Here is a 71,488-nt window from a genome sequence, read left to right as displayed (position 1 = left end):
CCTGCTTATCTGCAGCTATGGTGGAGAAGAAATTTGGAAACCTTGCTGCCAGCAAGCTCAACATCACACCCCTCTCCTCAGGGTTTGGGCTTTTTTCTGCCCCGGTGAGAAGTGGGGTCTTTAGGCTTTCACTAATTTTTTTTTTTTTGCTTTTAAGCTACTTTGTAGAAAAACTTGTTTTCTCCTGTCCAGAGGGTTAGGGAGGGAGGATTATGGTTTTTAGCTTTGAATCTGTTCAGAAGTGGGACAGGGACGTTTTTTTCCAGTGCAGCCCAGCAGCATGTGGTTACCTGCCAGCTTCACGCCCCGAGCGGCTGCCAGGAAAGTCGGGCTCTCACGCCTGGCTTTTATTTGCTGCGAAATATCGCCTGAATGTTTCTTCTGAAAAATGACAGGGAGAACAGCCAAATAACGAAGCTTTTGAGGACACGTTTTCAGCCTAGCCGTCAACCCCACGGAGCTGGAAGGTGGGAAGAGGGATTTTGGATGAGCAAAAGGCTCTGCTGTGTCTCTCCATATGGTAAAGTCCCCAGGAAAACAGAGAGGGGAAAGTAAAAGTAAAGCTCAAAGTATTTGCATATTAAGGTATTACTAGAAAGTGCTGAGTTTCTTTAAGCCCAGCTTGGGCAGTTGTTTGCTGTTGCAAGAAGGTGTTTGGCTGTCCCTGTAAGACATGACAAACCGCATGCTACGGTAAAGCTTTCTGCAGAAAATAGTGTAAATGAAGTAAAGGAAAAAGATACTAATTGGAGGAAATTACTAGAAATTATGCCTCAGATCAGCCAGTAGCAACCCCTGAGTTTCTGGAAAATGGCACAGCCAAGGGCTCAGGGTGCTGGATGGGTTATTGGCTTATTTTTACTGTTTCCTGAGGATTAGCCATGTTGGTAGGGCTGTAGGGCTGCAGCGGGCATCCGGTGTGTGACTGTATCAAAGCTTGTTTAGCAGCTTGGTTAATGACTGGAGTGGTATAAGTGCACTGTGAGTTAAAAAAAAAAAAAAAAAAAAAAAAAGACGGTCTATAATTTTTTGCAAATAGCTTCCTAGAAGCAGTTTGTGGCCAGGAAAACAAGACTACTGGGTAAAATAAGTGGTAGCCATCTGAATCACGCAGAGTCCAACCTAGTATATTTTTCCCTTTTCAGAGAGAAGCAACTTGGGGCTGCCCTGGAAAAGGTGCATCTCCTGGGCGTCCTTGGGGTGCTGGACAGGGAGGGTCTTGCTGCTCATGATTTAAGGGGGTCCAAATCCATCTGGAGCTGCATCAACCACAGCTGGGCTGCGAGGAGGTTTCCTCCCTCCTGAGAACTCATCCCTTTCCCAACATTTAGACACCTGAAAGCTTCCCCGGCTGCCCAGAGCCCTGCAAGGACCAGACTGTGATTGGGGTTGAATCGGGCTGGGGCTTTGCTGCTGCTTTTTCCCTCCGAAAAGTCAATCTGTAAAAGCTGTAAGGTGGCAGTAAGGGTTTGCACAGCGAACCTCCAGGAGAAACTGTCCTTACAAGAAGGGGTAATAAAATATTTTCTGTTTTAAACGGAGAGTTTCTCCTCTTGCTCCCACCCCGCCAAGGCCGCGCTCTCCCCGCTCTGTGAGGAGGTGCTGATGGGGTTTCAGCGCTGCCTTGTGAGACCTCGAGCCCCTCCGGAGAGTAACTAACACAGCCTCTCTGTATCAAAGAAATATAAAGCCACCAGCTACAAATAAAAGGCCCTGAAAATGCTCTACCACCAACTGATTGTATTAGCAAGAGGTGCTTGGGGCATTGGCAGTTCCCCTCCTACAATCCACCCCATTTTACAGCTCTTCCTCCCCTTGCCTTGCAGATAGGTCCAAAATCAGAGCAGCCAATGTTGTCCTCCCCTGCAGGGAGGGTGAAGATCACCATCACGGTCACCAGCAGTGTTTCCCTAAGGCAAGTGCTGGCTGGACACGATGGATGGCTCTGCCTTGGACACATGTGAGGTGACCTCAGCAGAGGAGGGATTAATGTATAGACGATGCTATATAATCTCCAGTGTCAGCAGGTGGCACTCCTACTACTTGATCTCTGCACATATAGGGCTGTGTGGGAGCCGAAACCTGCAGGATTTCTGGCCCCAGAGCAGGGCAGGTGTCTGGACATGGGAAGATCTCAGTCCCTCAAGCTGCTGCGCTCACTGGAACTTGAACTGTTGAACTGTTTCTGCTTTCCGATTCCTAGCAAGGTTGTTAAAATTAGAAAAAAAAAAAAAAAGATATAATTTACCCTGAGTAGGATTGTGTCAGTAAGAGTTGGATGAGTCTTACTCTCCAACTTTTCAACATCAATTTATAATCCTAAACAGTAAAATAATTATTTTTCAAAGCTCCACAACCCCAGGACATCTGAGCACAAAAAAAAACTGGCAGCACAGGGGAGCTGAGAAAGGGCAGTCGGCCCCATTGGTGAAGTGGTACAGCTTGCACGGTGTCTCGCAGTCCAAACATCCTGCCACTGGCCCATAGCCTCCTAATTATGGCTAATTGCTTTGCACAATGACTGGTTTGTCAGGGAAAGGGCTCTTCATCAAGGACAGGGTGTTCCCGGTCTGCCACAGCCCCGTGGGCCGTGTGAGAGGTTGCTCTTCTCCCACTGCTCGCTGTCAAATAGAGAAACAAATTATTTTAGGCTCACAGGCTGGTTTCATTCTGGTGGACCTTAAAGCTTGATGCGAAAACCTACGATATGCTCACGCGCCCTTCACTGCAGCAGGAGCCTGAAGGATCTGCCTGCCCTCAGACTTCATCCAACTCTGGGCTACGAAAGGTTTAGGAGATGCTAGTGCAGCCCTCGGCATCTCCTGAATGTGTGGTTTGGCTCGCTCCTTATTTCCAGCAGGCTGGTAAAAGGCCTGGTCCCAATCTATGGAGGCAGCTCAGGAGACAGACAAGTCCTCAGTTTCTCTTACTTATATATACGTGCCACACGTGGTCCCAAGGAGGGAAGGGCTGCGTCTGTGGAGCCCGATGGTGTAATGTGGGATCGTGTGCACCGCAGCAAAACTGCTGCCTAAAACTCCCCTGCTGCAATTTAATTGCAGTCTAATTAATCTCCAGTCCTATACAGAGAGAATTTAAAGGTTTTACACGCGGACTGGGAATGCAAAGGAGGAAAGGCATTTCCCTGCTCTTCGCTGGGGTTTGGCTTGATTTGAAGGCAGGGGAAGTGTTTTTTAAACTTCCGCAAGCATGGGGTGAGTGCAGGAGTGAATGTGATGATTCCCTCAGTTGCAGTACCTGGTACTCATCATTAGGAGGGTTAGGTTCACATTTTTAATAGGAGATGTGTGCTGATGCCGTAAAACCTAGGGCTGGAAGAGATGTGTGAGGTCATCACATCTTTTTTCTGCGTCAGTGTAAGACTTTTCCTGCAGCCTTTTTCCGGCAAATTTCCAACTTGCTGTGCATGTCCCCGGCAGCCGGGCTGCTACCACCTCTGGGCTCGTTGCACTCGGTCACACATCTCCCTTCCTCGGTAGCTGACCAATGCTCTCCCATCATGATTCCCATTCCTCCTTTTTGCTCTTTCAAAACATCTCCGCTCCACTCCCTTCTCTGTGTCCCCACCCTCCCATCGCTTCTCATGGGTGTCCTGCCCTGACCCTTGGCCCCACACAGGGTTTGGCTCTTTCTGGCCCCGGCACTGGCACATCAGAGGGGTTTCAGGCAGTGGTGTGGCGGTGATGAGCTGCCTGTGAATCTGATATTTCACCTCTGGCCCTCAGTGACAAGCTGCAAGGTCGGGGTGTCTGTGCTGGACCCCCAGGTGTGGGGAAGAAACTGCAATGAGACGGGTCGCTACTGCAGAAGGATGCAAAGCCCCATCCTGGTGGGGCTGAATGCACTGCTGACCCCGTTTTGGGGCAAGGTAGCATGCCCTTGGGTGATGCAGAGAGAAGCAGCGCCCCTGCTCCACCCCAAGCTCCCCGCGGCGTGCCTCTGGTTCCCACGCTAATGAGAAACAGCTTAAAATATACTTAAACCTCTCTTGCTTTTTGCACGGGGTGGGATTCACTGTTGGGAGGAAAGGCTCCTTCTCTGCCTTGCCTTGCTAATAAAATCACTTCCAGAAAATTGCAGCCCAGGTGGGACAGCCGTAGCTACACAAGAACTGGATTTTCTTACTCACCCTGTGTTGGCATTGTCGATTTTGTTTGCACAGTTTGCTGGGTCTCAGCATACGACCCACATCTGCCACCATGCTCTGCCCGGACACTCTGAGCTGGCTCCCATGTGGACAGTACGAGTAAAATCTTACCTTATAGATGCTTTTATGATTCCCAGAGTATGGTTAAGACGCTTTGTTAGTGGTTTATCTCACAATGAGGAGTACTGGAGGTACAGGGTACAGATGGGCTACATACCAAAATAAGTGATGCTTCTTCCATCAGGCCATGTCGTAGCTGCCCTGGAGAAGCAGGTCATGAACAGGGGCACAAAACATGGCTATCGTACAAGACAATGAGAGGAATAGCTGTTGTGCACAAACAGAGCAATGAGGAGTACGTGAGGTTTTGGTAATGGAGTGCATTTGTGGCTGAAACACATTTCTGCAGAATTGGTGCGGTTTTTCTGGAAAAATGTCATGGTATTTTTCAGTGGATGGACCAGCGGTGATGTGGAGTGGTAGGGGACAAGTCGCCCTGTAGGCTTTCTGCAGGGACCCTGTCTCCACGTGGTGGTCATGGTCGTGCAGGAGCCAGAGGAGCTTATAGCAATCGCACAAATATTAAAGCTGTTGCTGTTGTTGACCAAATTCTCCCTTTTTTTTTTTCCACCCGCCTGGCCCTTAGAGCAAGAGACAGTGGCCATAACGTCAACAAGGGACTGCATCCAAATCTCATGCAGGGATTTGTGGCCGCAAATCATCTTCCTGTCTTAACCAGCTCAAAGAGGAGACAGGCCAAGCAGGGTCTTTAAAAACATTTGCTTCTCCAAAAAGAGAGTTATTTACTTGCATCCCTCGTTGTCTGAGTGCATGCTGCCATCGTCCTCCTGCCACGGGCCTCACAGTCAGCCCCTTTGCCCCTCTCCTGGGCGGAGAGGCAGAGTTATCTGCTTGTGCAGGTATTAAATACACACAGGGCTCAAAGCACTTCATATGGGCTCAAAAGGCTTTGAAGCTAATATTAATTTTCCCTCGTTTCTAGGTTTGACTGTTTTCAGGCTGTTTTCAGCAGACAAGAGGCTCCTTTGGCTCAGTGGCCTGCCCTGGTCCCCATCCCACCCCTTGTCCCCTCTGTGAGTTGCTGTAGACCCATGTGGCCTTGGCCTCAAGGTTTTTCTTTTTTCTTTTTTTTTCCTTCATTTTCCTTTTTTCTTTTTTCTTTTATTTATTTTTTATATACTTACATATTTTCCTTTTTCCATTTTCCTTTTTCCTTTGCTCTTTTTGTTTTTCCTTCCATCTTTCTTCTTAGTCCTCTTTTTTCTCATGCTACCTTTTCTCTCTTTCCCTTCCCTCGTCGGTCAGGCTGGCAGCACCCCAGCAATGAGCTAATGCAGCTCTCTGCTGGGTCCCGGATCTGCGTGGGAGGCAGTGAGACGATGCTCAGCTGCGGCTCAGCCCGGTGCCGGCCACGGTCGGGGTCCGGCCCCAGCCCGGCGAGCACGGGGCTACCGTGTGCTGTCAGAGCCGGGACAGGCGAGGAGCATATCCAGACAGCCAAGTGCTCATTTTGCTGGTGGGGCTGGGAAGGGATTGCAAAAATCAGACAGGGTCTAAGCTCGGGTTCGGTCCGGGCTGCTGGATGCAGGAATGGAGGGGAAAAGCATCGCGGCACCCCACAGAGGGGAGTGGGGCTGGCTGCCCCAAGGGCGGGGTGGTGGTCACTGGGGTCTGGCTCAAGCCCATACCATAGCAAGGAGGTAAAGGCTGCGGGAGGGTGTTGAGCGACATGTAAACCTCCCCCAATAATTGCCAGGCTGATGGCAACAGGATGGCATGAGATCGCCAGCACAGGGAAGTGATGGTAGCTGCGGGAGAGAGGGAAGGGTGGGCTGACAGCAGGGTGAGCTGGGGGGCGGACACGGGACCCCAGGGAAGCGAACAGCTCTGATGTGCCGGCATTGCCCTGGGTGTTTGCAAATGTGCTCTCTCCTCTATAAGCTGCCTTTCAACTTTGCAAAGAAGCATCCCTTCTCAAAGACTCTCTCCTCACCAAAAATTCTAAAAAAAAAAAAAAAAAGAAAAAAAGAAAAAAGTCAAACCAGAGAAGAGTTGGGCAGCTTCTTACATTTAAGGAGGACCGCCTTCCCACCAAGGTCTGAGGTGGCCAAGCCACCATGACTCCCAGGGACAGCAGTGGCTCGTAGGAGGTGCAGAGCATCTCACAAGAGTAAGGGGAATAGGCAGCAGCATAATGGCTTGTGGGGGGATGTGATGTACACCATAAAAGTTGGCCACTCTTTGAGGCCAACTAAGCTTGGGCTTACTGCTTTCTTGGCTGACTGTGTTCTCCTTCATTTACATTCTATCACTTATACCCATGGTGTATCTGTCATCCTCCAGCTGCTCAGAAGGCAGGACAAACCTCTAGTATATTTTAATGTTAAATTTCTTTTTTCCTGTTGCCAACCCTTAAAATTAGACAATTGGGTGTTATTGTTATTATAGGGTTAGGGTTAGGGTTAGGGGTTAGGGTTAGGGTTAGGGTTAGGGTTAGGGGTTAGGGTTAGGGTTAGGGGTTAGGGGTTAGGGTTAGGGTTAGGGTTAGGGTTAGGGTTAGGGGTTAGGGTTAGGGTTAGGGTTAGGGGTTAGGGTTAGGGTTAGGGTTAGGGTTAGGGTTAGGGTTAGGGTTAGGGGTTAGGGTTAGGGTTAGGGTTAGGGTTAGGGTTAGGCTTGTACTGTCTCCCTTGGGATAACGACCTCAATCAATTTCCAAGCTACTTTCAGACATATCCATAAACTTTCAGCAACACTTCTTGGAATAAGTGTGTGCTTGTTTTAAAAAAATTCAAATTGCACTTCTTTGAGCAAGAGGGACATTGCCTCAAGCACAGATGTAGTGATGCACAGAAACACATACATAAAAAAAGGCAAAGAAAACACCTTCTCAGCTCCCTTTCCACTTGACCATCTCTCCTGCATCTCTTCCTTCGAATCTGCATGACCTGCAGGCTACCCTCATCTCTGTGCAATACAAACCTGCTCTGGTTTTATTTCAAAATACTCTAAGAAATGTAATCCCCTGTTGTCCCCAAGCACTGGGGGCTCTTTGAAGCAAAGAAATGACCAGAAGGAATCCTGGAAGATGTCCTCTCCTTCTCTGTCCAACCCTGCACATGTTCAACTTCCAGGTGCTGGACCTTCAGAGCAAATTAATGACTGATGGAGAATTATTTGTGTTTTGTGATCTCCAGTACTGTGCTGCCAGAGTCTTGTGATGGTGTTCAATGGGAAGCTCACTGCAAGACACTCCCTGGGCACCACGGCATCATCTTTCCAGCTCTTCCACAGTCCACCATGGGCCGCTAGTGACATTCCCAGGGCTTTACAGCTGGGAAATAGCAGCAACCTCCTGAGAGAGCCTGATGTCACAAGATTTTTCAGCTTGATTTCCAGAGCAGTGGTCTGGATGTGCTTCAAACTTCTGACTGCTTTTTCCGAGCAGAGCCGTTGCTTGGGATTTTTGTCTTTTTTTCTTTTTCTGGACTCTCCCTTCCCCAGCGCTCAGACCGTCTTGTGCAATCGGTGTCCCTCCGTAGACACGTCTGTGAAAAATGCAGAGATTTCCTGAGAGCAGTACAGTGGAAATTCCTGAGATTTCTGGTGCAGACAGACACGTATTGAGCTGGGGCTGGGGACGAGGAGGCAGAAGTTTAGGAGATGGCTTTTCTGCAGAAACAAGTGAATGATTTCTATTCATCCTCTCTCCTCTGCACCTGCAAAAGGCTCAATCAACCCATGTTAAAACAGAACTGTGGGTAGACTCAAAAGAATTTTTCTGACTACTTTTATGCCTCTGGCACACTGGGAGGTTGGAAACGGGGCTTGGACCTCCCCTTGCTGTGCACGGTGTGGTCGGCTTCAACCAGCCCTGGCCGTGCACGCTGGTCCCTGCCATGCAGGAGATGCTGTCCCCAGCTTCCAAACATTCAGGTGATTTCCATGCATGCCTGAGAAATGCCAAAGGAGCAGAGGCGTGATGAAAGCTCATTGGAGGTAGTGGTTTTTGGCGGTGCATGGTTGCCACCCCTTGTGCCAGCTCCTCCCATGCTGCTGCGGAAGCTGGGAAACTCGTCACACGCAGCCTCTTGCATGCCTGGAGGAGCCTGGTGGGATGCACAGCTACGGGGCTTGCAGGACCCCAGAGCAGCAAAGGAGGCTTTGCAAACGGAGTCAGGATGAGGTGCTGACTCAGGAGCTGCACCTGCATAGGGAAACACTTCTTGGAAAAGGTTTGAGCCCACACCTAGGAGGAGGGGAGCCGGGGACATGGGGATCAGCACGGCACTGGTTCAGTAAATCCTTGAGCCCCCTTGCAAGAGGGCTGAGCTTACCACTTACAGACACAGGCTGTCAAAGAAAATTTGCAAGGGGGATGTTCTCCTCCCCATCTTTACGTGACCACCAGCATTAGACAGCCCCACGATGGAACACAGCTGTAGGGACGATGCACAGAGCTGACCAGAGTACAGTCTGCTCTTTTGCAATGAGCTTGGCTCCGGGCTACAAACAAAAATGCCTTTTTATTCCCAAAAATAAAATTAAAAAAAGAAAAAAGGAGGCAGCATTCCAGCATCTGCCTGTTGCAGCAGCAGCAGAAGAGCGGTGGAAACAAGGTGCCATTTACAGTGCTCCACTTCCTAATCAGGTGATGCTCAAGTGTCTGCGGCTAAAACTGAGGTTTTAAACTGGAGGCTTCGGATGGAGCATGTCAAATGGACCATGGATGCCTCAGAGGAATTAAAAAACCTATTGAATGGCACCTAACTGGGGAAAAAACACCCTGTGGGGTGTTAAATGGAAATGTGCCAGTGATGGTCACTGGTTCCCGAAGCTGCGGGGTGCTGCAAGCCCAGTGTGGAAAGGGTCCCCACCTGTTTCCCTATCCTCACACCCCTTTCCAAGGCAGCTGGGGCTGGCCAGTGTTGGAGGCAGAAAAATGGGGCAGATACAGCTTTGGTCACATTCCGGAAAAAGTACTAAAAAATGGGAGGTAACCCTCAAATCAGGCTCTTTAATCTGGGGTTGACCCCATCCCTGAGTCCGTGCAGGCACGACTCCTGGCTTCCTTGCTCGCCTCCCACTTACAGGATTAAGCTGGCTTCAATACCAAGCACTTCAGAGCTCATTAAGCTCTTCCAAACAGCAGATATTTTTCTAGGACTACAACAAGGCTTTTGCACTTGGCTGCTAACCCCGACTAATCCACCCTGTCCTGCTGGGAAGTGGGCAAAAAGGGGCTCTTCAGGCTGCGTTGTAAGGATGCTCTGACTTGGCCCGTTTCAAGAAATAGCCTCCCTTGGGAGGAAAATTATAATTCTCCTTGCTAGGTGAATTAGCGTATGTTTCCTAAGATTATGGGCAATATGCAGATATCACCTAATGCAGCTACCACTAGCTCTGAGGTTCCCAAGCTGCACTTAGTCTGTGTTATACCACTGTGTAACAAGTTGTTACTGTTCTCTGAGACCTTGTGGGCTTGTCCGCTGAAGTTTTTCAAGGCAACATTTGCATTTTTAGGTTCCCCTTTGGACAATTTGCTGCTTTTAGTACCAGATCGACACCTACAACCTGCTCTGCCTCAGCAGCCTTTTAGATGTGAAGGAGTGCATCTTCCAGGCTGCTCCTGGAGGTGCCCCTCTGCCCTTCTCCCATGGCTCCTTCTATCCTGGGGGAGAAATAGCATTAAATAAAATAGCTAAGCACAGTCAGGAGCCAGTCTGGAACCACCTGCGTCCATTGCTGGGGTGGCATCAAGAGCGATGCAGAGTTTTTGCCCGTGGTCTGCATTCCAAGGAAAAGGGATGGGGGACACAGAGCAAGAAAGTGCAGAGAAAGCGAAGGACTCTTAAAACGCAACTGGGCTTGGTGGGGATTTTGAGTCATTATTTTGGAAATGGCTTCAGAATCTGGCAACTTTTTGCAGTGTGTCAAACTGTCAGCCAGTCCGTCCAAAATCCACCCCTGCATAACTCTGAGTGCTGCCAGCCCAGGGGTCCAGGGAGCTGGACATTTCACCCAGCGAGCCGCACGGGGACCCCGGCACCCAGGTCAAGCTCGCTGGCTTCTCCAAAATCATTTTTCATTTCTAGCAGCCTTATAAAAATGAACTGGGGCAAAATGCAACGCGATGAGAGCAGCAGAGCTGTGGGTTAATGGGAAATGTCAGGCTCGAAGTATTTGATCCTCCTGCTGCAAAGCGCCTCTTTTAAACCATTGATCATTTTTTACTTAGAAAACCGTTCTTGCCACAAAAATTGCCAGATTTCCGGGGGAAAAAGTGTGAGCAGTGAGTGAGCATATTTAACTTTCCTTTCCAAATGGCACTTGCTTAAACTTTTAGTTGCTAGACAGTAAGTGGTAATGCTGTCATCCGAGATTTACATGTGCTGCAGTTTAACCATCGGTGATTACAAGGATGCTCTAAGGGCTGGAGTAGGGAAGCAGCAGCGAGCCAGGCAGGGGAGCCTGAAACACGTACGCTGTAGAAGAGCAGCCACAGAGGTCCTGTTATTTCCAAAGCAAGCTGTGTCATGTCTTCTGCAATATTCCAGTCAATCTAATGCAATGCTCATTTTTTTTGTTAACCTCCAACGCAACTTCCCCATCTGCAGAATTATTCACTGCTGGAAAACTAGACAAGTATTTTAGAACTAACAAACTACTGCTTTTGTCCCTGGCAACCTTTTTTCAGGCCTTTTGGTTCCACTTCAGTTCATTGACCGTGATCACAATTTTGCAGATCCCATTTATAAGCTCTATAATATGTATTAATTACCTACAGGCTAAAATATTTTCTACCTGTTTTTAAGAATGACAATTTATTTGGCCTTTGCTCTCTAGGATATCGTAAAATTGAGACACTTGCATCTCAGATGTGATTCCCAGTAGCACACTGGGATGCTTTCACCCCAGGTTTGGAAGCTGCTTTTAGTGGTTAGAGAGCTGGGTGTTGTTCCCACGGTATTTCCCTGCCTGTCTAGGCACTGAGCTAGGAGAGTGCACGCTTCAGGCTCTCAGTTTGGAGATCCCCTTTGCTTGCACTGGGCTGTGAAACCACACTGTGTGGTCCCCCCTCCGCACAGGCTTCCCCGAAGCTTTTCATCACAGGTAGCCAAAAGTCACCCCTTCCCTGGGAACACAACACAGAGCCCATCTCTCTCCCACTTGTCTCACTTGCTCCCTGGGTGGGAAGAATCCCAAAAGATGGGTACCTCAACCTCATTCCCCCTGTACTTGCCCTTCCCCAGTCCCCGTTTCCTGGAGACCACAGCCTTGCCTATGTGCAAATCTTCAATCGTCTGCCCGGGTTATATCTTTATAATATCAGATTTTAATAGAGTAATACGGTGAGGTCATCACAGCCGGCTGCACTTTTATTTCAGCACGGTCGCTATAGCAGCGAAGGTCAAAACAAAACATATAGTTCACCAAAGCAAAGTTTCCTGGCTAACGGTGCTCATTTTTCTTTATGAGCTGACTTTGGAAGACAGCGGAGCGGCAGCTAATGGAAACTCGAACGTCTTTCTCTCTCCCCTGTCTGCTCCTCTGTCTCCGCAGCAATCGAGATAAAGGTTAGACATCTGTTTTGGATCTGCTGTTTAACCAAAGAAAAGACCCGCTCCTGCCATCTCGTAAATCATCCCGCAGCTGGAGTGCAGTCCCAGCTCTTTGCTGGGGCTGTTTACCCCACCACATCCAATTTAGCCATGGGGTTTGCTTTTGGAAAGGCTGCGCTTCCAGCGAGCTGCCTGCTGCCATTTTGTGAGCGGTCCCTGGCTGCTGGGCTGGGGCTCTGGGTGGGTGGCAAGGGCTGAGAAATTATCGTGGGTTTAAAATTATCTCTGGATTTAAAGCCATCTGGAATGCCAGTCTTGGTGTCAGGCACCCCAGCAGCAGAGCAGATCAGCTCACGGGAAAGGTGCTTGCTTGCAGTGAGCTCCCTGCAAGATGCTCCTCACCAGGAGCAACACCCTGCCCCAAAAAGCTTATGGGTGCACAGAGGCTGAAACACGTAGGCAGAAAGCAAATGAGCACCTACAAAATCTAGCATCTTCCAAATCCCCTTATCTCAGCTTATCATCTCCTTGTTACTCAGAGGTGTAATGATTTTAGGGTTAGGAGATGTATTATTTCCATCTCGCAAGCAGGAGGCTGAAGCAAGAAGGGACAAAGGGTGGGGTGATAGTCACGCAGAAGACCCATGGCTGAGGAAATGCCCACACTTACGTCTCAATTATCTGAAGATCTTTTTCTCCAGGCTTAGCTGCGTCAAGTTTATCTACGTCTATGCTGAAGCACTTGGATTCAGTCCTAATTTCCAGGAACACCCAGTGTGGAAGACATCCTTTTCCTTAAACTCTTGACCTTGCAATGTCAACACTCGTAGTGTAGGGCATTGCTTTGGCGTTGTGTCACTGGAAAACCTACTTTAACTGAGAGAAGCTAGGCAGGTACATGGGTACATCTATATACTTTTAGACTGGCTTCTTTTACTGATGTAATAAATTTAATACTGTCTAATAAAATGTGTCAGAGCCGCTTTGCCTCTCCTTGTAGAGGTTTCCCAAGAAGGCAATGATTAAATGCAAAGCTACACAGCATTTTAGAGAACCTAACCAAGCATTAAATGCCAGTTCTATCTTAACTTTAAGGGTCTGGCTGCAATGCTTAACTCTGCTACATGTCTTACTCTTCATTTTTATGATACCACTGGTATCATAAAAGGTTATGCCTCTGCTCTGGTGTTGAACCCTGTGGTTTTCATCAGTGGACTCGTAGCTCACTTGCATCCAAGGGCAGCGTGCATATCCAAAACCCTCCGGATTTCAATTAGAGCAAGTGAGATTTGAGAATGGCTATCACAAAAGCCATGTAATAATTTGTCCCAGGGACAGCCCACTATCACCCTTTAGGGCAATTATAGAGTTGCCCTAAATCTCTGAAGTTTTCTGGGAACAGGTTAGACAAACCTTTGCAGGGCTGACGTAGGTCAGGTTGACCCTGCCTTGGAGACCTGCTTGAAGTCCAAGTGAGTCTTGGATTTAATGCTTTGTCTTCAAGTCCTAATTCTAATTCTATCCCAGTCAGCAGAGCCACCAGCCCTTGTTTCACCTGTGACCCTCCTTATGGAGTATTTCACAGTAAGGTTGCCCAGAGGAAACCACAAAGTCCTACATCCCCTCCTGCAGCCACACCTCCATTTAGGAGTGGGTCCTGGTTGCCTAAATGCAAGCCCCTACTGCAAGTGAAGGTGCTCAGTGGTGGTCGACAATATCTGCATGGGGTTGGAAGACATGGTGAAGGAGGTTAAGGAAATCCCACACGGACCGCGTAACTGGTGCCCAGGAGTTTCTGAAATGACGCACCACGCCTAGATGCAGGCAAACATATCCCACCCGTACAGTCTATATCGATGGTCAGACCTTCCAAGTGTCGCTTTGGGGTGCCTCAAGGCATAAGTCCCCCAGGTGAGTTATGCTAAAACATGTGGCCAAGCCTATCCAAAGGAAGATGCGAGCAGGCCAGAGTAGGAAGAGGATGCCAGGTTACCCTCTCCACTGACAATGTACTTTTTTACAAGACGTCTTGGCCATTAGTAGAAGTGAGGTAGCTGTTGTGGTCTGGCAATGAAAGATGTAGTTTATAGGGAGTGATAGTATCATTTATTAGGCTGATGTGCCTCAAGAAAACAGGCTTTCAGGCACGTAAGTCCTTTTTGGGCCACAACCTGAGGGTTTGAGAGCATCAGCCCAATGATGGGACATGTCCTCCAGCAGCTCGCTTAGGGTGCATGCCAAAAGATGGAGAGACTTCCTAAACAGCATTAGACCACAGAACAGGCCCTTCACCAGGATACTTTGCTTCCAGTGAAGCTCTTTTATTTCACAATGTGCCCCCAGCTTGTGGGGAAATGCTAGACTTGAGTCCAGCTTTTACGTCTTTGATGTCTCATTCTCAGGCAGGGGTGGAAGACTGAGTCGTGGGCATTTTTGATGCAGGAGATGGTGTCCTCTGGATCTTGATCCAGAGACTGTGTCCTCTGGGTTACAAGACATACATCCATCAGGTCTGTCTTGAGTTCGTTAACGCAGTGTCTGTATTTTTTTAAGGATGCTGCTATGAAATGGTTTTACAAGGGGATGAGAACTATTTATCCGGATCTAATTTGTCTGCAAAGTACACATTGGGGGAGCAGCCCCCTCCCCTAACATGGGGGGGCTTGGCAACTGGGACGATGCTAGCCGAATCCACAGCATGGGAGGTGCTAATAAATGGTGGTGGGAGATGGCGAAGGCCACCCCAAGAGCAGCAGGGTGCGTATGTCAGGGCTAACCATCGGCAGCCAGGAGCAGAGCACGCTGCTTGGGGCTTTGCCGGGCTGGGCTGAGCTATTTTTACTCCTGGTCTGGTCCCGCAGCCACGCTGGCAGATGCGCTCCCAGCTGCAGATGACTTCCATGTGTAACCCCGTGCGGCCGCTGGCAGGGAGCCCGGGGCGTAACGTGCTTCCTTAAAAGGCTCGGGAGAGGCGACTGCAATGCCCCAAGGCCCCGGGGAAGGAGGAGATGGGGGGAGGCCCCTTCCCAAGCTGCCTGCTCCCCCCGGCAAGCTATGAAAGCTCAGTCTGCGCTTTTACATCCCAGAGCACTGCATGGTCTGTTGAAAGCAGCTTTCCTGGGAAACGGAGGCGGCACTGACGTTGGGAGAACCTCTCCTGGGCTGGAAAAGGAGTGGGAGGCTGGAGGGAAGGATGTTTAGCACGTCATTTTGACCTAGCTGCAACTTTTATACCCTGTGAGAGCAAAAAAAGGGTCTTCAGCATGTCTCTCTGCACGGTGAAATGCAGGGCAGGCTGCTCTGTCCCCCGGAGCAGCCACAGCTGAGTGCAGCCGTTGCAAGAGCCAATTATAATAATAAATAATAAAAAGTTACCCGTTCCCCTCTTTTTTACTGAAGCCCTTTTGATGTTCTCGGAGAGGGTGCCAAATAAACGGCGCAGGTTCCCAAGTGTGGCTGCCAGGGCTCGGCTCATCCCCAGTCGAGCGGTGTCTCTGCCGTCACTGAGCCCTGCACAAGTGGCTTGCTACTGACGGGTAATTTTGGGAGGTAGGCTGCTCCGCATGCTGGGAATGGCATAAAAGCTGGGACACCTAAAATGTAAATCCCCATGGAGACGAAGCCCAGAGCAGCCCTACTCGCTCCCCTTGCCACGAGGAATCTGCACATGGACAAGTCAAGGTGAGCCCCTTGGACCCCTGTAGATCACATGCAGCAATGAATGGGGAACCTGAGGTATCTTGCCAGCTTTGTTTAGTCTTGTAAATGGTGTTATGGAAGGCAAATCCTGTTGGGAAAGCTGCTTTCAAAGGTATCACGTACAACACATGTGGGATGTCTCATGTCATGGTCCTCAAAGACCCACCTGAAGTGCTTCAGAAAGTAGCACCACAAAGTGTGGGGCAGGTGAGCACCAGGTGACCTTTGCCTTGTGACAGTCCCGCCCCGACCCATGGAGGAAGACACTGGATAATCCTTAAATTGTAACCTTGGTCTCCTTTCCAAGATTTAACCAATGCAACCCTGGTCTCCAGAAGTGAGGAAATGCCCTCCCCTGTGGACCTGCTCTGGTTTTGGCATTCAGCTGCCCCATCCATGGTATGTGCCTGCACCTGTTCTTCCTCCTGAGCACCACCACTGGGCCATGCTAAGGGTTATCAACCGCTACCTGCAGACCACAACTGAGGCTTGGGGAAATTTAGGACCTCAGCCCCACGGCCCAGAGCTGCTCCATGCCCTGGGAAGAGCAGATAGTGTTCATTCATGCTTTTAGGTGGACTTTTTGGAGAGGCGGGGAAAAGTGCATTGTTTCTGTGAATTTTAGCTTCCTGGTGTGAGCTCAGATAAAGACAGGAATACCTTGGGGTAAAAATCATCGTGGCTATGGGCAGCAAAGGAGACACCTGAAAATGCCTATGGGGTCATTAAGTCATGCAGGTTGGCAGGGACCTCTAGATGCCTCTGGTCCAACACCCTGCTCAAAGCAGGACCAGCTGAGGCTGGGTTGCTCAGGGCCACATCCTGCTGATGGAGATTTCACCATCTCCTGAGGCATCCCCATTTCCACCTTTTTCTAAGCTGGAAAGCTCCAGGTTACCAGCAGCATCTCAGCGATGTCACCCCGAACATCCATAGTACATCCATCCTCCCTTTAAGGGCCACTGGGATTTCCCTCCAAATAAATGGTTTCCAGACCCTGGAAAATCACTCCACTGATGTCCACCGTAGCTTTTACAAAGACAAAACCACGAGCTTCTCAAAATCTCCATTAGACTTTATTTAAAAGTTCTTTGTATAGACTTCCTGACACAGAATCCACAATAAAAATAAAATCCCCCTTCCCCCCGCAACCCCCTCCCCCCAAATTGCTTTGCTTTGTATTTTATAAAACATACAACATCAGAAGAATGCCAGAGGCATCCTACACCACAATTTAAAAATTTGTTAACTGAGGCCTTGGTCCCAGCAGTGCATTTGCATTTGGAAACCTTGCTTCCTTTTCCTTGCTAGTTCGGTTGGCCACATATGTTACAAATGCATACAAGAGATCTAGTTTGAAATCTAATACAGCAAAAGGAGAAAAAATAAAAACAACAACAAAAAAAAGGAAGAATGAAAAATTGAACCACTTGTTTATCAGCATTAGCTACTCTCTTAGACGAAGGCTTCCCCTGTAAAGTTATGCTCAGTTATGAAAATGATAAAAGCAAGCACGTAACAGTTGCAGTGAAATTATTGTGATTTTTTTTTTTTTTTGTCTCATTTTTACAGTGCCTTAGACAGGCAGACTGCCGGAATTGGAAAGAAAGGGTAATTTAGAGACGTGTTGAGAGACAATAACAATCTGCAATTAGGTAAATATTTGGTAATGTTGAAGCTATACAATATAACCCGGACACGTAGCACTCAGTCCACAAACAATTTAGCACCATATTGATAGGTCATGCAGCAAAACACTTTCTTCAAGGTTTGCTTGGAAGTTAAAAGCATGAAATAGTGCAGTGCAAGGTAGTCTATACCCTTAGCTTCTATAGGGGTAAGGTGGCAATGGCTGATGCTCCTGGCTGTCTCAGAGGTATGTGTTGACAGGTCGCTGGCTCTATGTTCCTATCGTCGTCACCACGCCGGGACTGATGTTACCTGAAAAAAGTTTGATGGAGAAAAAGAAAATAAATGAGGTTATTCCATGCATGAGAAGCTGTGCAGAATATTGAGGGAGGATAAATGGAGTTCATTGACAGGACTTGCTGTGGACACCAGAGCACCGCAAGCAAGCTCACTACAGCCATGCACCAGACTGGAAACGTCAGGGACCTGGCTGGCCCTGTCTCCAGCCACGCATATGCTGCTTACCAGGGGTGCAAACTTTTTCACATTCTTTCTGCGTGTTAAATCTGTTCTCGTTGCCTCCGCAGCCGCCGTACCAGAACCGGGCACAGCTCTTGGTCTCGGGGTCGTAGTACCATTTCAGCACAAAGTTCCTGCAGGTGCCCTCGTCTTTTTGCAGCCGGCAGATATCCATGACTGTGGATAAAAGCAGGAGCAAGAAGAGTCAGCAATAGCATTCCTGGGTGAAACACAGCCTCTCTGAATATGTTTGCAGGGCAGAGAAATGCCTGCGAGCAGGGCTGGCATGCAAGCTCAGAAAGGGCAACCAGAGCATAGACTTTGCACGGCTCCTGTGACTAAATCCCATCTCTTAGTTTGCGAAGAAGTCTTTGGAGGTCACCTGCCCTGATCCACAAGCCCTTGGCCAGGTTGCTGTCATGCATCCACGGAGCAATGCTGAGATGAAGGAAGAGTGCTGCACAGCAGCAGTTGTCTGCAAATCCCCTGGATTTTCAGGAAATGAGTTGGCAGGCCTCAGAACTGGGAGAGGACTGGCTGGACCGCAGGTGAAAAAGTATTTGCACCATCATTTTCCCATTAAAAATACTGTCTTCACTCAAAAAGAGAAATCTTCTATGTGAAGATGCTCCTGGACCTACCATACACTGCCCCATGGCATTCTACATCCCTTTCTGGGAAAGCAGGGAAGAAAATCAAGTATTTGGGTGTGTTAAAATGAAATTGCCAAATACATTTTAAAAAAGAAAGTAAAAAAATCTGATGTTAGCCACTAATTTAACATCAAGTCACGAACAAGAGATCCCCTGCACACGGGGAATGTGTGTTCAGCATGGGATAATCATCAGCCATCATGGCTTTTCCTGGAAAAGCTTTGTCACCGTATCCCTGATTCAGGCAGATCCCCAAAATTTCCGATATCACAGTCATTGCTTCCACTTACCAGCAGTACAGCTTCAAAGTGCTGGTGTCCAGCCTTGGGCATGCATAAAAATCATAAGTCATCAGTCAAACAAATATAATTAAAACAGCCAGCACTGAAAAATGAATGGGGGTGGGGGGAAGTCAGGTGGGCGAAGAGAGGGCTTCCTCTTAATAGAGGGGTATTTGCAACCAGGACCTTTTTTTCAACTAAAAGAGTTGGGTTTATGCCAAATGCAAAGATAAATCAATATATAGAGTACACCAGCAGTGACTGCTGGGCAAGTGCAGGTCTGGAAGTTACCTTCTGATAATCTCGTATTTGGATGGTGCCTTTTGTAAACCAGGTGCTAGAAATCAAGCTACTTACAGGACTTGTCTGAGGTTGTGGTTAACAGCCTCAAGCCTTCTGTACCCCCCTTCCAAATCACACAGGGCCCCCAGAAACAGCTCTTTGCTAACAGAGAAGGCGCCTGAAATAGCTGTAAACCTCGGATTGCTCACACGAAGGCAGGATTTTGTGAGATCGAGAGCTCAATGCTGCTAAAAAGTAATTTTATATTCACTTTTCTATGATTCTGCCTATCCCAAGCAATAAGAAAAAGCAATCATCCACTAATTGCAAAGGGCTGAGAGATCTTCCTAGGTCTCTGTCCTCCCAGAAACAGAGCCCCAATATACCCACGAATGAATATAGGAATGAGTATATACATATAGGGTAAATATATAAAAAGGTGCATTTGCCAGCAAGCTTCTCTGGGGTCTGGTGAGAGCAAAGGCATACTAAACCCCTCCAAAGTTTTCAGGGGAAGAAGGGCACGGAAGATTATCCCAGAAATCCTGACTAGAAAGTAGGTCTGGCAACTGACCCTAGGCAATAAGAAAGCCCTGGCGGCGGGTTTACTTTAAAGGAAATTGCGGCTGGGCTGGCGGCTGCCCAGAGCCCAGGAATGCTCCAGCACGGCCGGGATGCTCCTGGGGGAAAATGGAAATGCCCAGACCAATGTCAGGCATGCTTCTGGGCAGACCCTGCCAAACATCTAAATCCTTTCTGCCAGCTCACTTTAATTGCATTTTTCCCTCCGTGCCGTGAGCAATTGAACAGATCGCTGCCAGAACAATGCTGTGGTCAAAGGGGTCAAACTCAAGTGGTCGGTGCTGCGGTCATGACGGAGATTGGGTGGTTTGTTTGAGAAGTGGGTTTTTTGTTTAGATAGGAGGAGCTGGGAATATGTCCCTGCGGAGAGAGGAGACATGTCTGAAGGGATGCTCCTGCCCATTGTCCTGTTCTAGATGCAACTTTTTGAAGCAGGATTTCTTTTGTAATCTCCATTTTTCCTTGGAATTTGAAATCAATATTGACCTTCCAATTCAGCTTTGCTCTTGGGCTCCTACAGCCAAAAGCTTCCCCATGTCTTTGGCAGGCTCTTCGCCTTTTGTTATTGGGATATATTTTTTTTTTAAGTCCATCTCCCTTCTTTCCTGCTTTCCAAAACACTGAAAGCCAGCAGATACGAACACAAGAATGACTACCCCAATCTCTGCACACCCTTTTGGGAATCCAACCCATAATCAAAACATGGGAGGTATAATCCAATTTTCCACTGCAGCTCGGGGTGCGGGCAGCCCAACTTTCAGCCCCCTTCATCCCCTTTGAGAGTGGAAGCAGCCTTCAGGATCAGTGGATGCACAGGGAAATTCAACTGACACTTTAGAGGCAGATGTGGCTTCAGGAAAGCTGCTGAAACTTCACTTGAATCGTGATCTTCAGTTTGCCTGCCCTAATATTCACACCATGGGGGCTTGTGCCACTGTCCAGTTTTAAAGCACCATCAAACACCATCTAGTAACACCTCTGGCTGAACCACGGGATAGCATTTTAACAAAAACCTCGTACCCTACCAAAACCCAAAAGCCCAAAACACAATAAATGAAACAAAAGCTTATCCAAAAATTTCAAAGAATTGATGGATAGCAAGAACTAGGGAGCTAAAATGTGTTTTAATCTGCAGCTAGCTCTGGCAGGTTCAAAAGATGGGGACAGCTACTTTAAGACAGTTTTAAATCATCCTGTGGAGAAAATGTACCTGGGCTCTTCAGTTGCACTTACAGTTAATTTTGTCACCGTAAATAAATAAACAAATATTTAAAAATTCAGTAATTAAAGGTTATCACAGCATTTAAAAGGCCTCAAATGGGAGGTGGGTCTGGAGCACATTTTTGCACCCGAAAAGCCCTGAGGTTTGGGAGACCAGTTCATTTCTCAGTGTTGCACCTTGCTCCAGTGCCTGGTATGGGCTGGACTTGAGAACCCAACCCAACACTCAGCATTTTAAAAGCTGAGCTGTGTGTGAACTCCTGTGTCTCTTTTTCCATGGTGGATTCAAGCTCCGGTTTTGCAGAAAACAAAAAGAGAATAAAGTGGTGAATAGAGCAGGAGACCCTGGCAGGGCAGGCACAGGCGCGAGCGTCCCTCCAGGGCCCCTCAGTTGCTTTTCTTGATGATCTGCCCAGGGCAGAATGGCGCCAAGTTCATGAAATATCACTTTAGCCTGAACAACAGTTGCTGGAAACATCATCAAGGCATGTGACGATGATCAGAAGGGGCTGGTCTATGGGATGAGGCTAGCAGAAGCACGTGCCCTCTGGAAAAAAACCACATCAGGAAGGCTTCCCTGCTCTGTAAGGATAAAATCCTGGTCTAGATTGAAGCCACAGGTTTCTGCACAAGCCGTACGCCTCTTCCTCTGCCTGAAAAGTCCTCAGCCTGCAACCAATGGGTCTTTGTCCATGATGCTCGTTTACAGCCCAGAAGCGCCTTGTAATCTCCTTTTGCAAGCAGCTGCCACCCCAGGCATCTCCATGGCTGGTGGTGGCCTCCTCTCTGCTTGCCTATGTGTTTCTGCAGGGGCACCCACAGCTGGGCTCAGGCTGCACCTCTGCCACTGACAAAAATTCTTGAGTCTGATTTAAGGAGCCTAAAATACCCTAAGAAAATCAAATGGGTGGGAGGGGCCTTTTCAAACCCTGTCATGTCCCTGCGCGGATTCAACCCCTTCCATTAGATGCCAGAGCTAGCTTCACTCCTAGGTTTCCCTCCCATCTCTGCAAAGGCCCCTGAAACACCACTAGAAGGGGGAGGCTGCTATGATGGCAAGGCTTTGCAGGGGTCAGGTTCCCATCCCAACCCCTTGCTGAACCGACACAGGTGATGGCAAGTCTCTACTTCTTTCCCAGGTTTTGAAGAGGTTTTCAAACACAACCCTTTAATCTCAGAAGCTCCTTGAAGAGAGAAGGTCATTGCTGTTTTCCTGTGGGCTCCTCCCTCACCTTTGATTTTTATCTTTTGGTACAAAAGGAAAACATCTGCACACAAGCCCCAAGCCCCATGGAGTAATTTTCCATCAAGTGTTTTGGTTACAGGCAGTAAAATGTTTGCAATTCTTTGCAGCTCAGCAAAGGCACACTGCTGAGTGGTGGCATTGGTTAGTCATGCAGTGATAATAGAAACTGCTTTGGGACCGTGCCATGCTTCAGTCCAGCAACTCCACTCTTCTCACAAAATCCAACGCAGGATTTTGCCATATAGCTGTGGTTTGCACTCAGCTCGTGCAAACACATGTCCTGGTGTGACAGCTTGCATGCAAGGTGACTTGCTCATGCAAAGCAGATGGTAGGGCGTGGTCATGGTCATGTCAAAGAGCAAATGAAAACCAAGTCTATACTACTGATGATCTTGTGTTGGACAAGCTTGGATGCATGCTATGAAATGGTCAAGGTGAAATAATGGATTTGCTTTGGTTTGTGATTATTTTTTTTTGAGTGTTACCTGACAATAATCTTTTCTCAAGGGGTGGCTGCTGCATGGCTTTCTCAGCTGCTGCTGGAGGAAAAAGTGCGTGGGTTTGGATTTTAAACACTGTTTTCTCTCCGATCCAAACGTTATTTTTACAATATGATAAAATACGAAACGATTACTCCCCACGTGGTACTTACATGGTTTTAAGCATTTGCTAATGCACTCAGCTTCGGCCTCAAATCTATTGTCATTACCACCACAGCCACCATACCAACCCTGGCTGCAGATCTTGTTTTTGTAGTCAAAGAACCACACAATCTGATAGTCCTTGCACTGCATGCCCATGTCAAAGTCCAGCAAGCAAGGGTCTGGCCAATCTGCATGTCAAAAGGTGCAAAGGTTAAGTGACTCTGAAAGGGTTAAAAGCTGAAAAAGCAAAGAGATTGAAAAGAAAAAAAAAAAGTAAAAAAAAGTCCTGTATGGGACTGGTGGCATTTCGTTGTCTCCTGATTTCTCTCGCTGAATGCAAACCTCCAGCTTGCCTCTCCTCGCTCTTGATTTCGTCGCACATCCAAGCTCCAAGTCCCTGGACCAAGGTGGTGGGAGCCCCTTACTCCGCACTGGCGCATGCAAGATCAGGCCCTCACACAACTCCCCCATCTATTTTCAAAGTTATTTGTCTTGGCAGTAACTTTTAAACCTTAAGTGTGTTTATTTTATCTCTAAAGGCAAGCTGCACCTGGTAGACTTTAAGGCTTGATGGGGATTTAAACATATGTTCCTTTCTTGCCCAGAAATGATAATTTAGGTCCAAAACCCAGTATTTTTATTAGCAAAGATAGGCCATCCGTGCTAGCAGCTGCTTATCCTATATAAGGAGGGCAGAATTTGGGGCTTCCTCTGAGGTCCGTTGGAAGATTTACACATGGGTCTCTCCTGTTACACAGAGAAGATACGGCTAAGCAACGCATCCCAAATCCCCTGCCATGTTTAACATCTTTAGCCTGTTGTAAACCTTCAGATTGGGATCCTCAGGGAATGTTTCCCCAAATTGGTGGCTGCCATAAATCCTCAAGCAGAGATGTTTGCTGCAAGTGGGTTAACAAGAGAAGATAAGGCTGAGGTCTGTGTTGAAGCGCAGAGTGAGCACACAGCACATCCATTTTCCCTCGGGCTGATGGACATACACAAGGCTGCACACCTTGTTTCCAAAAGTCTGGAACACAAGGGGCTTAACAAAGCCATAGGGGCATGTGTCACCTGGTGGGGACAAGAATTCGGAGGGGATGCCTGTGCCAGGGAGGACCAAACAAGCGGGAACACATGGGAAGGGTGGGATGATGGGACATGCAGGAAGGCAGAAATGAGATGGTCCCTGCCCAGCAACAGCCCTCAGCCCCTCTGCTGCAGCAAGCTCTGGTGGTACCACCAGCCAGGCATGAGGTCCATGCTCATCCTTTTCAATGTGAGCAGCCAGACCCCAGCAGCAGCTTTGCAGCTCTTGCTGCTGCATAGTGCCTTCAGCCAACATCTCCCCATGCTCTCGAATCTCCTCAGGAAGAAAGTGGCCATAGTGCAAGTAAAAGGCTTAAAAAAGAACCAAAAGAGTGAAGATTCAGGGATGAGGTTTGATTGCCAGATCTACAGTTGGTGCCTGCAACAGGGATGTGCTGGTTTATGGAGGCTGCAAGCCCTTCCAGACCCATGGAAGAAGGGTTGCACCCTGGCACTTACAGTACAACTGAGTGTAATAGCGCTGATATAATGAGCGTGAATGACAACAAAAGCAGTGAGATGACATATTAACATCTACGATAATTATGGGTTATTAACACAGGTTAACAGGATTAACAAGAGCAGGATCTGACAGCTTGCTCATTTAGCAGTTTACTACATACACCACTGGTGGCAGAGAAACAGGGGATGGGCAGATGGGTTAAACTGGAGGGAGGCTACCAATTAGCCAAATTTACACAAATGTTTGACACTAAATCCCTTGCAATCCCTGGCTGTTGGTCAAGCCCTTGTTGAGAGCTGAGTATTAAACAAAGGGCCCAAGACCTACAAGTCCCAGGGAGGTCATGGGGCACAGACTGTCCCTGGATAGTAACCAGTGCTTGGGCCCTGGCTCATTTCCCATCCTTGTGCTGGACACAGGACCTGATTTGAGTCCCCCATGAAGATCACAGCAACTTCAGGGGGCTCGGGATCCCGCATGGGGCAGAGACCTCAATACAGGACTCAGGTCTCCATGGATGAGGCTGTCATCTAGCTCATAATCTGCTGGCTCTGCAAAGCAAAGGAGTCACCGATCCTTTGGTCCTAGCAGGGCTCTGAGAAGGGCCAGGTTTGGGTTCAGGCAAGTGGAAGAATAGTGCAAATGGCCAAGCTCTCCGTGAGGGTCCTGGCAGAGTCCCCCAGCCCAGGACTCCCACCATCGCCCATACTCACCGCTCTCGGGCCCTTCCAGGGGCTCAGTGTTGAGCATCATGTTGGCCAGGGACACCTTGGGCTGCGCCGGGATCTCTGGGGGAAAGAAGCAGTGGGGTCAGCCAAGGGGAAGGGGATTCACACTGGCGCCCTCGGCGCAGCCATAAACAGACTCACTGGCCCCAGCTCCAGCACGGGGGATGCACACAAGTCGCAGGAGTCAGATCTGGATCTGTTTACCCTAGCACATACATTTCAGAAATGTTTATTGGAGGCAGCTGATGGGATGAGTAATCCACGACCGCCCAGCCGCACCGGGATGGGTTCGCCTCGGTCTCCCCAGCCAGCGGCTCTGCTGCACAGTCAGGCTCATCCTCGGCGGTGACTGTTAAGGAGCATCCCCAGGGCCCCACACAAACGCTTTGGATGGCCCCTGCTCAACCCACAGCATATGACTGGGCAGGGGCTCTGGAGGAGCAAACATGGCCTCTCTGCAGCTAGTTTAGCTTTGTGCCTCTGGCCTTAGGGGATAGCAGAAAAAAAAAAAAAAAGACATCCTCCAGGGGAACAAATAGTCCATGATGGATCTTCTCTTGCTCCCCTGAAGCCCTCAAGGGCTCTCCACGCATTGCACACCTCTCCTTGACCACACTCACAGCCTCACAGCCCTCTGAGAACAATGTTGTTGAGGACTTTCACTGGGGGTGACAATCCTTTGTGACGGAAAGGAGAACATGGTTCATATTGCATCATGCCCTGCATGACTGCACCATATTGCATCATGCTCCTTTCCCAGGGCAACCTGTGGCTCACTTTCCATGGGGCTGGAGGGCAGAAGGGGGCTGCAGCCACAAGAAGAGTTGGATTTGCTTTTCTCTGGTGGAGGGTAAGAGGGACAATCTTACTCAGTGTCCACATCACAGCTTGTGGGCATAGGTGGCATCACTGCTGCCTGCCCAATTTGTTCCCATTTATGATTTACTCTATGGGAAATGTAGCTTCCCTGGGTATCGAGAGCTCCAAGTCAGCAGCATGCAAATGTTACTTCTACACACTTATGTCTTTTCTCAACATTTTTGTGGGCACATTTATTGCTTGGGAAGGTAAGAGACTTCAGACCTGAGCCAAACCCATCAGAGCCAATGGAAAGGCTCTCTGCGGGCACTGAAATCAGCTCTAAAGTGCCAGAACAAGCCAGATGCAGCACTGGCAGGACCAGCACAAATTTCTCCACACCACCTCTACGCCAAACTATATTAAACAAAAAATTGACTGTGTCTTAGCAACTTTTGGCCATGCCAAATGGTTTGGTGAGGTTTACGTGGGATCTGTACAGATGGGGCTTGGATCCCCAAAGGACTAAACCCTCTATTTAATCTCTTTATGTTTTTTTTGAGGGATAATACAGTATGAGCAGCAGACAGGTGGATATGGGAATGGCAATTGGAGAAACAGCTTTTCTTGCTTATTTTGCAATGAGGCTGGACTGAATTTATTCTGTGTTAACCCAGTTTGACTCTTACTATTAATTACAGCAATGCTGGCTGGACCCCACCAAAACCCATTGTGCAAAGCCTCCTGCATGCACAATAAGATGGAGCCCCCCCTCTGAGCCTGGCTTTAATTCTCCCGCAATCTGTGTCGATTTAACACCACTGAAGTTTCAACTTGCATTTGCCAAAGAAACACATTTGCAGTGTTTCATAACCGGCTCCTACTGCTGGTCCGGAGGATGCCAGAGACATGCAGTGACACAACTGAGCATTGCCAGGGCTGAGATCGTTGGTACTAACTGATTCCCCGACCCTTAAATGTTTTTTTCTTTTTCCATTTTTTGTGTCCAGTTTATGAAAAAATAAATGTTTGTGTGTTTTCCTCAAGAGGTACTTACTTGTGCTGAATGTCCCTGTGTAGGTTACTTTGGGTTGGGATTTCTGGTAGCCGGTGACGACGACAAGGTATTTCTGTCCGCTTCTGAGTCCTCGGATGACATGCTCAGTGCCGGTCAGGTTTTGCTTCTGCACGAGAGAGTGGTCATGTGCTAAGGTGACGGTGATATCAAAAATGTAGGCGTTGTGTGTCTCAGGGCTGGCCCAGCGCAGCTTGGCACTGTTCTCAGTGACATCTGTGATTTGGATATCATGGGTCTTTGCTGCAATGCAAAATCAGAAGAAACACTAAGCAAGGACTTGAAGAGGAAAGGTCTCAAGACAAAAATGACTCCCTGGTGCAGGATCTCCTTCCCAGTCCACAGCAAATATATTTGTCTGCAGCCAGCTATGGCATGGGCAAACCAGACTGTGACTTTGCTATCTCAGATGCCCAACTCAGCACACTGTAGGGAGGCTTTTTTTCCACAGTCTAGATGATTTACCAAGAGGTTTATTTATTTTTTAATAATCTGCTGCAATCTAGCAAATCAAAGCAATTTTTTATGAGATATACACGGCTTTAAATGTGATTCCCAGCACAACTTTCCCAACAACTGTAAACGTGTCCAGTCAGATCCCTCTCTAGGGTGCAACGGATTCACTGAACTGCTGAAGATCTTCAAGCAAAGCCTGCTTAAGACCGAACATAACCTTAGACAGGCCAAAGAAGCTATTAGGGAAATGTTTTCCTGCTATGGCAGAGTATTGGATGAGACCTTTATAAACATTGCTTGGAAGCAACAGTGAAGCAAGAAACATGCAGAAATATTTGTTCCCCACAAGCTGATGAAAGCATGAAGCTTGCAAAAGCTGATTGCTTTTCTTTATTGATTATTTACATGGGGACATGCATTCATTGATTGGTTAAGCCTCCCTGTGCTTTGACATGTGTTTTTTGTTACTTGTTCAGCGAGCGCAGAGCTGCCTGCACTCCCTTGCAAAAACACATAGGACAACTCCTTTACATGAACTGTGCTGACATGAAAGAGCTTTAGCATTCCCAAATAGGTCTTCACACTGATCTAGTGAACTAACTGAACTAACTATTTATATTAGCTGACAGAAAATTCAAACAATGTCATTGTATGAATCACCATAAATAGCAAAATTTAGCTGAGGGGTAATGCTTCAAGGAAAACATAGAAAGCAAACGGGCCACACTAGAAAGAGAAGTGCTCTGTTGCTATACAACTGAGCTAGGCAGCAGATGATGGATTGTCCCATGTTTAGATGTCCTGCTTGTGTTTTGCCTAGAAGCAGCCTGTCCCCCACCTGGTTTTGCACAAAATTGTCAACATAGGTTGACAAAGCCTTAACTCCCACTGCAGATTTCCAGTTTTGCACCTAAATACTTGTTTCTGTCAGCATGAAATTTGGCCTCTTAGTGACATGTCCCATAGGAATAACGTTCCAGGGAGGAAGAAAAGCCACAACGCACTGTGGTACAGAGAAGTGAGAGGCACTGCTTGTGTGGGGATTGCTTTTCACGTACCGCCTTGTCTTCTCCTGCCACCTGCCACGGCGGCTGTGGTGCTCGTGGTGGTGCGGCCAGTGGCTTTGGTGTGGGCGGCGGTGCTTGCTGCGCTCTGCGTGGTGGCGTTCACCTGGACCACGGTGCTGACTGTGGTCTGGTCGGTGGCTCTGGTCTGGGCCGTGGTGCTGGCAGTGGTGGTTCTGGCACGGGTGTTGGTGCTCCCAACAGGCTTAATGCTTGCACTGACTGTGGTGCTGGCACTGAGGGTCCGGCTTATGGTCGCGTTGGGTGCCACGTACCTGTCAAAGCAAAAGCATCTGATATGGCTTCCCCCCCGCCTCCCCATATAAGCAGAATTTTGGAATTGGAGAGGAGCTGATGTAGAAACCATTGGCAAGAACTCCACCGATTTCAATAGCCTTTGTCAGCTTTAGATATGCCCACAGCCAAGCAGTGAAAAGTGCTGCAGAGCACTGCCTGTCACTTGGGGCACAAGTCCGTCTGTACACCAACTTTACACACATAAGGGTGAATTCAGTAGACAGATCTGTAGCATGCCGGATTTCAAGGGGCTCGACCTTCCAATGCCAGGACAGCTCTGTGCTGTCATGAATGAGTCTTGGTCATACAAGCTTTCACTTCTGTTCAGAAAAATATTAGGATGTATTCTGTAATGCATCCTGATTATTAGATAGTCCAGGGCAGTTTCTTGAGTGGAAAACCCCAAATTAATAGTAATTTCTGGAATTTCCGACCTGTATGACGGTAGTATATACCTCCTTCATATAATTTATACATAGATAAATATGAAATTTACTGGAAATCTAAAAATATATGTTTCCTTGTCTACCATTCTCTATTAGATAGTTCTGTTGCTCTTTTGCCACAACACTAAAGGAACTGGTAACATGCTGATAATCCTGATTGTTATCATTGAAGTTGCATTTTCTTACTTTTTTTCCAAACAGGGACTTGGAAATGAATGCTTCTCCCCCAGACAAGACAGGCTGTTAGTAAAGCTCATTCTCTTGCAGACAAACCACTACTTACACTGCTTTGTGCCCTGAGTGCCCGGGGCTCTGGCTTTTGGCTTGCTGATCACTCTGGAACCACTCGCACTGTTTCCTTATTTCTGGAGACAGGTAGAAAGCAAAGTCGCCTAGAGACAGAGAGAGTCTGGCATCAAACGTTGGTGTTGAGGATGGTGGTTACCTACCAACAACACATAACACATATTTCTTCTTGATATAAAAAACCCTCTCCTTGCTTGCTCTGACAAAAGCTATGGAATATCTCTTGATGTTTGCTGTGGTTATTGCAGCGTCCTGGGCTGGGAGATTTGTTATTACAATTTACAAACATGAGGGCAGTAAATACAAGATACCAGAGGGCTATATGTCTTAGTCTGTCACATGTAAACAGCTTTCTTATAACAAGGCACTTCCAACCACACAGTTAATATGTTTTCAAGAGTTAGAAGTTTCCAGGACCCCTGTAAGTGGTAAATGGAAAAAGCAAACTGAGAAAACCTAAACATTTATTTCCAGGGAAAGATGTGCTCGTGGTTGCTTCCTATTTAGTGTAAGACATTCCTGAATCAGTGATTTATTAGCTCAGTAGACTGATTTTTCAGGACTTTTTTGATAAAACTAGCTTTCCTAGAAAAGGCTCGTTTCTTGTCCTTGCTGACCAGGTCTGTTTAGGATCTCTGGCAACTGGCTTTAGCTGGAGATCCAGCCTGGGGTCTCTAGCTAAGCTGAGATGCAAATTTTCAAGGCACAATCAGCACATCCCAAACACAGCAGCATTATTTATCCCTGAGCAAATAATCCTGTTCATCTCGTCCTTAAATCTCCGTACAGCAACTCCAGATCTCAGCCTGAGCCGTCCAAATGCCTGCTAGACATGATTATGCTGAAGTTCGGAAGAAACATTTGCTGGGTGTTTGGGGAGCTCAGGGGAGCACTAGCAGGCTGCTGGGCTGCAGAGGGCCAAGAGTCCCAGCAGGACTAGACCCTATGGGACTAGATGACATGTTGTAGATGTGACCAGCAAGCCAGGCAGGATTAGGTCAGATCCCACAGGCGAGCCCATGGAGACCAAGTCAAACCAGACAGAAGTATAGACTCTACTTGGCAGACCAACAGACTGCACAGGATGGGCCGGGGAGGACAAAGAGAACAAAAAACAGACCTATGAGCAGCAACAAAACAGACCAGACAGTACAGAACATATAAAGAGACTAATAGTTCAGTGGGCCTCACTGCCCAAAGAGGTGGTCAGCCAAGAGCCTGCCCAACCAATGGGCAGGAAGACTGAACCTGGCATACTAACCCCTCTGAGGTCACACAATGCCTCTTCCATAAGGCTTTAGCTGCAGGGTGTTTTACTTACTTCTAATAAAAGATGGCAGCAGTCTCCCAAAGCGTAGTAAGGGCTCTTCATGAAGCTCTCCTGGTTTATCGACCAATTTGAAGAACACATCATTTGGCTCACTAGCTAGGCTATAGATATTCTTGGCATTCACCTTCCTGCCAATGCCCAAGACGACAAAGAAGTACCCTTTGCATTTTGCATTGATAATAACCTTCTGCAGGTACTCGAGTTCTTGTTTATTCACTTTTCCGGTCATCATCAGAACTATGACTTTTAGGTCCCGAGGGTTTGGTGCATTTTCAAAAATATGAGTCATTGTGTGTTCAATTGCACTTCCTATAGCCCTTGTGCCATGGAGCTGGATCATTTGGTTGTGAAGGTAATTAATGATCTTCTCTTTGGATCCATAATCAGTTAGTGAAAACTCAGTTTTTACTGGCGGGAAGCTTGAGTTGGTTTCATATTCATAAGGAGCTTGCTGGAGAACTGCCACTCTTGCATGGTGCTGAGATACTTTTGGCTCAGAGCTGATTTCCAGGTTACTTACAAGGTGGGAAATGTACTTCTTCATCTCGTTGAACTGCAAAGGGGTGGTGGACTCCGAGCTATCCATGATGAAGGCGATGTCAGTGTCTACATCGGTTGGCGCTGCCCTTCTGTCTCTAAATACAGGTCTCTGACTACCAAAACCACAGACGGGATCAGGGTCACAGACATCTAGGGAAGAAATACAGGAGGTTCCACCTGGAGGAACTGAAAATGGCCCTCCCTTGGCACTATAAATTCTCTCATGTCATGAAATACTACTATCAAGCCATGAGCATTCACTGGTTCATTACTTAATACCAAAGTAATTTCATCCCAAAACACATTTAGTTTAGCATTAGTATTTTTACGCACTCCTTTATCCAAAGGGATCCCTCAAGCACTCTGTCATAAATGGCAGAAGGCCATATTTTAGAGCTCTTAGCTATTGGTATTTGGGCTGTAAAAATGGGAATTGGCCAAAAAAGGAGCTTCTCGTTACAAAGTGGAGAACGCCCATGCTAAACAACAAGTCTCATTCATGCCAATGTTTTCTGCTCAACCTAAGAATAAAAATCCCTTGTCTTCAGCAGCTGACTCCCAACTAGGCTTCCCTTCTTCACCACTGCTGCACAACCAGAAGGATTTGGCACTATCTAGAGGAGAAATTGGATGCTTTACCCAGACAAATGTGACAAATCAAGAGCCTCCGGATAGTTTCATTCAGCTGACCGCCACTAGTTGGAAGAACAATTGCATGTCCAACCGCTGTGTTGTTGATCTGGTGAGATGCAAACAGAAAAACATGGTGTTAATAATGCTGCCTTCTGATATTTTCAGCTCAAAGTATGGGAGGGTAATCCACAACTCTAAGGGATTCTCTATTCAGCATGCCGCTTTTTGTGGATCCCATTTGGAGGAGTCTAATGCCCCTGACATCAGTTAGTGGAACTAGTTTAGAGACATAAACTCCAAGTAAAGGGTCAAGCACTTGAACAAGTGCTTAGCGTGTTCATCTGGGGCTTTTTTTTGTTGCTTTAAATCTCTGTACTTCCTCTCTCACTGCCAACAGTACTTCTTATTGAGTGCATCCTCAGCAAGTTTGCAGACGATGCCAAGCTGAGTGGTGCAGATGACATGCCTGAGGGATAGGGTGCCATCCAGAGGGACCTGGACAAGCTCAAGAAGTAGGCCCATGTGAACCTCATGAGGTCCAACAAGGCCAAGTGTGGTACTGCACGTGGGTTGGGGCAACACATATTATCAATACAGACTGGGGGATCGAGAGCAGCCCTGCTGAGAAGGACTTGGGGGTACTGGTGAATGAAAAGATGGACATGAGTCAACAATGTTTGCTCGCAGCCCAGAGGGCAAACCATATCCTGGGCTGCATCAAAAGAAGCATGGCCAGCAGGTCAAGGGAGGTGATTCTGCCCCTCTACTCTGCTCTGGTAAGATACCACCTGGACTACTGTGTCCAGCTCTGGAACCTTCCGCACAGGAAAGACATGGACCTGCTGGAGTAGGTCCAGAGCAGGGCCACAAAAATGATCAGAGGGATGGAGCTCCTCTCCTATGAGGACAGGTTGAGAGTTGGGGTTATTCATCCTGGAGAAGAGAAGGTTCTGAGGAGACCTTAGTGTGGCCTTTCAGTACTTAAAGTGGGCTTATAAGAAAGACGGAAACAAACTTTTTAGCAGAGCCTGTTGTGATAGGACAGCGGGTAATGGCTTTCAACTAAAAGAGGGAAGATTTAGATTAGATATAATGAAGAAATTTTTTACAATGAGGGTGGTGAAACACTGGAACAGGTTGCCCAGAGAGGCGATAGATGCCCCATCCCTGGAAACACTCGGGAGCTCTGAGCAACCTGATCTAGTTGAAGATGTCACTGCTCATTGCAGGGGGGGTTGACAAGATGACCTTTAAAGATCCCTTCCAACCCAAACTATTCTATGATTCTACTTTCTCACCCTTTGCTTTTCTGTCTCAATCAGTCTTTTCTCACTATGGGGACCGTCTTTTCTTCTGTTTCATACCATACCTGGCACCCTGGGGACATGTTCTGGGAAGCAAATGACTCATTATAACCTCACTAGCATTTCAGAGCATGCACTGTGTTTTAGACTTCTCTCCTAATAGACATGCTGGATGAGTTTGGCCAGCAATGCTTTCTCAGTGCTCAGCACTTGAATGGTCTGTGGAAGCCAATATCATCAATCTACCCAGCAAAACAGAGTAGGAAAGAAAAGAGGAATGACCCCAACCTCCAGGGCTCTGGTGAGAACTTGGTCCGGCCTGCTGGTGAGGAACACAGGCATGACACCAGCATCGTAGAGTTTCAGTACAGCATCATTGAGCTGCGGGGAGGCTCTTGTGTCCCCATTGCTGAAAAAGACAGCCACCTTCCTCATAAGGAAGCCACTTCGGGCACGCTTGAAGGTATTCCTAGCCACGAAGGACATGGCGGTCTCCAGGCTGCGTGGCTTCGTGGTCAGGGTCGCCTGGAAGTTTTGGATCTGCTGGAGGAGGCTCGATTTCTTCCTGGCGTCAGCAAAGCGGATCTCTGTGGTGACCTCGTTGTTATAGGTGACCAGAGCCACCCGGGCACCCCGAGGACAGTTGCTCTCAGCGATGGTTAAGTTGTTGACCACTCTGAGCACAGTTTGCTTCATCCTGTTGAAAACTTCCCTCACGACACCCGAGGAGGTATCGATAGCGAAGGCCAGCTCAGTTGGGAAGACTGGGCACTCCTTGGGACCTGCCAGAAATGTGCGTTGGGAACAAATAGTACCCCAAATAGTTGTCAGTGTGCAAGGACCATGTCCTCAGCAGGGGTAAATAATTCATACCACATACATGGGGAGAGAAACAATTCCGGCACATGTTCACATTGGGATTTAAAGGACTGAAGGTGACTTACCATAGCAGCAAGCTGTGGAAAAGATGGGGAAAAAAAGCAGTTTGGTTAGTGCCATTCATGTAACATAACAGGCATACAAGGGTAGTGACAGGGAATTAACAAAGCACTGATGTACTCACGGCATTTGTCTTTGATGTTCCGCACAAGTGCACATTGCTTTAGAAAATAAAATGAGATAGAGAAAGGGAAAAAAGAGATATGTGACACAGCCAACAAAAGAGTATTTCAAAACAAGAGAGAAATGATGCCACACTTACATCTATGGATTCTCCTTTATCACCTTTAAGTCCCTGTTTAAAAAATAAAGTAAAATTGAGTGTGATGCTTATTTTCAGGGTGCCCCATGAACCCAGTTGAAATAATTATTTAACTACGGGTCATGCAAAAGCTAAGGGGAAACCTGTCCATTTTCAGTTGTATCTCCAGCAACAGGGGGAAATATTTTTCCCTGTGAGGAGTGAACCTAGCTGAGACCAAACCCAAAAGAGGCATTTACGATGCTCTAGGTTCATGTGCAAAGCAAGCCAATTCACCTTGGTCTTCCTAGGGTGCTCTGTGCCAGTCAAATTTGGTCATGGACCGCATCCTGTGTAGGTTGATAAATCATATAGAGCTGAGAACTTGCTAGAAGGAGCTTTAAGTGGCATGCTGCCATGGGGAAGTCCTAGTGTCTGATAAGAGCCCGTCTCCTGACTTTTTCCTCCTGTTGTGCATTGTGGTTTGAGCGTGAGTGAATATTAATCAATGATAAACAGCTAATTAAGAATTTACAGAGACACATCCAAGACAAATAAAGAGGAATTTGCCCAACTTGAAATTAGCAGGAGATGGAGGCGGGCATATCTTTCAACCCCTGGCACCAATAGAGACCACCACATTTCTCAGAGAGGCAATCAGGAGTCTCTCCAGGGAGGAAGCCAGAGGTTCCATCAGCAATGCAATGAACACTTACAGATGGTCCAGGGTATCCAACCTCTCCTTTCTGACCAGGTGTCCCAGGATCTCCTGCATTTCCCTAGAGAGAGAGAGAGAGAGAGAGAGTGCAAAAAAAATCCTCTCCATGGACATCTGCCAGGAGACTCCCAGGAGCATGGGTCAACACTTAGGCGGAAAAGATACACACACCTTTCAGGCCATTCATGCAGAGAGGAAAAATTGTGTCATGGTCCAACTTACTCTGCGACCTCTGTTTCCTTTAGGGCCGGGACCTCCAGCACCACCGCGGTCACCAGGTCCACCCTAATTGGGGAAAACCACAAACAGTAGCTCTAAATCTGCACAGGACCATAGGTAATGGCTATATTGCTTGGAAAATGAATGCGTAGCTCACGGGCTGCACTGTACCTTAGGCCCTGGGTAGCCTATGAAGCCACGTTCTCCCTGAAACAACAGAAGGGTTTATATGAATACAGGGTTTTAGGAAATGAACCTGATTCTGCAGGCAGATCTGTAGCAACTGAAGGAATTAAATAGAGGAAAATAAGAGTAAGACTGCAAATTCTTTTTGCGAATTTGGTCCTCATATGATTAACAAAAAGCTAATAGCTACTCTTTTTGAGGTCTGGTTGCTCCTCTAAGGCTAAGTTCAACTGCAGAGGAACTATCAGAGATGCTGGCATACTGTTTTCAAAGTCCCACAGACATTCATTGGGCTTTCTGGCTAGAAGGTACAAAAGGGTTATACCACCGCCTTGGAGAAGCTGTTTTACATAGGCAAACCAAGAAAAAGACAAAGGGGAAAGACCCTGTACGTGTCTGACTTCACCCAGGCTCTGTCCTTGCCCATCTGCACTGGCTACTTCCTTGTCCTTGGTAACTCGTGTTGGTAAATGGGCATGCTGAGCATACACCTACCTTTCTGCCTTTAGGACCTGGGCCACCAATTCCATCTCGTCCATCATCACCCTAAAATTGGAAAGCCAAAGTCATTCGTATGCAGTCATATGTGAATAGCTTAAACCTCACGGATCTAGCAGCATCAATAGAATGAACACACTGATGCCAGAGGTCTTTGAGAAGTCCTTCTATAGATGAACCCTAACCCTAGGAAAAAAAAGCACAAAAAGTTGGCGCCAAAACTACAAATCTGAATTAAAACCTGCTTAGTGTACACATATAATGTGTAAAACCCAGGTGGAAGTCAGCAATGAGAAGCAGGTTAGGACGTCAGTCAATGCTAGGGGTGTACTTCTAGCTGTGTCTGACCCAAGCTTGTCCTCCCTTGCTTTGCACAAACCATTTTTTCCTCAGTTGGCTCCTCATTATACAGAGTAATGAGAATCAGGCCCCATGAAAGGGCTCACTTGTGGACTGGCACATGGGGTCAGCTTAGGGTGACTACCCATGCCTCATGCAATGAGCCAGGACAAGGCCAAGCAACTCTGAACAGCCTCTGCCCTGCAGACTGATCTCCAAGATGTTAAAAGCCACTTTTCAAGAGAATATAATTCACCTTCTCAAAGGGACTACCATTACCAACTATGCTCGTGCCAGCTAAAGAGATAAGGCTGATTTCCCTCTCTCATATTGTACTATGGAAGATGCAAAGACCATAGGGGAGCTAAACTCTCCGCTGTGAAGGGCTGTGGCCCATTTGCCACAGGAGAGGGTTCAGCCCAGCATCCTTAAAGGTGTGAGCGCATGGTCACACTTACCATCTCTCCTCGTGGGCCCTGCTGTCCATTTGGCCCTTTGGGTCCAGGGTTTCCAGGCTCACCCTGAAAACAGGAGCATCTGTTAAAGCATGTGCTGAAACTCCAGGCAACTCCGAGCCTTTCCCACCCCATCAGCAATGGTTTCTTTACATAAACTAGTCTGCAATGGTCCTTGCAGCAGAAAGGCATAGCTGGACCTACGTGGCCAGCAATACCACAAAATGCTTACTCTTTAGTGGGACCTTTAGTGATTTCAGGAAAGGTGAGCAACGTGACATGGGATACCAGCCAGATCCCACCACAAATGGTGTTTGTTTTTTATAATGACTGCAAAACTAAAAGCTCCCAAGCTCTGGAGATTCTGCTAGTGCAAATGGACAGTGGAATAGCCATGGAAATGAACCCATGTGTGTGAATCTGGAGAGATAAAACCAGAGGATCTGAGGAGATCCAGCACGACCACCTTCCCATGTGGGCACCAGCTGACAATCCACCCTGGAAAATTACTCAGTTACTCAATTACTTTTGCATCTCTGTTCAATGAAATGGGAGCCTAATGAAACAACAAGAGCACAGACCTTACTCTACTCCACACTGTGCAATCCAGTGAAGAGAAGCTAATTTTGCTCCAAGATGTTAATGTCCAGTATTTTTTTAAGCTCACTCCTATCCAGAAGCTTTTCATTGCTGTTTCAGTTGCTGATGCCCATGCTTGTGAAGACATACCTTTCGTCCCAGGGGACCGATCCTGCCCCGCTCTCCTGGGACTCCTGGTGGTCCACCACTGCCCTGGAACAGAAACAAGGAGAGACACATTGGCAACACGTCAGTAAAACTGGGTGCCAGAAGCTAGGGAGCTGGTTGACAGTAGAAACAGACAGTAGTATTAACACTGGGGCTGGTGCCTCTCAAAGCACCTTTGGAAATTCAGAAGTCACAGTCGGGAAGAGCTGAAGGACCAGGTCAGCTGAATGCAAATAACAGCAGCAACCTGTATTGTCCCCAGACCAACCCCCTGCGAAAGGTTTATGCAGGAGGGAAAAAGTCCTGCTCAGGATGGGGAAATGCAAGATGTGTCTGGCTTTATGGCCATGAGTCTTGCTGGAGTGGGCAGCAGGAGGGAGAAATACGTGCATGGGGGACCCCTAGCAAGCATGTGAGATGGTCATGCTCTGGCCTCAGATGTTGAAACATCACAGAGGATGCTCAGCCAGTTATTCAGGGATGTTCTTTAATTAAGATCACAAACCATAATGGGCCAAACACTGAAGTCCTGACCCCTTTGTGGTTTCTTTTAACTCTCGGTCCAGAAATCTTTAGCATAACTTGAGAGGAGGATTGTACTCGAAAATTGTGTTATAAGAGAATGAAACAGAGTTAGAGCCCTAGAGAGGGAAATGGGAAGACATATTGGTTGCATCTTATTAGCTCAGTGAGATGTTCTTGCTGAGCACAGTTGGGTCAATGGCTGAGAAGCAGCAGAAGGGTTTACCCTGGGTCCAGGAATGCCCTGCTCTCCTCTTATGCCTGGCGTGCCAAGCTGGCCGGGTGGACCCTGTGCGGGGAGAAAAGAGAGACTGTGTCAAAGCACATGGACAGAAACACACCAGTGCTACACTGAGATTGCAAGGGGAAGCAAACACTACAGTGCCCAAGAGATGGTTTTCAAACATGTCTCATCTCTGGCGGTGTGAATGCAATGGCAGGCTTGATGTCCTGGGGCAGGGCAGCCAGGCCACAGCGCACCCAAAAATACCCAATTCCCAACAGTCCTCGCTGCCGAGACTCTTTGAGGGAGCAGCTGTGATGAAATAACGCAACAGCATCATGACATAAGACATTCATTTTGCTGTAAGGTCACTGACCTGTGGCCCTCTCGTGCCTTGTTCTCCAGCTGGCCCTGCTTGACCGAGTGAGCCCTTGGTACCCTTTAAATGCAAAATAGGACAACACAAGTTAGCATGGGGGGAACATGGTCAACACCATGGTGAGGGAGAAGAGATTTCAGGGCATTTACAGCTGCATAAAGAGCAGGAAAGAACAATTATTTTAGAGAAGAACAGTTGTTTGAGGTTTTTTTTTTCAGAATATAGTTATAGCAGAGAATAAGCACAGAACTGGCAGGTTAATTTGCCTCCTGCAATCAACAGTCATCAATATTCTTCATGCTTTGGCCCCATTATGCTGCTCCAGCAGCATGCAGAGGCAAAGCATCTGAGTAGGGAATGCTGAAGAGGACGAGCAGCCCAAGGCACGTGAATGCCTGGTTTTGTCCGGCAAGGAGCACACAGCGAGATGAGCCAGAGGAGGAGGAGGGAAATTTGAAGGAGAGAGGAGGCAGAAAGGAAGAAGCAAAGCATGTCTCTTCTCTTGGCACATCCCTGTAGGTGTTGTGGTTGCCTGGTCGATGGCATGGTAGGAGCCCCGGGTGTTGTCCCCATCACCACTTACCTTAACTCCTATTGATCCCCTTCGTCCTGTCATACCCTGCAAATGAAAAAAGAATGAGACTTGTTATGCAAGTATCCAAGCACACGTGTTTCTCTATTGCTTTTTGGATCAGTGTATCACCGTTTCTCTTAGTCCAAAATTGCGTTTGAATAGTTTAAACTACTGGGGACAGAAGGAGAGAGAAACCCACATTCTACCTTCTGCTGGATGACCAGCTCTCTTAAATCAAACTTTGGCATGTTTTCTCCTTCCTTGCATCCCCCAACCCTCTGCACAGGTGAGTTGCTCACTCACGGATGCAGAAGCATGCCACGGTCCCTGGGACATGTGCCCTGAGGGGCAGGCTGCAGCGGAGCAGGAGGGAGAGCATCCCCAGACATCCCAGCTACACCAGCTCCAGTTTGATTTTTGCCTGTTAAAAAACAGCAGCTAAATGCAGATGCATATGCCAGAGTAAAACAAGTGTAGCGCCACTGATCTTGGCAGTTACTCTGGTGGGAATAAAATCAGGTTTAGACCTTAAAAGTTTCTACAAGCCAGCAAACCACCAGGTATTTTACTTCTGATTTTTTTTTTTTTTTTTTTTTTAGGTTGAACTCCTGACTCTCGTAAAAACAAAATACTTGTAAAGCAGGAGGGTAAACAGTTATTGTCAAGCTAAGCTCAGCTCTTGCTGACTAGGCATCTGGCAGCTCACCTTCCTCCCAACTCCACCGCCTTGTCCATCCACACCAGCCGGTCCTGGCTCTCCCTAAGGGAAAAGCAAAACTCAAGTAAGAGCCTTGATACAAGCAGGCACCAGAGAAAATAGGTTCAGCTCTCAAAAAAATGGGTCCTTTCACACTCTCACACAAGCAACTCGATATTCCCACATCAGTGGAAATCCTTCTAACAACTCACAGAGACTTTCCTTCACGTTTCCAAGGTAGTACAAGCCAACATTCCCATTCTTTGTGAAATGCCTTCTGACATTTTAAGATGCATTTTTATTCTGAGCTAATATGAAAACGAATTGGTTTTGAAATTTTCCAAGAGGCATGTGTGGGGTTTTTTTCCCAAAGTTTTCAGGTGAATCAGGACGTTCAGATTGGGTGTCATCGAAACAGTTGTCTGCTTTTGACTATGAGCCTTAAGAAAATAGGAAGTTAATTTCCAAGTACAAAGTTGTTTTCAGTGACAATCTCCCAAAATAAAATAAGAAAAAAAAAAAAGCGCCCACTTTTTACACAAAACATCTTCTAAACTGACGTCTTCCCAGAGGAAGTTTTGGTTGCAAACCAACAACATTTTCCAGTGGAAAAAAAATTGTATTTGACAAGTCATGATGAGTTTAAGAATTTGCACCTTTTTGGCAGCATCCTCTTTTCTTTCTCTGTCCCATCCTATCGTAAAAACCCCAAAACAACAAAAGACAACAAAGAAACTTTACCATTGGTCCAATTTCACCCTTTTGGCCTCTGGTTCCTCGTTGTGTATTATCAGCTCCCGAATCTCCCTGAAAGCAATAGAGCAATGAGAAACATCTGTGTAAGTGTGACGTGGAAGTCAGACATCATAAACTGCTCTGCTATAGCTCAGAACCAACATTTCTTCTTTTCTTTTTTGACTGAATTAGATGAAGTATTATTGGTGTTTTCAGACAGAAACAGCTTTTCAGCTGAGAAATAATAATATTGAAGAGGAGGAAGAAGGAAAAGTTTAATATAATGAAACAGTGATTGACAGGTTGGTATCAAGAGCACGTGTTACCCACATGTCTTCTCTTGCTCTGTCACTGGACCTGCCACTGTCAAGTGGCATTGAATAAGCCTGAGTGCATGCTCGCTGATGACCCCCAGCACTGGTGGAAAGTGGGTGGAAAATAAAGAAGATGCCTTAGCAATATTTACCGGGTCTCCACGGAGCCCATGGTCACCTCGTTCTCCTCGTTCACCTTTAACTCCCTTATCACCCTGAGGGAAGAGATGGAGAGTTAGTGTGAGCCGCCCTTGCCTGCTGAAAGCATCTCTGCTGCTGCGCACCTCTGCCCAGGTCCTCAGCCCCAAGGAGAGCGTGATGGCTTTCCATTCTCTCCTGGCTCAAATTCACCTTTTCACCATCGTTTAGCCCCATTGGAAACATGATAAAAACCTACCCTCCTGCCAGAGTATCCCTTCTCTCCAGAGGAGCCTGGCAAACCCTTGTCTCCCTAAAAAAGAAAAATATTTTAGAATATTTGCCACTTTCAAGGTGCTTCTTAGATGCTTCACTGAAGCATTTTTTTATAAAGTGAAAAGCAATTAAAATGACTGACCTCTTCTCCATCAATGCCGTCCAGACCCATTTCTCCCAGTTCACCCTGCAGAAGAGAGGCAAGGGTCAAATGCTCACCTAGGGAAAAGGGAATGGGGAGGGGGATACCAATGCATCCATATGCTCATGCTCCCCACTGTGGCATGAGGAAATAGCTCCATACCTTCTCTCCTGGGAATCCTCGAGAACCCTAAAGAGATCAGAAAAGGGAGTTACTCCACTTTTGCCCAGTTCATCACTGTAGGAAGCAGTGGGGAAGGGGGTCTGTGCTCGGTAGCAGACCCAGAGCCAGGACCGGGGCAGGACAGCCAGGGCTTGCTGTACCAGGGTTTGACTGTCCCTTATTTCTCTTATGCCAATCTTCTTCTTCAGCTGCCTCCTCAACACTCGTGCCAAGATAAAATATGTGCATCGTGGGGTTTAGCCAGCTGATCCAATAAAATAGCTTACTTAGCCACAACTCTTTCTCTACTGGCTTTCTTTTCTCTCTGGACCCAATTTTATATGAATCCAGATCCAGTTTCAGTGCCTTTGCCCAGGATTGGACAGCTTGTTAAAGAGGCTTGGTATCTCAGCTGCAACCAATGGGCTTGGTTCATGCACTCCTCTGTTCCCTGCCAGAGGATCCTGTGGCCAGAGCAAATGGTAGGGAACATCCCCTTAATATTGCTGAATATTTCCCATAAATATTATACATTTCATCACCTTTTCTGGCTTGTGACATGGCTGCTGTCCTGAACCATTTGCTCAAGGTTCCTCTTCAAAGCAACAGCCATGGCTTACTTTTATCCCTCCTCCCCAACAGCAGATTTCCATCCACATGCTGTCCCAGCCCTGGGTCAAGACACATGCATGCCACTTCTTCTTGTTAAGAACAAATCCATCTGTTCTCACATCTTTTCCCTAGAGCCAGACTGCAGAAAATAAATCAACCTTAATGACCCTGGGTTGCTGGGCTGCCCTTTTGCTCTTCACAGCAACGCTAAAGCCATGACACCTGCTGAAAGCCTTGGTGCTTGGCCAGGTGGACACCACCACTTGAGTGGACTTGGCAGCTGTTGTGTGACATCCTAAAGCAGCAGTTGGTGGACTCGCACCAGCGGGACTCTGTGTCTGCTCCATGCAGGCTCCTTCCACACATACCTTGGTTCCTCTGTGCCCGGGGCATCCCTGGAAACCCTGCGTCCCGTTCACACCCGGTGGTCCACGCTCACCCTGTTGCATGGAGGGGAAAATGCAATGGTCAGGGTTTGCCTGCTAAGCATATTTCTTCAGATAACTGCATGCATCAGCAAGTGCAGAAGGGGGCTAGGAAGCACAGGAACAAACGGAGCATCAGGTTTTGAAAGATCGATGCCTGGCCACCCCACCATCTTCTGCCCACAACCTTCCTCATGTAGAGACCAACTGCAAGTCTTCATCACAGAGAGAGAAACATCCTTCCCAAACTCTCAGCTATGAAAGAACTTTATAAAATGTCTTCAAAAGTAAAATGACAAGATGAAACCCCCAGAGCTCTGCATAGATGTCTAATCCCATTCTGACCTTAAAGCCCCAGGAAAACATTGCATCGCACATGATATTTGAGATCAGCATTTGGTCCCTGCCTGTGCTATTGGAAAAGTGACAAGCACCGTCAGCCCCTTGGCCTTGTCTTCACCTCCTGGGCGTGATGTGTGGGGAGTTGTTTATTCCAGGGTGACGTGGGATTCATGAAGTAAGAGTTTGGATTAAACAGTGCTAGTAAGAAGTCATGGGACTCATGTTGTCTGCCACTGTGATGGGTAGAAACACCCCTTCTTGGTCCTATTCTTGGACTAACTCAAATCTTTCAGCTGTATTTGGTATGGATAACTTTGGGATAGGCTGAAGCTTTAATGAAGTTGGCAAATTTATTTTGTTCATAATCACCCTGCCCTGCTCAGAGGTGTTTGGGACCAACTGCAAATATTCCCACCTGCCCTTGGAGAAGCAGTACAGAGCTGGGTCACATCAAATAATGGAAGTTATTCCCCCTGTGGTGTCTTCTTCAGCTCTGAAGCAGCTCCTTACTGACCTTCTCCCAGGAGCAGCTGGGATCAGCAACTCAGGCCATCAGGTCGGGGAAACATAAAGTTCTACTTGCTCTCTTGTATAATCCATGCCCACATTCCCAGCAGAAAATATTTAGTGAAAGTGCTTCACTATGGTGAGGTCCTTAATTTGAGCAGTACCACAAAGAACAGGGGCAATCACTCACCGGTCCTCCTTCATCACCAGGATAGCCTCCATAGCCAAGATCACCCGTGGCCCCCTAGAAGACAACAGAGAGGATTCTACATTTCTTTCATAGTTCTGTGATGTCCTTCTAAATTGATATTCAAGATTTCCCTAGATATGCACAAAGCAGTTGTTTAGTCATCTGCGTAAACAAGTTAATGAGAGAAACCCCTTGACGTCCCTAACTTGTTTCACAAGACACTTCACCCCCTTCTTCCAGACACTCATCCCTGCCCTCTTAGTTGTTTTACAACACAGAGGCTATTAGGAAAGGGAAGAAGAGCAGCTCTCAACTGCTGCGCACAGCCCATGGCCAGTTTTAAAATGGAGGGCAAGTGGAGATGACCTCTCTGTTAACATCACCCCTTACAACTTACGCAGCCTGCACATCACCCACCCTTCACAACCATGGTGGACACTGACCTTGCACAGGGACCCTTCATCTCCAGATGAAGTGACCTACCTTTGGCCCTATGGGGCCCGGCACACCTCTGTCCCCTCTCTGCCCTGAGCACTTGCATGGGACCTTGCAGCATGTCCTCTCTGCGATGTTGTCCTACAACAAAATGCACATGAAACAATGGGAAGGTGTTAGAAACCTGGCAGAGCCCCAGTGCCGTAACTCCTGCAAGCCCTAAAGTCTGTGCAATTGCTCCCGTGCCAAGCATAATGTTGATCCAGCAGCATTTTGGGGTCTCTCTGCCTTGAAACACCCATGACAGCAGGAGAAGGAGGTGTGTGTTGGCAGACTGGTTAGGTTGCAAAGTTAGAAAGCAGCAGTCAACATTACCTTTTGGACATCAGAGGCAAGGGTTTAAAGGGGAACTGTGTGGGGCAGAATTTGTAGAAAGCAGTTAGTAGAAGATCAGTCCCCAGAGCAGTGCCTGTCACTGAAGAGAGAAATCTCATCTCCAAAGAAACAAATCCAGGCTGTGGAATAGGCCACGAGAAAGTCATTGCAGCAACCCACAGGCTGAGATCAATTTGCAAGCGCACAGCAAAAGAGGAAAAAGGGAAAAAAAAAAAAAAGATGGATTCAGAGAAATCACAGCTTGGATTTGCATCATCCAATAGAGAGAAAAAAATTTACTTTCTTTGCCAAGTACATTTCTGGCTGCAAATGTTTCCTGTCAGCTTTGCACATTTACATTTTGAAAGGATTTTCCTAGGCAACTGAATTACTTGGGAATGGGCTGAAGACTAGCTCTTATCCCCAAAACCAAGGTTCGCTCCCAAGTGGCTGCACTTTGATTTGTGGAGAAGGGCCCAGGAAGGTTAACACAAGGATCAGTGGTTAAGCCCAATCTTATTAAATATACTGGGAAAGGAGCTTAATGATGCTGGTAGCAGATGTGAAGTTGGGAGGAACTGGACATACTGATTCTGATTGCAAATTAACTCAACGAACTCAAGACGGACTACATAGATGGGAGGGAAGTAAATCTATGAAGAAGAAAGGATAACTCTTTCATCTGTTAAAAGCATGTCTGGAATACAGGCAGTGTATCAACTTGAGGAAAGAAACCTAGAAAGCAGTGCTTCTGCAAGAGATTTAGCACTGAAAGGCATGACAGTGCATTACGCGTAAGGTTAAAAAAAAAAACAACAGTATAAATACAAGCGGAGGGTGGGCTTTTTGGCATGGCAGCTTTTGATGGCATCTTATCCCGCCCCTAATCCCATGCGCTGTAGCCTCAGCTGGAGTAGGGCTTCTCCAGGAGCGGTACGAGACCAGGCAGCACCATCATCTGCTCTTAACTTTATTTGCTGTGGCATCTGTAAAAAGAGCTGACGTGAAATAGGGAGGGGAGAGGACCAGAGCCAAGAGGGTGTAATTCAACCACAGTTGAGCCCCGCAGGACATCCAGCTGTCGGCTTTCTTCCAGCATTACAAGACAGCAGTGCCTATGCCAAGTTACTTACAAGCTGCTCTGCCAGCTCGAAATCCAAGTCCAGCAGATTAACTCTGAGCGGTCTGTTGTAGGTGAACCCACGACCAAACTCTAGCTGCATCACTTTGTCATAATCGCTCACTCGGTCCAGCCCGACGAAGATGAGAGCGTTGACACCTGAGAGGGGGAGGAGCAGAAGGGGCTGTGTGATGGGGCAAGGTGGTCTGCAGAGCCTGAACACCCTTCCCTGTAAGGATGGGTCGTTATCTGCCTCTTCAGTTGAAAATGGAGCTTATTCAATGGAGAACAAGCAACTTCAAGCTCATTCAGTGCGAGTTACCCACATGCTTAGGTGCCAGCAGGTAGCTAAATATCACAGGAAGGCAACAAAGAACAACAAGTGCGTGTAGAAATCATTAAATCCTTAGTCATTACTATCAAAAGCTGGTGGATTCATGGTGTTAAAATGGGCCACATGTTAACATGGACTACAATCACTACCTTGAGAAAAAAAATTACCTTCTGTATGCAAAGCAGACGAAGCAGCCTCCAGCTGTTCTATCGAGTCATCTGCACCATCAGTAAAATGGATTATGACCTGGGAGAGAAACAAATTTATGTCAGGACCCAGAATATTTCAGGTGTGAAACGCAATCAATGTGCAACCTGCAGGGCCGTCTTCCAAGGGATGTTTCATCTGAGAGGAGAAGGGGAAATTGCTACACCCTTTCCAGGCCACAAAGCTTTGCATTTCTGTGCCAGACAATGGTACATTGTAACATGCAGGTGTTTGTTCCTAAAGCACAAACAGGGAAAATCTAGAAAGCGATAGTTTTCAGCCAAGCAGTGCTCATGGCTACTGGCTGCAATAAATTTATTTATTTAATGAATTTTATTATGAATTTACAGTCGCTTTGCCAACCAAAATACACCAGAATTCAGCTTTCCTGGCCAAAACCATCCCAGCAGCCTTGCTTTTCACTTACCTTGGTGCTGCCAGAGGGCGCTGATCTGAATTTGTTCAGGTAGGAGGTCAGTGTATCCGCTGTGAGAAAATAGGGCCCGCGAGTGCGCATGCCTTGAAACCTCTCGAAGAGCTCAGGCTGGTACTCGGAGAAGTCCAGTACCTCCACGGGTCCCCCCCGAGCCTGGGCCATGATGGATACCCTGACATTGGGTGCCTGGTTGCCGGTGCAGCTGATCTTCTGCATCTGCGTTATTCTGTTCAGCACGGACTCGACTCTGGACTCCAGACCTCTCTGGGAACTAAATAAATTTTGGCCGGGCTCGGCATCTGTGACATCGAAGCCAAGTATCACATCTAAGTCACAATCTGAAAGGGAAATGCAGAAAGTGAGGAGAGGAGAGCAACACTGTTGAGCAATACAACTGTTGCTTTTCAATCAATGACTTTCCTAGTTATTCTGTTAGTCATTAAGAGAAGACATTCTCTGTATCAAAAACTACCACCATTTGCTACACAAGTGCCTCGGGCTTCCTTTCATCATAGCAATGGTAACCTGGGAAAATCTGCATTTTATGAATTTTTTTTTTCCTGTGCAATTGTTGCTTAGCACTGGGGTGAGCCTACTAAACCAAGTCTAACAAGATTTTGCATTTTCATCAGGCAGCCATGACTGCTGCTTTCTCTCCACTGCAGGAAACCTGTCAGTACTTGTACCGTGTTCATGCACCTTCTGCCTGTGCCTGAAGCAACCGTCCTCCAGTCAGGGGGATGTAACATCTCCTGTGCCTACATGGGCTTTCAAGCACGGAGGTGTTAGAAATGTCTTTGATACTAATCACACCGTTGCTGCACTTGAGAAGCATTCATGGTTACCACCAGGAGCAGTTTGATTTTCTCTGCAGTTAGTTTTTCATCATGGCTGGAGCTGCTGCTCAGCTCAGGGCTGCTGTGGCTCTCTTTCAGCTTCTCCAGAGGTTTGGGAGATGCTTCTGCTCAAAAGCTGGAGGGCTGAGCCATGGTTAGTTGTGCTGGGAGTAGGATTTGCCATACTGTAGTAAGTTAAACCAGCTGCAGGGACTCTGGCCGGACAGCAATCACAGCTAGCTTACTCACCCCAACTCCCCTTGTTTGGCTTCTGAAGTAGCCAAATCTTGGGACTCTCTTAAGGCAATTTTACCTTAAAATACAACCACTCATGCCCTAGCTTTTTCTCATATACCTGTCACGAGATCAAGTGGGCACCCTGAATGATCTGGCAAGAGAAATTCTCATTTCCACCACGTCATGCATGCCAGGGACTGAACAGCCAAGGAGTCCAATTAACTTGTTATAAATGTAGCAGGCAAGAAAAGGACCATCACTTTTTTGTTTGGCACTAAACAAGTTGGTCTGCCAACATGCTACTGGCATCATGTGACTACACATCTGGAGATGAAGGTAGTGAGACTTAGTCCAAAGGACCTCCTATGATGTGAAGTAGGTCAGTTATTTACTGCCTGCCTGTCATATCTGAAATTCTTCCACCATGATGGCACCTCTGCCGTGACAGTACACCAGTCGTTCACATGCTGACGCACACCAACAGGCAGCTCTCGTACTAGAGGCTTGCAGCCTACCACCAGGTTCATGGAGGAGGCCTGGGCCCATGCTGCGCCTCAGACTATAGGCAAAGCACAAGAGTGGGCTGGATGAGTCCACCAAAACGCATTGGATAATAAAAGCCACCCTTTGGAATAACCTGAGCACATTATGAAAGGATCGTGCTTACCTCTTGTAACATCTGTTGTTCCTGGGCACAATTTCTCTTCCATAGCAGCTTCCAGTGTTACCAGGACCTGCTCATTCAGCTCAGACAGCTCCTGGGCTGTGGCTGCTCTGAAACTCATGGCGCTCTCGCTGGCCAGCCTGCTGACTTCCTTCAGGTCGATGTTTCTCACGCCAACTGCAAATACCTTGACGCCTTTCTGCGTGATTTCCAAGGAGGCACTCGGCCCATCGTCTGAGGACTTCCCACCCGTGACAATGAAGGCTATCTGGGGCACCCTCTGGTCAATTCGGCTTCCAGCCTCCTTCACAAAGTGTTTTGCCTGGATGTGCTTGATGGCTGCACCAGTGTTTGCCACTCGGCCACCTTTGTAGATTACTTTGTTGATGGCATCTAAAATCTGTGGTTTGGTGGAATAGTCCTTGAGGAAAAACTCATCGGTGACATCTGAGTTGTACTGGGCCAGTCCTACCTGGATAGAGTCGCCATCCCTATAAATGGCATCCACCACAGAGTAGACAAACTGGAGAACTTCTTGGAAGTTATCTCTCCCCAGATTGATGGAGCCATCCAGCAAAAACACAATGTCAGCCTGCTTTTTACCTCCTGGAAAAAGTGCAAAGAAACACAGTTATTCATAATTGTTTGTGGCATCTATATTATTCAAGAAGCTTAGTGCAGTAGCGTTGTGTTCCCCTCTTCTCTCTACCTTTCAGTTTCATTGGTCTTTGGCATGGTTTACATCCGTACAAGAAGGAACGTTTTATACCACACATTTATTACACTGCATACAACATTACTTGGTTTTGTGATAGGCACTCTCATCTCATTTCAAATTTAATTCTATTCTTTCCTATGCTCAACAAGATCTTCTTCAAAGTCTTCTTTAAAGCAATGTGACTAAATGCTTGGGAATCAAAAGGTGTTATTACAGACTCATTTTCATATCATACAAATTCTATCTGTGCTCTGTCCAGAAAAGTCTACAGCAGTCTTACCAGGTCCTAAAAATCCAGGAGTTTCTGTTGTAGGTATCGGAAGCTCTTCAAGAATACTCTGCACCTTCTTTTCTAAAGTTGGGAGTCCTGTGAAGTCCCGTACCACAAGCACACGCTCAGGGTCATTGGTAATGACCTGCAGCTGGCCCCTGTCCACATTCCTGGCTCCAACACCCAGAGGTTTAATGCTTGTTGAAGTGATCACATTAGCAGGCCTGTTCACATCATCCTGGGACCGGTCTCCAAGGATAAGGACTAGGTGCTGGGGCACTCCATCTTCTATCCTGCTCCCCGCAGACTTGATGAAGTAATTCTTCACCACATAGTCTAGGGCTTTGCCAGCATTCACAGGGGACCCCCCTCTAAGCCTCAAGCGGCGGATGGCTTGAAGGACAGCATTTTTGGACTTGTGGGTCTTCAAGTAGAACTCAGGGAAGACATTGTTGCTGAACTGCACCACACCGATTCGCACTCTGTTTGGCCCAACTTCCAGCTGCTGAACAATTCTGCTGATGAAATCCCGAATGTGAGCAAGTCCATCGGGCCTCACACTGTCAGAGCTGTCAATAAGGAAGACTATGTCTTTTTCGTCACCAGAAACATCTGCAAGGAAGCAAGGACAGAGGAAATTACTTGTGTGTCAAGTCTTTGCTTAAGCTTTGCTGGAGGATTTCTGTGCTATCTGCTCTCATGTGATGTAAAATTGCATCGCATATTTTAGCCAACTTTAGGCATGGTGCTACAGGGAGCCTCTTCAGAAGGGTTTGTGAGCAAGTGTGCATGCATGTGTTAGCAGTCTGCCTAATATTCAAAGTATGCATTACTCAGAGTGTTATCTGTTTCATTCATTAACAGTCTTCTCTGGATTTGTCAATCTTTCCAGCCCCATTTAGCCCCAGATTTATGTCTCTCTCCTAGAGAGCTGCTAAGTGGCAATAGATGGTATTTGACTTGAAAATCAAAATATGTAACGTATTTAGGTACTTGACTCGAAAATCAAAAGTTATAATCTACTTAGGTACTTGGGTATAATTTCCACATATCTGAAAGTTTCCTTCTAAAACTGTACATGTGCTACACCTTTGTTTTTAACTAAGGAAAACCTCAGTTTAGAGAGAAAGGATGGAAAGTTATTTACACATTTGAGCAACATTTACTTGAATAGCAACACAGAAGCAGCTGGTATCAACAGAGCCTTACCTATAGGGGGTTGCACATCTCCCAGCAGATGTCTAATTTGGTCCGCAGTCAGAGTTTCAATAGGAGCCAGCAGCTTCTGCTCGAGGCTGGGCAGTTCCTGGAAGCTGGAGACTTGGAATACGTAATCAGGACTAAGGGAAATCTGTACCATCTCCTCAGGATCCACGTTCTTCGCTACCACCATAGGTGCCACCCCCACTTGTTTAACTTGGAGTGATGGGTACTCTAAGTCATCATCGGACTTGCGGGAGGAGAGGATGACCAAAAACTGAGGGACACCCTCCTCTATGCGGCTCCCGGAAGGCCGGGTAAAGATGGTCTTTGCCACAAACTCAAGGGCCTCCCCCACGTTCACCTGCTGGCCACCCTGTGGCCGCAGCCGTCTCACAGCGCTCTGCACCTCATCCTTGGTAGAGTGGGCATTGAGCAGGAACTCCACGTGGGGATGCTCACTGAACTGGACCACTGATATCCTGGTGGTATCAAAACCCACGTCCAGGTTGTTCACTATCCTCTCAATGAGATCGCGGATGAGGTAGAACTCCTGGGCGGCATAGCGGGAGCCATCAACCATGAACACGACATCTCTTTTCACACCCGCTGGAGGAAAGAAGGCAGCAGTCAGAGGTTGCATCAGGCATTGCTTATGGAGAGCAGCTAAGCTCATTATCTACTTCACTGGCCATGCCTTTGGCCATAGGGAGGATGTTTATTGTTTCATTGCCTGTGATATCTCCTGGGACCCCAGCAGGCAGCTCTGTGTTCAACCCAGAGACAGGACAAGTCTGCTAGGCAAACCCCCTAGTGCAAGAACAGCAACTTCCAGAGCAAAGGAAGCAAGAGGAAGTAGGGGAAACCTGGAACAATAATTCCTTGTGGGCTCTCCACCCAAGGAAACGTAGCCTGGTGATGCTTCTTACTCAGGGCACGTTGTCTTGCCTTGGGTTGTTTTACACACAGTACCACCCCTCTTTCCTTGGCTTTGTCCTCTAGGACAGCTTCTATCATATAATTCTCTCAGCTTCTGCCTTTCCAGGATGACTTTTTGCTTCCTAATAAAGTGTTTTCTGCAGTGGTAATTCAGGTCAGAGCCTGAATTATAGCTGAATATCACACTGATAAATGAGGATGGAGTAAAGCAGTCTCACTCTGAAGGAAAGGAACAGATAGAGTAGGATGGTGGACTTCAAAAGGACTGATCTAGGGTTGGTACCTTTCATCCCAGGCATACACTGGCTGGAATTCATTCCAAGCAAGACCAGAAATCGAAGATCTGATCTTTTTCCTGATGCCCACTTCCAGTTTCCCTTCCCCCAGTGAAGGAGCATGGCAAATGTAAGACACATCAGCAGGTCTTACATTTAGCAGAAAGCTGACCTTGATTTATAGTGGTGTGAAGGCTGTATCACCAAAACGATGCAATTTCCATTCCAGAAGGAATAGCATAGATTTGAAATCTATCAATTTAAAATAAGATTAGGGTCATAGCATTCACTTTGTTGGTCTTACATGCAGATACAACACGGACCACCTCGAGGGATGGCCTTAAAGGTGTCTCAGCTGAATTACACAGGCCCTACCAAACCTAAGTACATAAAAATAATATATATCGACAGTGAGACCAAGATGGACTTGGAGTCTTAGCCGTGACCGCCTTTGCTTTTCTCAGTTTGTGTTGCAACCATGATGTTACTAAACATCATATTTTGCCGCTGACTTTCGGTGCAGACACAAACATCTTCTCACCTGGACTGGGTGATGTAAAAACCAGATCAGGGGCAAGTGACTCTATCTCTTTCTTGGTCAGCCGGATGACTCGGTTCGAGACGACCTGCTGCACCGTATCCAGCTGGCTGAAGTCAGGCACAGAGATAGCAAAATCTGGGAGGAAAGAAATCGTCTGCAGCTCTGTGAGGTCGGCATTTCCAATCCCAATGCCAAATGGCACTGTGCCGCTTGTCTTCAGGACCACTGAGGGCCTCCTCACATCATCCTGGGACCGGTCAGCAGTGAGCAGAATCAGGAACTGTGGGACGCCCTCTGCTATCCTGCTGCCACTCGACACCGTGAATACATTCTTGATGAGATAGTCGAGGGCTGCTCCAGTGTTCAGAGGAGATCCTCCCATAACTTTCAGCTCCTGGATCGCGCTGATGAGGTCTGCTTTGTCTTCATAGGTGTCAAGTAAGAACTCGGGTTGTATGACATTGCTGTACTGTGCGACGGCGACACGGACCTTATCACGACCAATATCCAGGCTTTCAATAACTCTTTGGACAAATGTCTTCAGCAGAGGGAAGCCTGTTCTGACACCATCTGAGCCATCGATTAGAAACACCACATCCTTCTTCTCACCTCTGTCAACTACTGTTTGAGACAAGTAAGGGTAGGGGGGAATAAGTGAGATTCTCTTTTGTAGTGATTATTATTCTCCGCATACATTGAACCGAAGGAGTACAAAGCTGGGGGAGGGGTTAGCGAGGTGTGAGGACAGGTGATTCGGTTCCTTTGCCATCGGATGCAATCCCTGGTGAAGAGGCAGATGGGTGCAAATCGGTAGCAATGGCAGTGCCACACGTGCCATGCCTTACTCACCGAGTCATAGAATCATAGACCCATAGGAAATAGGGTGCCAAGGGACTCTGGGTGCCATCCCCTACCTGAGGCTGGGAGAAGCCATCTGCTCCCAAGGGGGCTGGGAAGCTGGCTTTGCAGTATGCAACAGGAGTCTGGGGGCATCAAGGATCTGTTGCTCCCAGAGAAAACTGAGTTTCTGAAGGAAATGGTATACTGCAGAGAGGGGGCTCACAGGGAGCTGGTGAAGACAGAGAGAAAAGCTTTTCTGAGTCATCACTGAACTTAAAAATAAATAATCCTGTGCATGCTCAGACAAAATAAGAATTTGCTGGAAGTCACATCCAACCGAAAATGCTGAAATGCTTTCCTAAAATGCTAGACACTGATTTTATATTTCTTTTCTAACTTCCAGCACAAAAAAAAAAAAAAAAAGCGCTAATCATGACCAAAGAGTCTGTTTTTAAAAAAACAAGACTGTGAAAGGTCAAAGATCAGGGAACAGTTGACACATTCTGTTATTGACTAACAGAATTGCAAAGCTTTCCCTCAGACAAGCAGAAAACATCACTGCCTCTCAAACACAGCAACTGATAGATGGCATCCCCCAAAGTGCTGTTGGCTTATTTATGGCAGGGTCAAGTGGGACAAGCAGGAGCATGATCTGTCCCTCTGAAGAAAATCTTAGATATCTGCTTATGAATGCTAGACATCTAAAGAGTTAACAAGGGCAGTTGAGGTCTTAATGCAGACTTCAAATCAAGTTTACTTTTTAAGAAGAATGTTGCAAACCTGGTGGGTTAATGCATAGTACTGAAATATTAATATAGCTTGTTGAGCAATACAGGTGGGAAGAGAGAGCAGATATTGCCTGGTGTATCCCGGTTTTATATACTTCCTCTGAAGTTCAGGAGCAGGGGAAGAGTCCTAACAAAGGTATCTAGGTAGCAGATATAGAAGAAAAAGATATGGGTACTTATATGAGGTGGCTCTCTTTTAGCCAAGAATACTAGCAGGTGGATGCAGCTATTTGTGAGTAATTAGCACAATTATTCACAGTATTTGGTGGTCAAAGGGATTCAAAATGATCTTGACGAGACAGAAATGGTTTTAAAAGAGAGGATGCAATTCAAGAGCACCAGTTGCACTAGTCTGTTGAGGCAGAAGCTGCACAGATATAGGAAGGGCAATGACTCCACATGGAAAGGACAGAGTAAGAGATGACCAAGGTTACACTCTGGTCATTTGGAGCATGCTGATGTTGGAGAGACAACGGTGAAAAGGTAGAAAACCTGCAAGACCTACAAGGAAAGATTGAATAAGCTGGGTACACAGCTGATGATACGAGGACCATGACAAGATGTACGTGGCAAGATAAAAGTAAAGGAAAGGCTGTCACACAAAACACGGGAAAGAGCTAACATCTGTATCCTTGAGTTGAAAGAGGTGTTAAAGGCTTAAATCATGACTGGGAAGGCAGATGTTTGTCATTGAGGGAAACTACCTACAGATAAGGATAAAAGCAATTGCACAGACTGATTATGGAGACTGGGGAAATGTCCTCCACTGGAGGATTTTTGGAAAAGAATAGACCAATGTCAGCTGCTTCTGGACAAGAAGATCCTGTTGGGGACAAGGGTATGTAGCAGATGGCACCCTGAGATCCCTTCCAGCCCTATTTCTTTTTATGTTTCTATGATTCTAAGTCCATCTGCCCAGGACTTTTACAGAGAGATGACGTGGCTGTTATTACACTTTTACTTGACCCCACCTGCTGTTGGGAGACAGATTAATTCTCAAATTAGGGCTACCTCAGGAAACCACACAGCTGGATGTGTATAAGTTCCAATACCACAGTGTTGATTTATAATTGTGGCTGTGTGATTATTTAAAAAAAAAAAATTCTATCCTTTACTTAATCTGTACTCATCTATTGAGCTTGTAATGATAACTGATTCAAGAGCATCTAATTTATTGGTGCCTAGGTACAAAATGTAGAAACTGCTGTCATAGCCCATAAGAAATAATGGAGCAAGAGTGAATCCAGCGTGCTGCAGTGCTCCTTACTCCCTACCACTCCTCCAGAAAAAGGAGGGTGGAAAGAGAAATCAATACAAGCCTTTACTTGCTTCTTCTAGCCTTTGCGCAGCATTAGACATCAAGATCTCTGCACCAGTTACCCTCTTATTTCAGGTTTGTACCATGTTTTACACACTGGTAACAGCACCTACTGCAGACCTTGCAGCCAAACAGAAGGCTTTTACCTTATTCATCTTTAAAATTCAGTTTGGACCTTAATGCTTTGCTGGATCAGGGTCTGACCCGAGGAAACTCCAAGTACAATGCAGTTTCTACATAATCATTTTAAACATCACCAGACCTAATTGCCCCAGTTACCAAATTGAAAGCGGCATATAAGTTGTGTCTTTCAGCCTTTTGGAAACCCAGGGGGTCCCTGTACCTGTTGGCTGAAGCTGGATTGTTTTCAACAGGTTGACTATGTTTGGCTGAAGCTCTGAAATCCGAGGGAGGGAGTCAACGTTCAGAATGAATTGCGGGGCATAAACTATCCTTTCCAGCTCTACAGGGTCAGCATTTTTGGCTTTGATAGCAAAGGTCACGACACCGGCTTGCTTCAGGGCATCTGATGGTTGCTCCACATCATCGGTTGATCTCCCAGCAGCAAGGACGACCAAAAACTGAGGAACCCCTTCTTCGATCCTGCTTCCAGCTTCCTTCACAAACAGCCTCCTTATAGCTTCATCTAGCGCAGCTCCAATGTTCAGTTGCTTCCCAGTTTTTATCTTCATCCTTTTCACTTTCAGAAGCATGTCTTGCTTAGACGGGAGTTCAGCAAAGTCAAATTCAACTTGGATGGTGTCACTGAATTGAGCTACAGCTACTCGTGTGGCATCAGGACCCACGTTCAGGTCAGAAATGACTTTGTGTACAAAGTCCCGGACAGCAGGAAAGCTACCCAAGAGGTTGGCTGAACCATCAATCAGGAATAAAATATCTTTCTTGCTTTCTAGAATAAATTCACAAATGAAAAGAAGGGGGGGGAAAAAAGATGTGAAGGCATTTTTCTTCTTAAACATCGTCCTAGAAACTTCTCTGCAAATTAGCTGGGTTTCAATATGCAAAGCAAGTGATTTTCATTTACCAAAGTATTCAAAGGCTACAGGACTGAACAGTACCTTTGACTTATTTATCTGAGGAATAAAAGGAAGCAAGGACACTTCTCTCCTAGGACTCAATAAATTCAGGCACCAGACAGTCATATCATACATTGTATCGCATCATATAACTCATATCATAAATTGGCCATTTCAGATTACACCAGTGATGTTTATGTTCTAGCAATCTGCCAATAATACAGGCGTGAAGTACAACAGCTGTGGAGGGGTTCTTTTCCTATTTAAAGGCTCAGTAGATAAAGAATAGATATTAGTTCAAACATACACGTGTATATGTTCATGATTAGTTCATACATACACAAGGCATTTTCTGTATTTTCTTAAAGTACTTCTCCCAGTTATAACACAAGGAGGCACTTAAATCCATAGGTGAGTTATGACTTTGGGAGGAGAAAAATCCTTTTACCTGTTTCTGTTCAACACCCTTTTAATCTCATTGAATATCCAAGGCAAAACCAAGCACCTCATAATTTTATGTCTCAACATCTTTCATATTTATCTTAGTGGTTTCCTTTCCATACTAAGCAATCCTGGCTGTTTTTATGTCTTCATATGCACATAACCACAATAAGAGAATTTAGAAAATACCAGTTTAAAAAGGGTTAAACTCACCAACAGCTTTTGGGTTTAATTTTAGAGGCAAAGTTTGAATATTTGGAGTCAAATTCAGCCTCTGTGACAGCCTCATAACAGCACATTGACAGAGTGGTTCTGGGGAAGGATTCGGCCACCTGTGCCTGGCTAGACCTCTGCTTCTCTGTGGTCTTTGGCACAACTTTAACCTTTCCACACCACTCCTTGTGGCCAAAAGTGCTTGCTTCCATGTCCTGAGCTAGTGCAGATGATGCATTTACAGGCTGTGACGTTATTATGGCAACAGAAAGGGAAAGGGAACACCTGAGTGACTGGTGGGCATAGACTCACTCGGATCCTTCTTCAGTCCTGACCTGCCAAAGGACTTAAAATTCTGCTGGTTTTAAAGTGTGCTAGCAATGACTTGAACAAAATCAAGAGCTTCCAGTGTCAAGTCATGTATTTAAGGTTAAGCACACCCCCTCACCACTTTGATGATTCAGGGCCTTTGACAGATGTGAAAGTTTGGAACAAAGAGTCAAGAGAAACAAGATTAACTTAATGCAGTCAACATGAAGGAAGGTAGTTATTACCTGTTGGGGCGAGTGGAACCTCTTCCACACCTCCACTAACATATGTTGTTATGGGCTTATTTAACTCCTGGGGTAAAGCTGCCAGAGCACTGAAATCATCCATAAAATATACCATTCTTGGATTAAAGGCAATCTGCTCAAGTTCTGCCTTATCCGCACTCCTAACTCCAACAGCAAAAGTCAGCACTCCGGCCCGAGCTAATTCATTGGAAACTTGCAAGAAGGGATCGGCAGACCTCCCTGCCATCACCAGGACTAGGACCTGCGGCACTTGTTCATTTATTCTGCTCCCACCAGCTTCCGTGAAGTGATTCGAAAGCACAAAGTTCAGTGCAGAGCCAGTGTTCAGCACTGACCCCCCCTTGGGCCTCAGCTGCCCCATACGTTGAATTATGTCTGATTTGGTTTGGTATGAGTATAGAAAGAACTCAGTTTTAGGAGTGTCGCTAAATTGCACTAAGCCAACTCGGATTTTGTCACTGCCGACATCAAGGTAGTTAACTAGGGTGGCAACAAAGTCACGCACAAAGGGGAAGTTGGCATTTCCAACGTTGAGTGATCCATCCAAAAGAAAGATGATATCCCTTTTGGTTACTTGAACTGCAGTAGAGCACAGAAAATAATATGAGACATCACAGAAAACAAAAATAGATTATTTTTTTTTCTCATGTGTGCATACAGCATACACCGTACACACATGTAAACCTTGTTAGGAGGAAGGGAGGAGAGTGGGAGATAGAGAGGAGAAAGAGTGTGATCAGCACGGAAATAACAAGGACCTTGCTGGAAATGACAACATTTGGCAAGGGAGGTTTCTGACTTGGATTGAAAAGTCTTTTAAACCTCAGGTTTATCAACAGGGCTGTCTCTGTCATGGCAGATGTTTTCAACAGCTGCTAATGCCAGACTTGCATGTTCAGGACCAGGTCCTTAGCTGGCAAAAGCCAGCCTCATTGATTTTGGTGGAGCAACACTGAATTAACGCCTGAAGACAACCTGTTTATCTGCCAAGCCATCATGCATTTACTTGGGGCTTTCCAATGAAGCTTTAGGGAATGTTTCTGCTTTCTGGCACCTAAAGTGTGGTTTGACACCCAGGGCTATCACCCTCTTCTCTAGAACCACGTCCTGCCCTGCAATGACTTCCACGGTCACACTACCCTTGTGCCATGCAGCCAACATTGGCTGGCCTGGGGCACAGAGTCAGGCTCCACTTGCATGGGAAAAACACTTCTGCCAAGTAACCAATTTGGCTGGTATTTTGAGTCAAAATAGCTTTTACTAATAGGCTTACAAAAGCTGGTGCCGATGAGGTTGCAACAGCTGCCTGAGATATACCTGCCTTTTTGACATCTGCATTTAAGGCAGAAAACTGCATTTTGATGTCAGACATACATTTTGCAGGCTGCTGAAGTGGGGAGAAAATTCCCTCTTCTGGTAGTAATCAGTCAGTTCTCAGCTCCCTCATTAAGGAAAAATCCTTCCCAGGCTGTCTCCCAGCATCTGAGCCCCGAGACATAGATCTGCAACGTCACCCCAAAGAGACCACAGCATCATCCCCCTGTGCTTTTTGCTCTAAATGCGTCATGTCTAGGTGACAGACCAAAATGCCAAAACTTTAAATAAAATCTCAGAGAACTGATGAGTGGGCTCATCCAATGTATCCCTTGGATACCTTCCTCCAAATAAATTACTCAAGAATATATTTATGCCCATTGCTAATTCTGTTCAACATCTTTCTGTTTAAAGCATTTACCTATGGATATATGGCTATATTCATCCGTGTCTCTAGCTTGCCTCATCCCTGCAAGCTTGCTGTCCTATATATAAAATAAATACCACGATATTAAAATCAAAATGGAGAGAAGGGCTCTTTGGAGTACAGGCATTGTTCTCAGATTTTACAAATTTTCTTGGTTTTCTGTATTTTTAATTTTCCCCAGAAAAGTGCCGTTCAAGGCCCAGGCTGAGACAATATCTAGTTGAAATGTAACAGACTGGCCGGTGTCAAAATCAGTTATGTTACTAACAATAGTCATTTTATGGAGTAGGATATGATTACTTGCTTATTATGTAAGTGAATACCTGTGAGTACAGTAGAGCAGAAGGACTGGAAAAAAAGAGAAGCTGCATGAATGAATGTTAAAGAACAAGAAAGTATGGGAACATTTTTAATTTACATTAAAAAATAAAAATGTCAGGTTTGGTGTATAGCCATGCAAAACTGTATTAGTAGGAAACACATTCTGAAAAAAAGCATATTAAATGATAAGTCCCGTGATATTCATCTTAATTAAGGACAAGTATTGGCAAACTGATTTTAAAATGTCTGCCCTTCATGTAAATCAGTCATAGGCTTTAATTCTTTAAGGACCCTTTCCAAAAACTCATTTTATTTTGCACTGTGGTTTATAATTTTAAATTACTTGGAGAAACTAGAAAAAATATGGACATGGTTCGACACCCACTTAAAGCCGATGGGAACCTCACTACTGACCTTACTGGGAGCTGAAAGAAGCCCTGCTTTTCTAATATTTATATGCCATGAGACAGAAATGCAAGGATCTAGTGCAACACTAATTCAACCTCAAGTGTCTCTGTTGGGAAGAAATCCTGAGAAATTTGGTATAAAATCTCTATGCAGCTAGAACACCTCTTGAAATGCAGGGGAAACTGCCTCAAAAGACATGACTAGAGATTGGATTGCTTCCAAAGTCTACTGATGTCAATGGCAAGACCAAGTAAAAAGAATCCACTGGCTTCATGGGGCTTTGGATTATCTTCTAGGCAGATTAAATTAAAATCAACACTGCAATAACCTCATATGCCTTTTAGGGCTTGAGCTGAGTAAATGATAAAAAAACTGTAAATATATTTTTAAAGGGTCAGATTCAGTCCAACAGCATCAGGCTAGCTTTCTCTGAACATCTCCATGAACCAACTTGCTTATTTTCTTTACACTCAGAAGAAACTTTTAAGTTTTCTTGAGCAAATATCCACTATGAAATATTTTCAAAATGAAGAATAGATTGTAACATTCACAGCGTGTCCTGTTCATAGGTTACACAAACCCTAAGTGAGAGAAAAAGCCTCCACTGAACGATTTCAGTACCTAACTAGTAAAGCACATCTTCCACGTCAAGGCCTTTAAATCTTGGTGACAAACATGGAATGGGACAAAAATCTCCGGGAAGGAAGGACAAGGCTGTAACAACGACCACGCTACCAAATTCACCAATCTGTTCATGCACATTTTGCAAATCAGAGACAACATTTAGCTATGCTAAACATGTGCTTGATGCTTTTTCACCCCTTATCTCTAAACATCATAGAATAAGAGTTGACAAACGTATAAACCCTATCTCCGTAATTAGAACAAGGAAATTAATTACCTGATGGTGGTTCTTGGACAATCAGTCCTCCAGAGAGTGTCCGGATAGGTGACAGCACTTCGGGAAGAATGGCTTGCATGAACTGAACACGGAAGTCATTTGGGTTGAACACAAAATCTCTCTCATGGGCAATTTCTTGAAGTTCTGCCAGATCAGCGTTTCTCGACCCAATGGCAAGGATCACTATCCGATTCCTTTTCATCTCTGCTGCGGCTTGGTCAACAGCATCCCTGGACTTACCACCAGTGATGAGCACCAGCATGGGGAGCACCCCTTCCTCCATTCTGCACCCAGCGGCACTGGTGAAGAAGTTGGTTCTTACAAAGTCCAGTGCCGAGCCAGTGTTGAGTGCCGTACCACCCATGAGCTTCATTTTCTTCACGTTAGCCATCACATCCTTTCTGCTCTGGTGGGTGTTAAAATAAAACTCTGGCTTCACAGTGTCTGCATACTGCGCCACCGCGACTTGGATCAGGTCGGGTCCAACCTCCAGCCTTTGGACAATTTTGGCAACGAAATCACGAATTGAGTTAAAGGGGCCAGTCCCCAAAGCAGTTGAGCCATCTATCAGGAAGACTATATCCTTCTTGTTCACTTCAATAACTGCAAGTAACACATGAACACAATGTTAGCGGAAGCCTTCACCACACTCTGTGCATCAATTCTACAACAGTTCAGCAACATTTAGGACACCTTGTTTGTTTGAAGTGCTATTACTCTCAACACTTTTTAAAGGGTCTTGCTTTCAAAACAGAATTATTTTTTAGGTTCTAGCAGAGGGCTAATAAATTTGATTGAATATTTCTCCTTTCTAAAACACAGAAGTGTTGCAAGAATTGCATTGTTTATAAAACTTTATATTAAAATGCATATACATGTCAAAACAAGAAAGAAAGGCAAACAGTCAGGAGAAATGTTGGCACGCAGCTGGCACATGAGATGAAATAAGCCGGTGATGCTCCCACTGTCTGCAGTGGAGCCATCTGAATTGTGAGTGTGGTTCGGTCTCAGAAGGATTAGGTTCCCAAGAGCAATGACACAAGTAAAGAACAGTCTCCACTTACTCAACATACCTGGATTTGGGTCTTCACATCCTACATGTTATTCCTTATCTAACAAAAACAAGTTATGTTTTTTCTTGGCACAGCTAGCCCAGTCATGGAAGAGCTGAATTATATTCTGGTTGCCATGTCTATAACAAAAGGGTCCCCTACGTTGTAATCTCTGAAACTTTATCACTGATGATGGCATAGGACACAGAAAGAGCACAATTAGCTTTCCGGTTCCCTGGCTAAGTTTGAAGGAAGATAGTTAAGGGGAAAAAACCCTGTCGTGCGGCACTGGAACCAAAGCACCATCATATTTAATACAGCAAATGTACATGAAAAAACAGTAAATACTAACAAGACCAATACCATTATGATAAAAGCATTATATATGATCATCATGGGAGATAATCTTAATACCATCTTTTAGACAACCCACATGTATTATTTGAAGCAGTAAGCCGTGGCCGGTATTGTAAATAAACCCAGTCTCATTATCACCTCCTTGGTTTCATGCCATTGAAGTGGAAAAGGAAACCTTGTGTTGTTTCCAGATTATGCTGGAGCATTATGGATCATTGCGTTTCATTGGACTTGGGGTGTCCTTAAATTGCCTACCCACCTAAAGGCTCCTGAGATGGGGCTAATATTCAAAACATCAAGTCCATCACCTCCCAGGCTCACTGTTACACCCAGCACTCAGCATGGGGGAAGAGGGAACCCAGCATCATCAGGATCTCACATCCCTCAGGGCAAGTGGTAGCAAACGCTCCCTTGTCCTGCCTGGATGGAAAAGAGCAGTCCCTCAGCCCATCAGGGCTCCTCTGTGTGAAGGCTGTTTACTTTGGATTTGAACAAAGAACAAAGCTTTGGCTGCAGTCCTCCTTGGCTGGACACCAGCTGGCCATGGAAAGCAGTGCTCCCAAAAGCTCGTCTCTGTCAGGTTTCTCATTACAGGCAAGTGCCATGAGATTGGGCTACCCTAAGGAGTGATTTAGAACTGGAGATGACATCTGCAACTCGGCTGTCCCCTCTGTCCTGGGGCTCCAAGAGAACTGCCTCCAAGAGCAAGCGCAAGCCTTTGCAAAAGCCTCTTCAAAATCTTGCTGAAAGTTGTTCAAGTAAGGACCAATTGTCAAAATGTGAAACTTAAAATAGACCCTGCACGAATCAAATATGGTGTAGCCCTCTCCGAGCCACAGCCTCACGTGAGCTTCTGGTGGCTTGCAGTTGACTACCTGGGCTATCAAAACAGAGCTACTCACAAAGCAACAAGGATTTGTTTAAACTATCTCCTTCGCAGAGCGGTAAGACTTCCAGCATTCATTCCCCCAGCTGGGTTTTTTTCCTCATCTGTTACTCTGAGGAGAGGGCTGAAAACAGAAAGCTTTCCAAAGGGATAACAAGGGCTGAAATCCCTGCTTTGTATCACTCAGGAGAGATGTCCAAAGCACTTCCTTAACTTGACAGCAGCTCAATACTCAAAAATGGAGACCCTGGAAAATTTTGACTTTATATAGAAATGTGAGAAACATCAAAGCGGCTTTGCAGAGATAAGGGAGGCCAGGAAGCAAGAGTTCCCTCTGCTACTCACTCCTCTTGCAGCTCTCAAATCCTGCAGTACATTTCCTTAGAGAAGACGAAGGCAAGGACCGAAACCAAAACCCACAGGAAGAAACACCCCACGGTGCTAAATTCAATGGACACAATTAAAGCAAAAGCATTTAAGGAAGGCTGTACACATCTCACAGGATCTGATCCATGATCCCAGGGAAGCTGATGGCAACTCACAGGCTGCGGTATGTGTCCCAAACCAGTGCTTTACACTGCAGGCTTCCAAGACATCGGTGTGAATCAAGCAGATCAGTCAAAATTAATTTCCATGAACACTAGGCAAAGGAAATTCCAGAAAACTTCTTTGAAAATACCAGCTTGTCCATTTAAGGTATCCATCTGTATGTAATTGCACAGGCTGATGCTACTGTAGTACCTTCTACAAATGAGCCGGCATTTTAAGTGAAAAATATGCAAGTGCAGATGAACCCAAATGTACCAATATGCTTAATCTTGCCATTCAAACAGTGTTAAAGAGAGGTTTTCCATTGTCTAGCATGGGTCCTGGCATGCACATTTTAGCTAGACATGCACACTTCAGCTTATTTAGCTAAATATGGTTCTCGTGGGGTGCTACAAGCAAAAGCGCTTTATGTTCTTTCCTGGAATAATCAAGGCAAGGTCATAAAATGATCTTTTAGGCAAATTCCTTCCTTTGATTTGAGCCATGGGATAGCAATCATGTTTAGACATAGATCAGCGAAGACATCTGGAATGCAGTTTTATATGTCAACATACATCATGAGTTGAACAGTATGTACAGAACTCCAGACTGGCACTTGGATCCCAAAAGTGCTGTTCGCATTAAGCGCTCCAGTAATTAAGTGCAGCAACTCCAGCCTGGCCCTTTCCAGGGGCCTCTGAAATACGACATATTGTTTCTTTATAAAGCCTCTCTATCAGTAAATTTAACTTAGTCATAGAACCATAGGGTGAGAAACTCTTAATCACCTACTTGCTCCATAAATCCAGATATTCATTATTCTACTCTACCCAAGATAATTCTAATCCAGAAATAATGTCAATGGGGACTTAAGAGTGACAAAGTGACCTAAGTGGAATATTGACACCTACATTTTCATTTCCCGTGGCCTCCTGGAAAGCTGCAAACTTTCTTAGCTTATGGATTGAAGGGAAAATACATGTTAGCAAGGTAGGGATTTAACTTCAGAAGAACGAAGGGCTCTTTCGCTTTTAAGTTCAACAACACAGGAATTTCACCCTTTCCTCAAGGGTAGTGTACAGTTTCAATGAGGTACGGTATTTTACTGTTTCAGCAAGCTGATAACTTCAACACTGTGACATAGGGATCAATTTAACATCGCTGATAGCTTTCCCAGATTTCATTCTCTTGACACTTTCAACTGACACTTAACGTAAGCTTATGTGACAGAAATGTTTTCAGAAAGGACAGTGCTGCGGTATTTACCCCCGGGGTGCTTAGAAAGCCCAATAAGGATTATATGAGCTTTTTTATTCTCTGCTTGTGTCCTTTAAAACCCCATGCCATGCCAGCTATTGACACAAAACCTCACGGTTTTCAAAAGATAACCCACTGGGCAAATGAGTTTCTGCACATTAGCCACAGAACTATTTCTTTCCCATTGTTTCTCCATAAGCAGACCAGAGAGATGCATTGCAAAAATAAAAAAATCTAAATTAAAGAAACAACTATGTTTTTAAAGCGTGCAAAAGCTCATTCATTCATCAATATGCAACAGTCTAGAAAGGCATACGTACCTTCAGTCACAATGGTTGGGGCCTCTAACAAAATGAGTCTTTGGGCCACTCCAACAATGTTGGGCAGTAATAAATCTCGAAGAGCATCAAGGTTACGGATATCCAGGGCAGTAAATGCGAAGCTTCCATCAGTAGCAATCTGCTGCAGCTCTGCACTGTCAGCATTCAGGACCCCAATGCTAAATGAGAATATACTAGCCTGCTTCACCGCTAACAAGCCCTCTCGGATATCATCACTAGACTCTCCACCACTTATCAGCACTAAAATCTGAGGCACTGCTTCCTCTATCCTGCTGCCTCCTGCCTGGGTGAAGAGGTTCTCCACCACAAACTCCAGTGCCGCACCGGTGTTTGCTTCCTCGCCACCGCGAAAACTAAGTGCCTTCACGGCATCCAGAACATCCGCTTTTGTGGAGTAGCTGTTCAAAGCGAACTCAGTTCTGGGTTGATCACTATACTGCACCACCCCAATGTGTATTTGCTGAGCTCCAACTCTGAGGCTTTCAATCAAATTTACAAGGAAATCACGTATGGCTTGAAAATTGACACTTCCGATGTTGTTTGATCCGTCAATAAGGAAAATAAGGTCAGCGGACTCTTGAGCTTTAAAAAAAGAAATGCAAAAGGTGAAAGCATTAAAATGAGTGATTACATGCGGTTGTACAGTGTTCTGACATGTTTCTTGGAAAACCAGTAAGAAACAAGAAAATGAGAAAACAAAACACATGTTCACTGAGTAGGTGATGTTTGCCTCTTAGTTCTGCATTCTGATTGAATACAAGCTCGCAGCCCCATCCTGGTGTCTGCTACTCACCAAGAGACGGCTCGAGCGGACACAACCTGAGCAAGCAGCTGCAGTTACATGGCGGTCAGCATTACTGGCACACAAGGAGAAGACTTGGTAAAATATAACTTTTGGAAATCTAGATCTATTCCATCAGTGGCCAGTACTGTCCAAATATTTAGACAGAGCCAGAAGAAGAAGGTGGATTTTGGTTGTAATTCACCCCGAAGATAGCAGGTGAGGACAGTAATATTTGTAGGAGGTCTTCCTCATTGCAGTGTCTTTTTTTTTGGGGGGGGCGGGAAGAAAAGCCACCGTCTACTGGATGCATGGAAAGTTTTAGCCTCCCTCTTGCAATTCTGCTCTTTTGTTGATTAAAAACAGTGGCTGAATATGTTGGCTTCTCCCACCATGAAGGATTATTATTTGAAATGCATTTATTAGAAACAATTGGAAAGGTTTTGGTTATTATTCTTGCACTGTAACTCTTTTACCAGTTGCCAGCATACACATGATGGTATTCGTCCAGCAAGCTGACCCGCACAATTGCCAACCTGTGCCATGCAAAAACTGTCTTGCTTTAATTATTTTGCACAAAGGTGCATTGATTATCGATAGAGGGGTCTGGTATGTATTTTTCATGTGGACTTTGGATATTCAATCAAGGAATGCAGAATCAGGTTAAAACAGGGTGATGAAATCAGTCATGACACAATTATCCAACTCTATTTGTTGTGACCATACCCAGATGATCACAAGCATCTGCTGAGAATATACACACACCAAACAAAACTTTTATATGGCATGAACATGGTTGTTGAGGGGGAAGCATATTTGCTGTGAGACTTACCAAAGCAGACCCGAAATTCCCTGGTGTCTGCTCTTACTCTTTTGCTCAAATAATTTTACCATCAACGTCACCAAGAGCTGTGTGCCTACAGAAAAGGCAGGGGGAAGAAGACCCCAAAGCATGCTCAGATGTTTCCATGCTATTACTCTTCAATCTTGTTGAGAAATCAAATTCTGGACTATTTGCAAATGAATGACAAGCAACATTTGGAAATCACACCCAGCTCTCAACTTTTGAAAGCCGAAGGTGAAACCAGTAGCAAAACTGGCATGTAGTTTAGCAAGGCCAAGAATAAACCTGCAGTCTTTGCTATTAACCAGCACTGCCAATCATTATTCTTTTTTTTTTTTTTTTTGGCCTGTTTAGTTGTTTTTCTAGTAATGTTTTCATACATTACAATGCCACCAAGAGACTCAAATAATGCCACAAATCCAATGACAAAGGAGAAGATCTCCAGGGCATCATCACTTTTCTGAGCCAATTCAATAGCCAGTGTTGGCTTGAAGAACATCAATGTGGCTCAGAATTGCAAAGGGCTCCAGGATTTATTTTTCCATCCCTGAAATGAAATTTAGGGGTCCTTAGGGCTGTCTTTACTGTGCCGTTTTCACTTGGGATGTAAACATTCTATTTTATCATATAAATGAAAGGGAAATCTCAAAGTGGTTGTACCGAGCGCTGCTTTAGATACCCTGGACATCTTTTTGAGGAACAAGATTTCAGACACCAATGGGTGTCATCATGGCAGCACAGGTCGCTCCCACAGGAGAGAAAATAGATATGAAGCAGATGCGTTGGATAATTTGTCATCACTGTAAAAAAATACCCTTGTACTTCAGTGCACATTTATGGAACAAGCTGGTGCTGGAGAACAAATAAAAGCATGCTTGTTACACAACTAAGCAAGGAGGTTCAGATGAGACAGACAGCTAAGATATAACAAATACATCAGGGCAAACTTGAGGCTGACTTTCATATTTATGCTAGTCAGCTCTGGGGACTGCCACAGACCAACAGCTTCAGTACTCTATACTAGAAGTACTATGGGACCTGGGGTTTTTTATATTTCTGTTTTATATTAGGGCTCATATCTAGCATAACATCCATGGCATTTTTATACATTTTAATGCTACACGGAGTAATCAGCTGAATAAATGTCTTCTTAAACTCTTAAGTGGTTATTTGTACCATGCTTTTCACATTGTTATCCAACATTTAGGACCTGTAACATCTTTTCCCATGTTTTAATGATACTCCGTAGATTGCTTGTGTGAGTTACACACTGGCAAAGCTACAATAGTAGGATTTTCTGAAATTTCTGTTATAGGTGAGCAAGGAAATATTTCCAAAAAGTATCTTTGAGTAGAAATTAACTTGGAAATGCATGATGTACACGAAGCAGGAATTTGCCTTTAAAGCTTTTAAAGAAATGTCTGTGACTCCAGATATCTATGTACTATGGGGTTACCTGCTGGCGTGCCCCAGAGGACAACAGCCAGACTCCAAAAATCAATTTCCCTATTGATTTCAACAGGGAAGCACCGGGGTCCTTCATGGTGAAGATGTCTAACAGCTGCTGCAGTGCTGTCAGCAGGTTGGGCATAATATTCATTTTCCACATATATTGACATGATTTTCTTGGAATTGGCAAATCTTATGTCATCTTTCTGGGGCAGCTGCTTTTCTTCCCTGTGGCTTTCACATGACCTGGATATTTGCCCTGTGAAGCACTTTGCACAATAAAAACACACGTGAGCACAGCCTTTTGGTGTTGCTCGGTGTCATGCAGTGATGGAGAGCACCCAGTGGGGCTGGCGTGAGGGTTAATCAGGCAAGACAACACAGGGGGATTAATGTTACACTGCCTCATTACACTGCTGTTGCCTTACATCACCCCACAAGCTATTGACCTTCAGATGGAGTCTCAGGAATAAAAAGAAAGGTTTGATCTCTGGGACTTCTGTTTTGAAACACGAAGCTGCTCAGAAGGCCCTTTCCACGCTGAAATTTCATAAACAGAAGAGACAGAGGAAAACTGTCTTTTTTTTTTTTTTTTCTCCCCAGGCAAAATGGGCCCCCAGCTTGCAGTCAGCACAGATCCATTGAAGGCAACGCGGATTGCAGAGAGGTTTCAGTTATGGGTCAGAAAGGGTCCAGTGCCTCGGCAGGTGGAAGCCATTGGCTTGTAAAGAAGACATTTGAGTGGCATCACAAAAGGGACTCTCCAACCACACACACTTTCTCCAAGTGGATAAGGAGAGAGGCTAAGGGCCAGGTCAGGGATGGGCTTTCATTGAAGAAGTTCTCCCCCAAACTGCTTTTGCTGTCTTCAGCCAAGAATGTGACTTTCTGGAGTAGCACATTGCTTATTTCCCCCACTAGCTGCAAGGGAACATCCCGCATGGTGCGCCAGCAGTGACCTTCTTGGTCTCCAGAGAGTTTTCAGTCAGGGCCTCAAAGAGTCACCTTCGCAGCTCATGTGTTCATCACCTGTTTCCCTGCCTTGGGAGTGGATAGGATGGAGCAATTTAATAAATCTGCAGAGCTCCCTACATTTGCATTTCCATGCCATGGGCGCAAAAGGCTGGCCACAACAGCCCGCTGCTGATCCAAGGGCTCCTGCGCTACCTCCTGGCAGCTCTGGCAGGGATGCCAGCTCGGTCTGCAAACAACAGCATGCCTGATAGCTACAAACATGGGGCCACATGCTTCAAACCTTTGTTTTTAAACCTCTGAACATCCATCTCAGTCTTGCTCCTACAAAGGCCTTAAACAGCGCAACGCCAGCAGATACCATGCTGATGGGAGCCATCAGCAGTCAGCCATTACCTGTGATGTCTTTAACCAGTCCTTTGGCCCCAGCCTTTTCTGGAGTCATGGATGAACGGACACTCGCCACTAAGTCTCCAACTATGCCGTGGAGAGCGGTAAAATTCTCTAGGTTGAAAAGGTGCATATCGAAGGGTTCGCTTGCTATTTCCTTTAACTCCCCTTCCACTGCATCCTGCACGCCGACCGCAAACATGTTTACACGGGCCGATTTAAGGACAGATGATGGCAGAGCCACATCATCCTGGGATCGTCCGTCCGTTAACACTATAATAACCTGGGGGACGCCTTCACTGGCTCTGCTTCCAGCAGCTTTAGTGAGATGATTCTCGATTAGGTACTCTAATCCTTTTCCAGTCTTGGTGCCTCCCCCCATGTAAGGCATGTTGGCAATATGGGACAGGACATCTCGGGTAGAGGGGTAGGTATTTAACTGGAACTCTGTGTGGGGGTTTCCGCTGAACTGGACCAGGGCAAAGCGAAAATCATTTCCTCCCACATCTAAAGCTCTTACAACATCATACAGAAACTCTCGAATGAGTTGGAAATGTTCCTTCCCAATGCTCCAAGAGGAATCCACTAGAAATATTATATCAGCCACGGCAACGGTTTTGACAGCTTTAAAAAAACAGATGGGGGTTTAGGATTTTCTACCAGTCAGCGCAAGCATGCCTCCTCCTCCTCCTCTTCACCCAAACAACCGACAGCCTCTTTCGCATGGTGAAAGTGAAGCGTAGATTCCCCTTACCGCCCGCAGCAAAACTAGAAGCGCTACAGAAAAACCAGGCAGCCATCAGCACCCTGACACCGCAGGCATTGGGGGACAGGGGGGACAGCATGTGACCCAGCCTTCCCAGGGAAGGGGAGGTGAGATGCTTCTCCCCTCACCACACAGGTTTGGACACCAGCCCTGAGCAGACAAAGATGCCTGCAGCTTCACGTGCGAATTTAGGCTAGCTCAGCTTCTAGCTGCCCATGGTCTCCTGCACATTTTTTTCTGACTCAGGGCTTTGCTGGCTCCACGGCGGTGCTCGAGGGAGGAAGGGCTGCTGGCCTTAAGCAGCCTGGGTGCTGGAATGTGTTTTCCATATTTTTGCTGCTGCTAACACCCCCCCTCATGACACCAAAGGCACCGGTGCCTTTTCTCAAAAAAGCCAAACAGCCTCTCTGCAGGTCAGTGGCAGTGCTCTTCTCACTGCAAAAATCCCTCCTACACATGCAAGGAGGGCAAAAGAAGCTCTGCCCAGGAGAAAACACGCTTGGAGCCACGCTGGGTGCACATCCCGCACCTCCATCCCCCACAGAGCATCCTCAAAGGCACACCACCGGCCGGCAACATGCTCAGGAAGGCACCACGCGCATTGGCTAAGGTCTGGGTCCAAAAGGACCCTCAGCCAAGCGGGAGCTGAGGAGCAGAAGGTAAACCACAATGTACGATCGACATGCATGTTAAAAACCAAACTGTGCAAACTCGCGGCACATTTGTACAGGGGTGAAGTCAGATAAAGCAGTCTGGTCTTACCTGCTTGCTGCTGGGCACCAACCGAGCAAAAGACTGAGAGAAGCAGGCAAGACATTGCCGTGAAGGGCAAATGTCGATGTTTCCTCATTTTGGACTTTTACCTAAGTTTTTCTTTTATTCTCTTTGTTTCAAAGCACCCAATGTGAGACCTAAGGGAGAAAAACAGGGAGAGTGAGAAACAGCGGCAGTGCTGGCCAGGCACAGATGAGGCACAAGATAGAAAAGCCAAACCATGTGGGTTTGCAATGCTTTTGTGGCACTTCGGCAGGAATAAAATATTTTAATGCTGGACAGAGTCTGCTTCATAGCAAGCGGGTTTGTT

At 46.3% G+C, this 71,488-nt stretch overlaps 1 protein-coding gene across 3 annotated transcripts; it reads right to left on the bottom strand.

Annotated features, from left to right (window-relative positions):
- Positions 1 to 16,604: 16,604 nt before the first annotated feature.
- On the bottom strand, positions 16,605 to 71,254 carry COL6A3 (collagen type VI alpha 3 chain; the record flags this gene model as incomplete). Of its 3 annotated transcripts, XM_082484644.1 has the most annotated exons (45): positions 16,605 to 17,388; positions 17,602 to 17,772; positions 22,346 to 22,399; positions 22,513 to 22,692; positions 24,767 to 24,841; positions 26,637 to 26,897; positions 28,169 to 28,449; positions 29,201 to 29,309; positions 30,545 to 31,243; positions 31,733 to 31,832; positions 33,319 to 33,812; positions 33,975 to 33,986; positions 34,094 to 34,130; positions 34,232 to 34,264; positions 34,927 to 34,989; positions 35,151 to 35,213; positions 35,319 to 35,354; positions 35,829 to 35,879; positions 36,629 to 36,691; positions 37,355 to 37,417; positions 38,121 to 38,183; positions 38,494 to 38,556; positions 39,080 to 39,115; positions 39,777 to 39,830; positions 40,509 to 40,574; positions 40,969 to 41,031; positions 41,214 to 41,267; positions 41,373 to 41,417; positions 41,535 to 41,561; positions 42,515 to 42,586; positions 43,611 to 43,664; positions 44,094 to 44,186; positions 45,554 to 45,699; positions 46,042 to 46,120; positions 46,509 to 46,855; positions 48,258 to 48,860; positions 49,253 to 49,855; positions 50,453 to 51,052; positions 52,199 to 52,819; positions 55,488 to 56,054; positions 57,390 to 57,989; positions 60,782 to 61,384; positions 65,182 to 65,784; positions 69,645 to 70,262; positions 71,167 to 71,254. In XM_082484644.1, the coding sequence occupies 45 exons, from the start codon at positions 71,252 to 71,254 to the stop codon at positions 17,348 to 17,350; spliced, it is 9,654 nt and encodes a 3,217-aa protein (XP_082340770.1). In that variant the 3' UTR covers positions 16,605 to 17,347. The 3 variants fall into 3 exon arrangements, with proteins under 3 accessions (XP_082340770.1, XP_082340772.1, XP_082340771.1); XM_082484646.1 differs by lacking the exon at positions 69,645 to 70,262; XM_082484645.1 differs by lacking the exons at positions 33,975 to 33,986; positions 69,645 to 70,262 and having other exon boundaries at positions 34,082 to 34,130.
- Positions 71,255 to 71,488: the final 234 nt, after the last annotated feature.

This window comes from Vanellus vanellus (assembly GCF_965231255.1).
Source record: "Vanellus vanellus genome assembly, chromosome: 5".
Lineage (NCBI taxonomy): Eukaryota > Metazoa > Chordata > Aves > Charadriiformes > Charadriidae > Vanellus > Vanellus vanellus.
The sequence above is the reverse complement of the archived record's forward strand: the minus strand, read 5'-3'. Positions and strand labels throughout refer to the sequence as shown.